Here is a 72,089-nt window from a genome sequence, read left to right on the forward strand (position 1 = left end):
TCACTCAAGGATTAAGGGTGCTTGAGTTCCTTTACTACACACAGCAAACAGAGCCCAGAGTCCCCTGGGAAGGTGCCCAGATCACAGTCCCTGAGCCCTGCTACTGTTGGGCCAGCTTCACACCCAGGGTCAATGTCCTATCCTGAGCCATCTCCAATCCAAGGTCTTAAAGAAAATAAAGTGCTTCCCAGTGACATTCCTGGATGAGATTGCTGGCAGACCCCCTGGGCAGGCTCCCTGCACGACTGAACGGAAACAGCTCCTGGCTTCAGGAACTACATGGCATTCCTTGCACACAGAGCCACAAGGAGCTCCCGGAGCAGCTGTTCCTCCTCCCACTCTTCATTCCAATACCTTTTAGTTTTTCCAAAGTACCTTCCTGTCATTTCCACCCTCACAGTTACAAGCCTTCCAAAGCGTGCTTCCCCAAAACGACACAGAAGCAGTCCCAAGGAGGAAGAGTTCTGTGGCCTCACGAATTTGGGAAGTAGGACATAGTCCACCTGGGACCTATGGTCCAAAAGGCACACTTAGGTCCATCTTGGACATGTCCCTGTACCCCACAATGCAGGCCCAGCAGTGAGAGATAGCAACTAAGAAGAAAAAAAAAAAGAGGAGAAAAATAATAGACACAGCCCAGTTCAAAACAAAATGAACATCTTAATGAACCAGAAAGGGAGTGGAAATGCAAAGCCAAGTTCAGGGCTGAGGGCACAGGTCTGCTGGGCCCCTGTTTCAAAAGCAGCCAGTGGATGGTGAGAATCCCTCTCCCGAGGGACAGAAGGAACCGGAACCAATTTGTGAAAGAGGAGAGACGCAGTTCCCTGTGCACCAGACATCTGCTCATGTCCTGTGGAACCTACTTTGAGGCTTGTGGCCTTTGGCCCTCTGTGCCGGCCTCACAGTGCTAGCCTTGAGGCTCTCAGATATCAGGAATGTGTTCATCTCCCACACACATCTTTGTGCCTCAGTAAATATTGACTTTCCCAAAGCTTGTAGGAAAACTTCATGTCAGATCCAAAACGAGGGCTACTCTGTCTCTCCCTGCCCTTCCTTACCATGTGGCCTCTCTCCTCCAGCAATGTCCCCTGTTCCTGGCCTTCCACTCACCTGACCCCTGGCACCCTGATAACCTTCATCCTCACCAATGTCCATAACCTGTACCCATGGCCCCAAGGTTCCCCAATGATCAGACCCAGGGACACACTTTCAGGCCTCTTTCTCTGGGACTCTACAACGCTGCCTAGCAGCCTCCCAAAGAGCCCTGAGAATTCTTGGCTTCTTGAGCCCCAGACCTTCTCATTGCTTGCTCTCAAAATGCCCCACTGGTTCTTTTTCCTCTCCCTCTCTCTGAGACTTGGACATTTCCAGTGGTTCTACCCTCGGTCTCCTCCACCTTCTTCTCCCTCCTGTCCCCTGGATGACATTGCTCAGAACCATCAGCCCCCACCTCCCTTCCCCGAGGTCTTGAGAAACTTCAAATGCTCGTCTCAACCTGGTTATCTGCACTGGTTTTTACTTCCGTGGCTGTCGGTGATTCTGTCCTCGTCTGCGATGGTGGCTCAAGCACAGAGTGACTGCGACACAGCAGCTTTCCATTGTGTTGTCATTTACTGCCGCGATTTTATGTCCAGGTTCATAACTTCACTTACCCATATCAAAATGGCCTGTCACAGCCCTGAGTCCTATTGAATTATTAACTTCTCGTAGAATAAATCATTTTAAACAGGTTAAAACTCCCGTAGATCAAATATACCTGTACCGGTCGCAGCCACATAACTGAAAAAATATTGAATTTTTGTTTTGCTACTTCAGAAGTAATTTTCAGAGGCATTCTCTCTATTTTCGCATTTTGAATGCACGTTGAAAAATTTAATTACGATGGTTAGCTACATTTTTTCAAGTCCAATTTCGTCTGCTCCTGAATTTTCTCATATTGGTAAATTTTTAAAGTCTTTAATTTTTAAAGACTTTTTGGCAAATATTTATATGTATGTTTGTGTATAAATGTCTACAGCCAAATCCTTAATATAAAATCATATGAATATGAACATACATATACGACCTTACCAAACCTAATATTTTTAACTGCAAATCAAATTCTCTTATTCTAACAGTACTGCAAAGGGAGAGAAAAACATTCAGTAAAATAAATTCCAACCATACTACAAACCCAGCCTGTCTGAAATTGAGGTCAATTTCCCCCCTTTGTATTCTCTGCCTACACTGTCCACCCATCTTAGTCCATTTGGGTAGCTATGACAAAATACCTGAGACTGGGTAATTTATAAACAACAGAAACTTATTTCTCACAGGTCCAGGGGCTGAGAAGTCCAGGATGGAGGACTGGCAGATTCAGAGTCTGGAAAAAGTCCATCCCTTATAGATGATGCCATCTAAGTATCCTTGCCTGACAGAGAGGGCCAAAGGGACAGAACATTGGTTCCTCATGTGGCTGAAGAAAAGCAGAGCAAGAGAATGATCCCTTCATCCTCGAGTCATTTCTGAAGCTGCTAGTCCAGATTCACGAAGGCAGAGCCCTATGACGTAACTTCCCAAAGGTCACATCTGTTAATGCCGTTACCTTGGGGATTAAATGAATTTTGGCAGGGGCTCGGGGACACTATCAGTCAAACCATGATACTCTTCCCACCCCTGCCCCCTCCCCAAATAGCTTGAAACCATTTCTCCTCTTCTCAATTGTTACATTCCTACCACGATTCCCCTACTACCTAAGCTCTGACTTCAAGGTTTTCTGATGCTTACCTGTCCCTCTTCTTTACCTTCTCAACCCCAAACCCCAAACCCTGCACCACCAGTTGTGAATTCTTTCCATTTTTTCCTTCACAAAATCTCTCATGGTGCAGGAGTACATGCTCCTCAAAATATACCCCTCCCAACCTAAAATAAGGGTCTAGATCAGAAAGTGATTCTCTCAGCAATAAGATTTCTGAAAAAAAAAAAAATTCTTATTAAAATGGAGAAGAAGTGCCCAGTTGTAAGAGAAGATGTGAGAGATCCAGGAAAGAAAGTAACCTGCTGCGAATCCAGGCAAGGAGACCAAGGCACCTTCACCAGATGAAACATCTGGACTCGGTCCTTGTCAAGAAACCGAGAGGCCATTCAATCCCAGTGGGATTTGACTGGCATCGGGGACTAGAGCCTCTGACGGTGGGTTGAGAAGGGAATCTGCCAGGACTGCTCCGTCCAGCCTTATCTGCTCTCACCCCAAGAAGCAGGCCACAGTGTGCCTGCTGGTGACCCCAAACTATCCCCAGTCAAGAAGGAAAGTAGTTCAGAAGAGGAAGAGAAAGTCGTTCAGAAGACTGTTTGGACTGTGTAGCCAGGCGGAAGACAACCTTGAAGGTTAAGGAAGGTGCCCGGGGTGAGGAAGGGAGACCTAGATGGGGTGGGCGCCCAGGTACAGCTCACCTGTCAAACGTCATTCCTATCAAGAGAAGCTATTGTGAAGAATTGTCCCCAGAAAGGGAAGAACTGTGTCTGCTTTCTATAAAACAGGATAAACCTGATTCTGCTGCCAGGAAGAAAGGATCAACTCTCCTATAGGAGCGAGATGTTAGGAATTCTGTAAAGGAAAGGGATATTTGCAGAAACGAAGTCCCCAAAGAGACCAAAGGGATTGGACCTAGAGTTTTTCAGTCTGCAGGTTACAAAAGAGTGTTCTGAGATGGGGTGAAACGGAAAAGAATTTTGAGGAATACCATGTGTTTTAAGAGACTTTGGGACGTGTGTGTGTGTGTCTGTGTGTACTGGGCCATCATGCAATGCCTATTTTTTTTATTGGGAGTTATGGTCAAAACAGTGGTCACTGGTGCAGAGGTTAGACGTGAGTTCTCCCTAACATCCCCTACTGCACCCCAGGCAAACCCACCCACCCACCGCATCTTTCTTCTCTCTCTCTCTCTCTCCCTTCTTCCATTTCTCTTCCTTTGATAAATATTGAGCATCCATCTACCATTTACCTACCATTTACCTTTCTAGGTCCTGAACACAGAGCTGACTTGGACACTGTCCTGTCCTTACAAGACAAGGCTCACTATCTAGTTAGAATGGCCTTTGGGCAGCTGAGAACCTTCGGGGCACAGGAGGGACTCACTCTCTAGCTTTCACTTAGAAAATCCATCCCTGATCCAGCTGGGTGGTCTCCCTCCATTTTTCAGAGCTCTCCTCTCCAATCAGGACAGTCTCTGGGGTCTCTGTAGGGCACCAGGCCTTGCTCTCATCCTCAACACGCTGACCCTCCGGCTCATGTGATTCTGGCCCAACATGGCCCCAGCCTCAGATCCCACCCAAGAGTCACCCACATGCCCACACTGCTGCCCAGCCTGCCTGAGCCCCTGACAAAGGACACCGGACAGAGCCTCCTGGCCCCAGACAGTAAAGGATTTGTCCCACACACGAAAGCCGTGTGTCTCAGGGGGCACCAGAAGTTTGGTATCCCAAGCAACTTTGCCCTTACAGGACACAGAAATTCTTGAGAGATGCCCTTGGTCCTGACTTGGCCGAGGCCCTGGAAGATGGGCCAGACGGCTGTGTACAGCAGGTCGAGATGCTAACCCTGTGTGTGTGCAGGCGGCTATGTTTGGCCCTCCATTTAGGTCAGGTTCTTGTTTTTCCAGTTTTCTTCCCATTCCAGGGACAGCCCTTCCAATTGTGGTTTGACTCCAGGCATTCCGATCCAGACTCCCAAATGCGCCTTCTTGCATTGAGCTAATTAAAACAAGGGAGAGCTTTCTGCAGTGGGATTTGTGAAGGGGGAAGTCTGCACCACGTCCGATGCCTTAGCACCACTGGAATGAGAGGAGAGCACAGCTTGGGAAGAGCCTGAGAAAAGAGTTAGTCCCCAAACCCTGTTTTATAGAGGATCACAGTGAGGCTCATAAGGTTAAGAAATTCACCCCAGTTGGATAACTCCTGGTGCCGACACCGTCTCTGGGCCAACCTAGAAAGCCAAGTCTCCAGGGCCTCTTTCCTCTCCCCCCCAAACTGCTTTGCTGCTCTCTGTTTCACATGCCAGCTTCTGCATGAGATTTAACAGAGAAAAGAAAAAAGAATGGGAAAAAATTGTATTATGATTTTTTGTGACATGGAATCAAGCCCCACTTACATCAAGAGAAAAAAAAAATACTATCAGCTGATACTCAACTCCAGTTAATGATATGGATGCTGTTTGACCAGCAGGGAAAAGTTTACTGCAAGGTACCTAGAAATGTATCCAAAAAATAAGATAGATGAATGGGAGGATGGACAGATGGGTAGATCTACAATCGGGCAAATATGGTAAAACAGGAATTAGTGGTGGGCTTAGATAGTGGGTTTACAGGTGCCCTTGGTAGATTCTTTCAACATTTCTGGATGCTTGAAAATTTTCATGATAAAATGTTGGGAGGGAAATTGACACTAGATGTACATGCTCCAAAATGTTTTCGTAACTTTCACTAATTATTCAAAAAGAGAAAGAAAGGAAATGGAAATATGTCTGTACCACTCTTCTCCATGGCCAACCCTCTTAAGAGGGAAAACCAGAAATAACTGATAGAACTCGGAAAAACTAAAACACTCTTTCAAATACTTTGCCTAATTATTGATTTTTTTTTCTTTTTGGTACTGGGTATTAAAATCAGGGGTACTTAACCGCTGAGCTACATTCCCAGCTCTTTTTTATATTTTATTTGCGACAGGGTCTCACTAAGTTGCTTAGGGCCTTGTTATGTTGCTGAGGCTGGCAACAAGCTTGTGATCCTCCTGCCTCAGCCTCCAAAGTCGCTGGGATTACAGGTGTGTGACATGGCACTCAGCTGATTCACTAATTTTTAATACCATAATTATTTGAACTTTGAAGAAACCACTAAGTTTCACATTTCTACAGGGCAATAACCTTTTATGTAAGTAAATAGGTAAGTTCTCACATCCACAGTGCTTTGTTTGAGCTGGCCAGTTCTGTAGGAAGGTAGGAAAATGTTGATCTCACATTAAAGAAAATGAAACTCCAGCTCACACCTTCCTGTTCCTGGATCAGGTGGTGATAACAGGGGGAAGGCAGAACAGGTCCACTGAGCCACTGTACAGGTCTTCAGATTGAAAGTCCACGTGACAAGATTGAAATTTGCATACTGATAGAATGATCTGGTGCAGGGCTTAAAGGTCGTGGAAGATTTCGTTGCTAACTTTTAAAGGCCTATTTTACCTGTTACGGATGAGCATGTCCTGGGAATCATCTACTGATATTTGCATCCATCTTCACAAGTTCCCCCACCTCCAAACAAACTCTCTGTACATCTTAGATCCAGCGATTGTGGGAACTTTAGAATTCTGCTCATGTTTCCTATGCATCCCTCAGCACTGATCACTGAGAGGAAATGGGGTTCACTTTCTCCCTCTATAAAATAAGTCATGTGACCTTCCAGTCCCACAGTTACCGGCCTGGGCTTCAAAGATTTCTGAGTCTGTGTGAGCAATATTTCAGAGTTGTCACAGAAAGCACGTGGCTTGTCCAAAATGGGAATGGTCAAATTAAAGCATTTCTCTTCTCTCCTTATTCTATTCTCATAATAAGCCCAGAGCACATTGGCTGTTGACATGTGTCTAATTTATGAGAAAATCAAAAATCGAAAGAAACATCTCTTAAATGCCATTTATTTTACCGGAAAAATCTTTTAGACTTTCAAAGGAAGATGGGAGATGAATGGATCATCCTCTTGTCGACACTCTGTTTTACTAAAAAGAATCAGAGAGTTCAAGGAACGAAGTGATCTAACTTCATTCAAGAAGCAAGAAATGAGCCAGAAATTAAACTCTGATTTATTGAGTTATAAAATAATTTAAAAATACATGAATGCATTTTGAGCTTGTTAACAACAATGCAATCCTCTACGTTTTCTTTTTAATGAAAAAAAAAAAAAAGGTCCAAGAGTGGCACTGTAAATTCTCCATGAGGTTCATTCTCAAGTGATTTGGGTGATCAGAACAGTTTTCCCAACTTAACCTCCAGCTGCCTCCATTTATGAAGTCATCTCTGGTCCTTCAAAAGCCAAGTGCTTCAACAAGATCACCCACTAATTATCAGCAACAGCAAAAAGACTCACCGGGTTCCTACATCAGCATGGTGTGGAAAAACAAGGAGGTAGATGCCTTTATCTGAGAAAGTCTTTGGGGCTTCAGGCCACATGCAGTCATGTGGAGCAGAGGCTCTGGGGAAAGGCCTCCCCAAATCCCAGCCCGGCTCCAAACTTGGGCAAGTGAGTCAACCACTCGGTCTTCTCATCTGTACCAGAGAGAGAAACAGAAGCTTATATAATGCATTGTTGTTGATAGCTCACAGCAAGTATTCAATTCATGTGAACAGCTATTACTAAAACATTGGCTAACTGGTATCTACCTACAAGGAAGCCTGTGTCTTTGTTTACCAAGAAGTTATTCCTGCCTTTTTTTAATTTTAGGCTCTGATTTCATATTCCTAGAAGATCAGCAGATAGTCTCAGAGGCTGATGTGAACTGTGTCAGGGATTGGGGGTTGTGTCATTAGTTTAGTATAAAGTGAGTCCTGTCTCTGTATCTTCAATGAGCCACAGGATTGTGTCATGATTTCTCAGCCAGGGCCCCCAGGGCCACTGAAAATTCAACATGATTCCTTGGGTTAGTGCCTAAGCCTTGGTTTAGTGTTGACCGTGCACCAGGCTGGTGCCTCGGTCTGTGGGAGGTCCTAATTATGATCTTTGGTCCCCTGCCACATCAGCCTTGGGGTCAGTGATGGTTTTACACTGAGTCACAGTTTCTTGGCTGGGAGCCTTCACCCAGTTCCACTTCTGGGACCCTGAGCTTCCCACGGCTCCCTTATAATGGGTTCTGTGGCCACCACCTCCTGAGGTCCCTTGATTCTTCTGAGCCTGTGCTCCTGGTCTGACCCCTGTCCAGTCCATCAGCTGATTTTCTCCACTGGTGCTTCCCCCAACCCCACCACCATCACGTTCAGAGAGCCGTCCCTGCGATAGATAGTCACAGGTCACAAGGCCTCCTGCAGATACCATGTGCCAAACAGCAAGGCAGAAGGGAAAGAAAGTCACCAGGAGGCCTGGGGTGCCTCCCCTGGAAGATGAGTTTGTCAAGTGTGAATCTGGGTTTGCCTCATAACCCAGAGAGGACCACACTCTCAACAAGCTGAAGTAAGGAAACCAGCTCAGCAGTTTGCCCAGTCACCATGGGTGATTTACAGAGCTTGCAATGTAATGTGCTTAAAGGCACCTGATGTGATGTTGTAAATGTGCTGATGAGTTCCAATTTACTCTAGAGTGAGCCATGTGCCCAAAGGTCTGTTTATCTACATCAGAAAGAAAAGACCATGCTACAGAAGTGGTCAACGCAAGCATATCCTTGATCCATACCTTGGTCATAGCAGAGGCTTTGCTAATGAACAGAGCAGATGTTACGGGTCGATTTTCAACTTATAAAGCATGATGATTGTTCAAAACTGGCAAAAAGTAAAGGTAGTTGAAGAAGGTGGATTGATCAAAATATTTAAAGACTCCCAACTTTTGCATGAGTGGAATATAAGAGCCGCATGAGATCTTGTGTTAGTCAGCTTTCTGTGACTGCAGCAAAATATCAGAGATAATCAACTTATAAAGAGGAAAGTTTTATTTTGGCTCACAGTTTCATATGTTTCAGTCCATGATTCCTGGGTTCCACTGCTTTAGTCTATGGTAAGGGAGCATATCATGGGGGAGGGAAATGTGTGGTGGAATAAAGCTATTGGCTTCATGTCTGGGATACGAAACGGCAGGAGAGGAAGGAACCGGCCTTCAAGGGCATACTCCCAGTGACTGGAAAACTACGAAGCCCCACTTCTTAAGGGTCCCACCACTTCCCAATAGCACCAAGTGGGGATGCAGCCTTCAATACAAAGTTCTTTAGGACACACTTATCCAAGCCACAGCAGGCCTGGAGTCCTTGCCCCCAAGGAATGGTCCTTAGTAGTCCTGTGTACACAGCCACGAACTTGGAGGAGACTTCCTGTGTGATGCTGGCCAGAGGAGTCTCAGAATCCTGTCTCTGGAACCTGGGGAACCAGCCTGTGGTGAACAGCAACTGGCTTCAAAGTGTGACCAATGGCTGGAGTGTCGCCAAGCTCCAGACCAGCCTGCAGGGCCGCTTCTGTGCTTGCTTGTTCATAAATGCTCAGTGTATAAGCTGGGCTGGCAGTCGGGAAGCAAAGCACTTGCCTCGGGTGCGGAATTCAAAGGGACCCCCCCAAAAACAATGGGGTTTTATTTGTTTGTGATTTGTTCTAGTTAGTTACACATGACAGTAGGATGCATCCTGACACACTGTACCCAAATGGAGCACAGCTTCTCCCTCTGGCTGTACATGATGCAGACTCACACCGTCGTGTCATCATACATGTACACAGCGTAGTAACGTCCTCTCATCCACCGGCCTTCCCTTCCCACCTCCCCTCACTCCCCTCTGCACAATCCAAAGATCCCTCATTCCTTCCCTACCCCCACCCCATTATAGATCAGCATCTGCTTGGTTTTGGGGGGGTTGGCTTATTTTGCTTAGCATGATATTCTCCAGCTCCACCATTTACCTGCAAATGCCGTATTTTCATTCTTCTTTAAGTCTGAGTAATATTCCATTGTGTATATGTACGACATTTTCTTTATGCATTCACCTCAAACACTGTTTTTGGCATACTACTTTTTTTTAATCGATGATGATAAAAAATATCAATTTTTTTTTAAAAAGTGCACTGATGTTTGTTTTACAGCCCAGCATTACGGTGCATGGGAAACAGTTGTTTCCAAGCAACCAATGTTTTCAGGACCCTGCTCTGGGTCTCCCTGGCTGGGCAAGTTGGTCAGGGTTGCCAATGGCACAGAAACCAGTCGGGCAACTCCTACTCAGTCATTTCCCTTTTAATATAGAACTTTTATTAACTTTTAATATTAAGATATTTTAATGATATTATTATATATGTGTGTATGTGTGTGTGTGTGTGTGTGTGTGTGTGTATAAACAAGTTAAGCATACCTAATCCAAAAATCCGAAATCCAAAAATGCTCCAAAATCTGACATTTTTTGAGCCCTGACGATGCCACAGTGGAAAATTCCACAACTAACCTCATGTGACAGGTCACTGTCAAAACACAGGTGCACTAAAAATACTGTATAAAATTACCTCTGGGCTATGTGTAGAAGGTGTACATGAAACATAAATGAATTTCCTGTTCAGACCCAGGTCCCCTGCCTAGGATAGCTCATTATGAATACAAAAATGTTCCAAAATTTAAAAACATCTGAAATATTCCTGGTCCCAAGCCTTTCAAATAAGGGATACTCAAAGTGCATTTACTTTTATAATTAATTACACATGGCATATGATCAATATCACGTGTGCATACCGTGTGCGATATAGTTATAAGGTAATAACATGTCCATGAAGCGAACGCTGACTCTGGTAAAGGCATGTAGAGGGCCCTGCTTCTCCTCTGCTTGGGCCCAGCACCGCTCAGCTCAGCGGAGCCCGGTGAGGCAACATTTCATCCAAGACTTGCTGTCCTCGGGACCCCGAAGTGAGGTTGTTACCTAAGAGCTGAGCATCCTGGCAGACGTCTCAAGGGTGGTACATTTTCCTGGTGACCCACATGCTAGCCTCCACCTCTCCAAGTCACCTGCTTTCCCAGGATCAAGGTCACCAGGAACACATACTAACAGGCTCCTGGGGAGCATAAAATTATAGCAAAGATAGGAAAGTACCCGTATGCCCATGTTGGAACCGAATGCTTGTGTCCCCTTAAAGGGTCTGCAAACCCTTAACCCCACTGTGATGGGATTTTAAGTTGGGGTCTTTAGGAGGTAGTTAGGTCAGAGGGTGAGGTGCTCATGTTGGGATTTATGTCCTACTAAGAGGCTCGATGGCCGGCTTCCTCCCTCTGCTCTCTGCCGTGTAAGGATACAATGAGCTGATGGTCCTCTGTGAGCCAAGAAGCAGGTCCTCACCAGAGACAAGGTCTGTAGGCTTCTTGACCTTGAACTTCCCAACTTCCAGAACCGTGAAAAATAAATGCTTGTGGTTTAAGTCCCCACTCTAGGGAAGTTTGGCATAGCAGCCCGAATGGACTAGCACAGTGTGTTGGTGTGTGTGTCTATATATGATGGACATGTGTGTGTTTCTTAACTACCATCTATTTGTTCAAAATATAATATTGGGGAAAGAGCTGAAGATTTTCGAATTATAGACAAGTATAAATAAAAATATAAATTTTAGATAAAGCATTCATGATCCTCACTAGGCACACCTACATATGTATACAAGAAGAACGTTTCCTAAGAGATTCCGAGGAATTTCAGCCAAGAGAGCACTTCCAGTAAATGGCATCTTGTAAAATTTTAGGGAATTCCTGGTGGCATTTAAGATACATCTTGATGGACAGATTGCCAGGGCAGATTGTTGGGGGGAGGAAAGCAAGTTGCAAAACGATAAGTACAATTTGATACTATTTATGCCATAGACACACCCACACAAAAAGCATCAAGCCACACCACGCATTCTGTATGCGTGCAAGTGTGTGTGTGTCACTGCAGAGAGTAGGGTACAAAAAGGTGCCCTTCAGCCAAAAGTGATAGTGATCTCCAGGGAGAAGTGGGGCAGGGGGCTAGGACCAGGTAGAAGGCTGGTGCACGGCCCCCTTCTGCATACACTTTCATATTTTATTTTTCAAAAATTGTAGGTAGCTATATGAATTGCAAAAACAACCTTCCAGGAAGAGGGAATTTTAAGTGAGAAGTCAGAGGAGACAGACAGGTAGACAGGAATAGTGCATAAAGAGGACTAGTTGGGAGAGTATTCCAAAAAAGTGGATGGAGACCCAAAAGTAAAGGACCGAACATTCCAGCTAAGCCACGGGTATTTTATTTAGAGCCATGCCCTAGGAAGTTACTTTGGATGACATTATATAGAGCAGATTGGACAGGAAATGAGTTGGAAGTCTTAGGAAAGGCCATATGAGTCAAGGCCAGGACAGGGAGGAGAAAATGTGAGGAAAGATTTTTGAATCTGCCTGATCTGAGAGGACATAGGCAAATTGCAAGAAAGGAGAGATGACAAATCTCAGCCCTTGAGGTGGGTATGGTGTTGGTGTCAAAAATACAGGATTTTTAAAAATAAATTGAAGCTAGGAAAGTACAATGATCACCAAATTCTATTTCTCAGGCATTCAAATAAGTGAATGAATTTTTTTCCAGCGATTCATAGAGTCAATACATGGAGGGCATTTGGCTTAGTACCTGTCAAATAGGTAACGCTTGACAACAATAATAATAATGACAAATATGTATTGACCATTTTTATGTGCAAGCACAATTGTAATCACTTTTAGCCATCACAACATTTAACCAACTTTTATGCAATAGGTATTATTACTATGCCCATTTTACCAAATTATATTTGGCAAATCTCAGGCCAGGGTTGCACGTCCATACCCCGTGTCACTCAAACCACCTTCCAAAGGTAAGAGAAGTGGTGTCACTAATAAAACCAACAATTATTACGCATCCCTACTATGTCCAAGCACTGTGCCAAGTATTGACCTGACATCACATAACATAATATTTCAGCCCATTAACTTAGAAACTATATTTGAAGGACTAAATTATTTAAAAATAATTTAACGTGCATTTAATTTTTTAAAAAATCCATTTAAACAGATACCTCTCCAAGAACTATTTTGCCTAACGGAAATCCCATCATATAAAAATTGATTTGGACATGACAATTTCAGGGGGTGAGAAATGGACTAGAAGAGCCAGTATGCTCATCAGGTAAAGAACACTAGGAGCATCCTCTGTGCTGGGGACTGAGGACTTTACATGCATCTGCTCAGGTAAGCCTCCCAGCAACTGTCTAAGGTAGAAGCTATGATTATCTTTTTGCTCAATGAATGTTTGGCGTGTGCTAGCTGTCCAGTAAGTTTGACAGATATTTTACAGCTTTGAAAACTATTTTTTTCACTTTCTTAATTTCTTTTTAGATATATATGACAGTAAGATATATTTTGACATATTATACATACATGGAGTATAACTAGGATCCCATTCTTGTGGCTGTACATGATGTGGAGTCACACTGGTGGTGTATTCCTATCTGAACAAGAGGAAAGTTACGTCCAATTCATTCTATTGTCTTTCCTATTCCTAACTCCCTCCCTTCCCTTTGTCTAAAACTTCTATTCTTCCCCTCCCTGCCTTTTTGTGTGTGAGCACCCACATATCAGACAGAACATTCAACCTTTGGTTTTGGGGGATTGGCTTATTTCACTTACCATGATAGTCTCCAGTTCTGTTCATTTACCAGCAAATGCCATAATCTCGTTCTTCTTTATGGCTGAGTAATATTTCATTGTGTATACACACCACATTTTCTCTATCCATTCATCTGTCAAAGGGCACCTAGGTTGGTTCCATAGCTTAGTTATTGTGACTTGAGCTGCTGTAAACATTGATGTGTATGCTGATTTCAAGTCTTTTGGGTATATGCCAAGGAGTGAGAAGACTGGGTCAAATGGTGGCACCATTCCAGTTCTTTGAAAACTATTTTTAGAAATGATTATAAGCTCCTTGGGGCATAGCAAACAGTGAGAATGGTGGAGACTCTCAGTACATTAAAAAGTGAAAACAAGTGACACAAGGCCGCGGTGTCAGTCCATTCCACACAGTGACACCAGGAGAACTGTGACCGTGTGACCTGGTCTGCCAAGAACAGTGTCAATGTATGTCTTTCTTCCCGATGGATGGTTAATGACGCCTCCTTGAACTCTCAAACATGTCCAGTTGGGATGTATATTAACTGGTCACCCTAATCAAAAAATCTCCATGTGAATGTCATATACTGGGTCAATGGTCCCTTCTTCCCCTGCCCGTCCAGCCTCACCCCACCCCACAATGGATGTGATTCTGCGACTTGGGGCACCGTTGCATTTGTATTAAGTGGCACACAGTGGTCTGCTGGCAAAGGGCCACCAACCACTTGAAGATCAGCAGAAAGATTAGCCAAAGAACCTTGGAGCAGGAAAATCCTGAGGGTGGCCTCTTGATTCCTGGCCTTGACTTTCCCCGGAACACGCTTAACTGCATGTCTCTATTTTGCCTGTAAAATTAGAATTGACCACTGGGTTCTGTAGAGACAAGAAGACTAGTCTCCTGCCTTCCACCCTAAATCCGTGTGTCCATAGTGATCCATGATCCTGAACATGTGTGATCATAGGGAAATACAGATATATACAGTCATAAAGAAAATCACCAAGGAACAGACAGACGAGTTTGCTGCTGTGGGTACGCGTGGAGTGGGATAAGGGGGACAGACCGTCTAATGAAACAAGAGGACAGGTGAAGCCACAATCAACAGGAAGATAATGTTAAAGACTTTGCACTAAGATCGTGTGTGATCCTTTCTCATTCCAGCACCTCTTTTCTCCCCGCCACCCCCCACACCAAAAAAAAAAAAAAAAAAAAAACAGGGACAAAAAGATGGCACTAAAAAAAAGAAGCAGCAAATTATAAGATGGCCTTTGTGATGGTTTAGACATGAGGTGTCCCCCAAAAGCTCCTGCGTGAGACCATACTAGAACATTCAGAGGTGCATGACTGGGTTATGAGAGCCTTAACCCAATCAGTGTGTTAACTCACTAGTGGGGGTTGACCCGTTGGTAACCGTGGGCGGAAGGGTGTGGCTGGAGAGGGGGTCTCCAGGGGCGTGCCTTTGGGGTTTATATTTTGCCCCTGGTGAGGAATGTCTCCCCCTTTCCCTGATTGTCATGTCCTGAGCTGCCCTGCCTCTCTACACCCTTTGGTCATCATGTTCAGCCTCATCTCCAGCCCAGAGCGATGTAATCAGCTGCCTATGGACTGAGACCTCTGGACTGAGCCCCAGTAAAGTTTTTCTCCTCTAAAATTGTTCTTGTCGGCTCCTTTGGTCATAGCAGCAAAAAACCTGACAAACACAGCCTTCGGGCTTATATGAGAGTGACAGAGGTGTGTCCCTGGAGACCCAGACAATATACTTTGGCTAGTCTAGGATGCAACCTGCCAAGGCTCTGTGGCAGAATCTTTCTCACTACAGCCTCCCAGGCACTTGGTGTAGCACCTACAGCTCCAATATTTCTGGAAGGGAGCAAACTAACAAACCGACTCTGTTTCTAGCCCTGACTACTCAACTCCCACACTTGGTAGCTCTCCACGATGCTTCTTTGGCCAGCAGTGACTGAGAAAGTGAAAGTTTGTGTTTAATTGTCTCTAACACCAGGCAATGAGGAAGGGCGGGGACAGCATACAGAGTCCACTCAGACCACAGGGTCACCCTCGGATGAGGGTCACTACAGCTGCTATGGTGACAGTGTGGTGGCAGCCTACTTTGAAGCTGCTGTGTTTGGATGGTGAAACTTTTTAATTCATAAATTGTGTGTGTGTGTGTGTGATTGTGTATGCACATGAATATTCATATACTCACACACACAAAAAAATTATCAGTTTTTTTGTAAATGTATATACCTTTCTTGTCTTTGATTTCCCCCACATATTACTATTGGCGCACTATAGTTGTACATTATAGTTGTACATAGTGGAAGTGTATTATAGTTGTACATAGTGGAAGGATTTATTATTATATTTTTGGACATGCACACAATGTAACAATATGTTTTGGCCAATATCATTCCCAGTATTTCCCCTTTTCCTCCCCTCCTCCACACTTTTCAAATTCATATTTGCAAAGGTGTGCATGCCATCCCTCATATTTTTAATATTTAGATGTATAAGCATACTCTTTTGTTTAAAAAAAATTCGATCAGAGGCATCTTTATTATTCTACAAAAGCAGAATTTTATAATATTCTGCTTTTTTAAACTTTTCCCTGCATACAGCACATGTATCACTCCAGGTTTGTTCACAGAAAGCCTGGAAACAATAATCAGCCAGCTATTGTCACAGTAATGACAGACAACAAATCACTTCACCACTCAATGACTCTCAGAACTGTTTTTTTTTTTTTTTTAATGCACTCACATGGAGGGTCTCTGAGCACCAGGTTGGGTGCAGTCTGCTCCCGGGGGTCATTTTCCTTGGACTAGATGCTTCGGGGCCATGTCCTTAAGATGATGGCAGATGCTCAGGAGGAGACAATGCCTCAAGGCCCAAGCTTGATACATTGTCACTTCTGTCCACATCTCACAGGCCAACTCCAATCTGAGTGGTGTGGGAGAACAGAGTTCATCTCTGTGGGAACAACTTCAGAGTCACCGACACAGGGTGTGAAGGGGCTGGGGTAAAGCCTAGGAGGGATGGAGTATGTGCTAGTCAGAATCATTCAATCACATCCCTCCTGGAAAAAAATGAGGCTGATCCCAACTCACAGTCATGCAATATTCACTCTACCAAGCCTCTGATTCAATCTCCTCAGTAACCTGAAGAGCAGTTACTATTTCAGAATAAGGAGGATGTGAGGTTTGAGGCAGGAAAATTGTGAGTTCAAAGCCAGCCTCAGCAACTTCGCAAGACCCTGTCTCTAAATAAAATATAAAAAGCACTGGGGATGTGGTTCATGGTTAAGTGCCCCCTGGGTTCAATCTCCTGTACCAAAAAACAAAGAAGAAGAAGAAGGAGGAGAAGGAGGATACTGAACTGTATTGCAAGATTACCTGGATCACTCTTTCATGAGGAATCCAGGTAGGCCTCAAACTCAAATCTTAGTGCAACCCCATAAAAGTCCTTTCTGGAATTTGGTGCTTGGTCAGATTTGTCCTCCAAGGAACTGTGAAGAAGGATTAAACTGTCATAATTCCCTTTTGTCTGATTCGTGAAGCCCAAAATCAAATTTAAGTCTCAATCAGGGCGAATTTTGCAAGAGTCCTTAATTTTTTAAGTCAAAAAAAAAAAAAAATCAAGGTGCAATGCATTTGAATTTCAAGAGGGTCAAAATCTTCTCCCTAAACATTCAAGGCACTGAAGTCTTGAACTCTGACTATGGATGGTCAAGACCCTGGACCCCCATGTATCAAATTCTAGAACTCTCTGGAGTCTGAGCTCTAAGCACACTCACTTTACCAGAGTAAAGGAAAAAGAGTGATACTTGGATGAGTCCATTTTACGCTAGCAGAAGCTCACTCCTATGGCAACTTAGTAGAGGTGTAAAATTAATAGATGGTGCTCCTCTCTAATTTACCAAGACCAGAGAAAATCCAGGGTAAATTTTAGCACCCTCTAGAACAGGCATCTGGCATCTGGCCTTGTCAGGTACTCCATCAGTGCTTTACAATACAGAACATGCATCGTTTACCTACAGAGAACTGCATTTACCTTCTGAGAACTGCATTGTTGGGTGACTTCATTGTTGTGTGAACATCACATTGTACTTACACAGACCTTGGTGGTATAGCATACTACACACCTATGCTAGAAAGTGCAGACTATTGCTCCTAGGCTACAAACCTGTGCAGTGTGTTACTGTACCAAACAGTAAAGACATTTGTAACACAATGGTAAGTATCTGTTTCTCTATATCTAAATATAGAAAAGATGCAACAAAAAAAATATTAGACCACAGGAATTTTCAGCTCCATTATAAATTTATAGGGCCACAGTCATACATGCAGAACATCATGGATGGAAATGGTGTTATCATGGCACATAATATAATCAATGACTGAAAGGCATCTCTATCTAAAAATTTTCAGTCTTACATTTCAGACTTTTGTATTTCTAGCTAGACTCCTCCCCCCACCCCAAATCCCAGACAGCATCCTTCCTTCTGGTCACCTACCTTTCCTAGCTATAATAGTCTTCCTCATTTAGGATCTAGCCTGCCTCCTCACTGTCAAACAGAAAGGAGCAAACAGTAAAAAGAAAAAAGAGAAAGAAAGAGAGAGAGAGCAAACAGTAGGTACTCAAAGACTAGCAGCTCACTGTTTGGTTACTCCAGGGTCTGACAGCAGACAGCAATCCCATAGCTCAGAGCTCACAACTGTGGTTTTATTCCTGGCAGCCATCAGTAAGCCATTATCATCGAGGCCAAAGATGACACTTCCAAGCTCTTTATGAAACTGAGGGAAACGCCGAACAAACCCTCTCACGTCTCTTGCTTTTAGTGATTTGCTTTCATCACCAGTTTTTGAGGTCACCTAGCTAAGCAGGGGACTCTCATTGGCTTTGCTACAGGTGACATCTCTGAGGTATTGATCTTGATGGGAATGGTTGCCTAAGTTGCTTTTCAGGAAATTGGCAGTGGCTCAAATCAGTTGAAATCACTAACTCCACTTGGGCCTGTGCAAGTGTCCCGTGGGTGATCTGTGGGCAAAACAGAGGCCCCAAAACTCCATCCTCAGAGCCCACGAATTCTGCCGTTTTCTGAACATGCATCCTTACAATGAGCCGTGAGGTTTGATTACACATGCGCAGATCACTGACTGCTTCACTTGTCCTTTTTTCTTTCTCTTAGTCATACCCTAAACTCTTTCCTTGGGAGGCAGATTTGAGACTGGGGTCTACCACTGGGGGCTGGGGTCTAGACTTTTGTGTGGCTACCTTACAAATAAAGTCATTTTTGTTCACCAAACTCATCACTTTAGCGATGGGCATACAGGGAAGCAGGCAGAGAGGCCTCTTTGGGAACAAGACAGTATAATAAAGAAGAAGCACCACTGTGAGCTGGTGGCAGAGGAAAAGCTATGGCTTGAATTTCCATCATGGAACACATTTTTCACAAGGCACATCAGGCTCATTTCTTGTCCAAAGGGTCTAACCTAATAGGTGAAAGGTAGGGAAGGATTGTGCTGCTTCATTATCATCAGTACCAAAGCCAGGTCCTTGCCTGGTGCCAAGGGAAGAAAAGGTGATAAGCAGGTCTGATATACGGGAGCAGAGTCCGAGATCAAACCTTCATTTAAAAAGACATTTGGCCCTGACTGAACACCTGGTGGCTTCCCATTCCCTTGACAGGGCTCGAATCATTTCTCTGTGAATTGGCCTCTGCACAAGAGCCAACCCAGAAAAGATATGGACAGGAAGAAACCTAAGGAGACACAGAACTTCAGGTGCATGTGATATATGGATTACTTGCCCAGCACCTCATTCCATTTGGAGCTACTTCCCAGGATCAATCAGTCACAATGATCAAAAATCTTTTGTTGCTGTTGTTGTTGTTTCTCATCTCGGAGGGTAGACACTGGCCAAGCAGTGTGTAGGACATCAGTTGTAAACCCCTTCTTAAAGGCCCACCTGTTTCTCCATGTCCCTTTTTTTCTTCTGACAGTCTTAACCAATCCAGAAAGACAACAAGGCATTGACAATAAAGAAGAGACTGTTAAAATGTTTTCCCGGTTAATAGCAATATCCACATACCAACTCATGTCAAATATCAATGTAAATGTGTCACTGATTTGTCCTGAAACAAGCTGTCTGGCTATGGACATAAAAAGTACAGCCATGTGCACGACCGTAATCTCACCGACTCCAGAGGCTGAGATAGAAGGACCAAGAGTTCAAAGCCAGCAACTTAGCGAGGTGCTAAGCAACTTAGAGAGACCCTGTCTCTAAATAAAATATTTTAAAAATGGACTTGGTATGCGGCGAGTGGTTAATTCTCTGAGTTCAATCCCTGGGAAGAAGAAAAAAGAAAGAAGAAAGGAGAGGAGGAGGAGGAGGAGGAGGAGGAGGGGAGGAGGAGGAGGAGGAGGAGGAGGAGACCACATACATCTACTGTAGAAAAAAATTCACTCTGCCCAGTTCTCTCATCCCCTGGGGACCTTTGCAAATTCTCTCTTCCAGGAGACCAACTCCAAGCCCTTTGGGATAGACAAGCACTTACTCAGTGGCACCCAGCAGCCCCATAGGTAAAAAGTCCAAGCCTATTTGTGCTTTGTGTTCCAACACCAGTGAAGACCACCTTCCCTCAAACCCCACCTCCACCCCCCACCAAGCTCAGCGCAGAGACCATTCCTCCCAAAGATACCTGCACTGGAACAGCATGGAGTTTGGGGACTCACAATGAAAATGCAAACTCATCATTTTAACTCGCAACTTCATAAATGAAACAAATTCCCATGTAAGGCCATGAAAGAAAGTGGTGCTGAAATAGCTCTTACCAAAAGACACTTGCCTCTGAGTGGAGGGACCCGGATCCTAAGACCTGGAGTCTAACTCTGTCCACTTAGAGAAGTGTGACTCGGGTCAGCCACTCCACTTCTCAAAATCCATTTCCCTGAATTAAAATGAGCCTGCGTATGTAGCAGGGTTCCAGTGACTTACATATTGAGCAGAATCCCAGCCCTGGGCCCAGAAAAGCAGGTGAACCAAGGGCAGGTAAGCAGGGGAGAAGAGCCACCACCCACAGGGGCCCCCCACTGCCTGAGGCTGAAACCCAGTCTCCTGGAGGGGGAATTTGGAAGCAGAAAGCCAAGAGGCAGGGCTGTGGCCTAAGCCTGGGCTGAGTCAGCAGTCCACAGCAGTAGGAGGCAGAGGTGGAAGGGTAGGTCAATACCTTGCTGCTCAGGCTGACCTCTGGTTGTACTTTAATCTCTAATCTTTACAGGCAAAAAGGTTTTAGGTATCTGAGCAATCTCAGAAGGGCATGTCAGCTAAATCTCAAGCCCTGTGCAAACAGATTTATAGGAGGGAAGTTCCAGAAGATAGAAAATCCAGGTAGGAAGCTGAGGAAAGATTTCAGGAACAAGCCAATGAATGCCTGAGCCCAAGGAAGGGACACGAATTGCCCCAACGTGGAGTATGAGTCCAAAAACTCAAACAACTACACACGGACACAGAGTCCCACTTCTTTAAGTGCTGAGCTATAGCCCCACACCTTAGTGTCTTAGGTAGGAGGAGTTACGGGGAAGCCTCCTGAGAGTTTCTAACAGAGAATGTCCCTTTCCTTATGTTTTATACAAATGTTAAGAGTTATCACCTAAAAAAAATTAAAAAGCAATTCACAACAGTTTTAAAGTTGAATTAATGCAATTTTAATGGAATCAAGATTCATGTTAATGGAAAATAGAGAACGTACTACAGATCCCAAAGATTACCTCCATTAATAGGTAAGTATTTAGAAAGGAGAAACAGTAGTGGTTTATAAATAAACCTTTTACACTAATAGGAATTTATAATAACTAAGTATTAATCAATATTACTAATAGTTTCAGTAATTGAAATACCTTTTAAAGTATTTTGTAGTTGTCAATGGATCATTTATTTATTTACTTATATGCGGTGCTGAGGATCGAACCCAGAGCCTCACACATGCCAGGCAAGCACTCTACCACTGAGCCGCAACTCCAGCCCTAATTGAAATACTTTTAATATGCATTCAGGTTAAGTTACAAGCGTGTTTATAGTAGCCTTATTTCTCTTTTATTTTTACTTTTGACAAACCAAAATTACATCTATTTATCATGTACAACATGGTGTTTTTAAATCTGTGTACGTGGTGAAATGGCTAAATCATGCTAAATATGCACTATTTCATATACGTACCAGTCGTTTGCATAGTAACCTTATTTCGAATTTCAAAATTTGGAAACAATTGTCCAAAAAGAAAGGATGCGTTGAGTAAATTGTAGTGTCCCCATATGGTGGAATACTTTTTAAGAACTAAAAGTAATGTGGTAGAGATGTCTTCATTTAAATGGAAAGACACTTACACTCCACCGTTGGATTTTTTTAAAAAATCAAATTACAAAACAGAATGCATCGTATGTGTTCCCTGCTGCTTGGAAGGAAAGTTTGTCTTAGAAAAGATTCTAGAAGGACCCATTCCAGAATGTTAGCAGGGGTCACTCTGCGGCAGGGGGCTGGAGAGTGGGATATAAATATTATTTTCTTTGGTTCGTTTCTCAGTGTTTGGGGTAGATGTGCTTTTTTTTTTCCTCCCTCTAAAATGAATGTGTCTTACAAAGTCATCTTGTTTAAGAATGTACATGTGGTGCTCTAAACAGGAGCAAAGGATTTCAGGAACCAGCCCCTGAACTCAAGGCGAAGCAAGAGGACAGGCCTACTTGGATCTGGGTCCCAGAAAGAACAGAATTCGGAACACTAGAGAAGGCCAAGATCACAGGCTTGGGGCTCAGTTCAGCCTCCTGTGACACCAGCTGGGTGAGTGAATCTCTTTTCCATTTCCTCATCTGTAAAATGAGTGGAAAATGCTATTACCTGCTTCCCCACACTGCCAGAGAGCTAAGCGAGCTGATATCCTGCATGTAAAGTTTCTCAGCTTCAAGGGGTGGCATATGCTGAGCCTCCTGTGTGCTTGCTTATTGAAGGAAAAAAAAATGTATCTCTTTTACAATCCCTGAGATAAATAGGTAAAAAAGAAATCACTTTATTATCCCACCCCCTTAAGGCTGAGTCAGCCCAGCAGAGAGAAGGCTGGTGCTGGCTTCTTTCCAAACACAGTTCATCATCTTAATTTCTTTTATTAAAAAAAAAAAAAAAAGAAAAAAGAAACCAATTCACTCCCTTGCCTCCTCCCCATCAAAGCTCTTTGGGAAGTTTTGCTTGATTGCTAATGGTTTTCTTTATAACTGGAGGATCAATTCAGCTGAGATTAATTGAGCATGAAGTTGGCAGCATCTGTGAGGCCATTTATCAGGGAGAAGGGGCCGGCTCCCGCCCAAGCCCCCAGCTGGCACTATCCGTGCTGGAGCTCTCCCGCCAGCAGCCCCGCACACCTGAGCCTCAGGTGGCCAGCTGCATGCTCTCCTAGCCTGCAGCAAGCCAGGGCAGAGGCCTCCTGTCCCCTCCCCAACAGAAAGGCTTCACGGCTGCAGGTGATCCTCACCAGGGTCAAGCCAGCATCTTGCTGTGACCATGTTTTCTTTAAATTTTTCTAATTTAATTAAGTGGATACAACCTGGATTCCACCCAATGACATTTCATTAATGAAGTACCAAAAAAACAAAACAAAAAAAAAACTATCTTCTCAGGAAGCAGTATTCTGCTTGGGTTCTGCCTGGTTACAGGAATTGGACTATGGTTTCATAGTCCATGTTACCACCTTTTTACACACACACACACACACACACACACACACACCGGCTAATTGCCTTTTTCTGTCCCTACACAAATCCAGGAGTGCCGGAAGGCTGTACCAGCTCTGTAGCCAAGGTCACTTCTAATCAGTCACCAAGCCCAGGTGCCAAATCCTGTGCCCACCCCATTCTCCGGGCAGAAAGGAGAGAGAGAGAAGATACTCTTCCCAAGGCTTGCTCTTCCTTTTCTTCCATACTTGTGTGCCCACATGGATGTGTTTAGTCAATGAATATTAACAACGATCCCACAATGAGGATTAATTTTGTATCAAGTTGGCTGTAGGCTGCACTACCCAGCTGTTAGGTCAAACACGCTTCTAGATGTTTCTATAACACTGTTTTCAGTTGTGACTTATGTTGAAGTTGGTGGATTTTGAGAAAAACAGATGCCTTCCCAATGTGGGTGGGCCTCCACTAATCAGTGGAAAGCCTGAACAGAATAAAGACTGGGGAGCAGGAAGGCATTCGGCAGCCAGCGCCTTCCCTCTGCACTGCAGCAGCGCCTCTTCCTGGGCCTTCTGCTACCAGCCCATCGCACAGGTGTTGGGCTGCTGGCCTCCGTGACCACGTGAGCCGATTCCCTAAACTCACCCTCTTTCCTTAGACACACACACCCCATTCCATGCTGTCCCTCTGGAGAACCCTGTGAAGCACGCCACGCATCTTCAGACACACTCAGGGTCACACTGGAAGTCGGAGGGGACTGGTTTGAAAAGAGGGTCGACTAAGTGGACTTAGAGCTCCTCACAAAGCGGAAACGGGGTTATCCCAATGCCTGGTCTTCCCCGAGGGTAGATCAGGGAAAGGACTTCCCATTCATGTGATCAAGTTTAAAAAATAGGATGGACAGGCTGGGGTGGGGCTCAACGGTAGAGCCCTTTCCTAGCCTAAACAAAGCCCTAAGTTCAATCCCAGAAAGAAAAAAAAATAAAAATTAGTGGAGATGGAATGTGGCTCTCTTGTCCTGATATTTAAAGGGACCGGCTTGTGAAGAATGACCTCATGTGAGAAGGAAACCAAGACTGTGACCCAGATCCTGTAGCTGGCCTTTTAAACTCTGAAGCACAGAACTCACAAAGGGAGGGAGATTCTTGTCCCCTCCCCAACCACATTTTTTTTTCCCTGAGTGTAAAAAAAAAAAAAAAAAAAAAAACAAACAAACAAAAAAAAACAATGACCAAAGGAAATTCTTTGTGGGACACTTCCTACCGTTCCATAGCTACCATTCAAAAAAATAAAAAAAAAAAAAAAGTGGGGTGGGCGGGGTGTCCTCATAGAACTGGCCACCTCTCCAGGCACAAGACTCACATGGAGCCTGATGAGAGAATCCTTCTGCATTTCCTGTTGTAGCTGTTTTGCAAGTGGCCGTGGCCATGATCACAGGACCAGGGTGTCCTCCTAAACGTCTGCAGTAGCTCTCCTACAAAAGGGATTCTGTTGTCCACAAAGACAAGGAGGCTGTACCCAGAATTTCAGCCAGGCCTTCTGAGACTGCAAATGAAGGCCTCGTGTTTTATAACTCCTCTCATCTTCTGAGGATGTACCTGCCTTCAGAGGGGGAAAAAAATCATTCTTCTGAACAAAAGTGCTAATAACCAAGAGCTTTTACTTGGGGAAAAAACTACGACATGTTTCACATCAACCCAAGACTCCCAGCCAACTTCCCAAAAATGTACCTAGAAATACCTCTCTATCTGTATATAAAACAAGAAACTGTCACATGAGAATGTAAAAAGCTTCAAACATTTTTCCTCCTGATCACCCACAAATTCATGTTCTCAGCAGAACAGCCGGATCTGCTCTTCTCTTGGCCTAGCAGCAACCAGGGCACATAACCCCATGTCAACACCACATGCCTTTGAGAAACCTGCCTGACCCGGACTTCCTGCGATTGTGTTTAGAAAGTAACTCAAGATTATTTCTGCAAAGCGTTTTGTTCAAGTGTTGTATCGCACTTGGGAGTCAGAAACGTGATTTTTTTTTTTCTATATAATCATTGACTGAAAAACATTGTATTGAAAGACACATAGTCGATGAAGTTTGGGTTTTGTAAAAATCAAGAGGCATTCTATGGAGGAAAAAAAAAATGTTCCCCGGGGAGACACGGTACAGGGTCTTTCCATCACTATTTTATTATTATTATTATCTGTCCTCCTTCATTCTCTGATGTGCTGTCCTCAGTGCCCAGGAGGGACCTGACTCAAAGGCATGCAGCCATCTTGGATGAATGTTATCAGTGCATTCGGGGACAGTGAAGCCAGGGGATGGACTACCAAACACCTCACCATTTATGGGGAGAACTTTTGGAAAGAACACTAGTCTAATAATTAGGAGGCCTGAGTTTTGGTTCCTAGAATGGCCCCCCTGTAACTCTCTGTGTGACCTTGACCTGAGGCTTGCTTTTCCTCTCCAATCAGTAGACCCTCTACAAGGCTCCCCACCCCCCCCCCATCCCTGAGTCTCCATCTGATTTGTTAAAGACAAGTCACAGTAGATTGGGTAGAAAGAGGTGATGGGAGGGAAGGGGAGGGGAGGGGGGGTAGGAAGGGTAGCGGAATACAATAGACACTATGTATATGGCCCTATGTATAAACGTGGCTGTATAAACAATGTGATCCTGCAATCTGTACACGTGGAAAAATAAGATTACGTACCCCATTTGAATCAAATGCATGATATGTCAAGATCATTGTAATGTTTTGAGCAACTAATAAAAAAAATTTTAAAAAAAGACAAGATTGCAACAAATCTAGTTTTGCCATCCTAATTGTGTGCGTGCGTGCATGTGTGTGTGTGTGTGTGTGTGTGTGTGTGTGTGTGTGTTTAGTTGTTTTGCAATCTCAGAATCCAGCAGCCTCTACAACCTGACCCATGTCAGAGAGGTCCCGGGCTATGACAAGGTCTGAAAGTATTTGTGGACAGAAAACAGACATGAGGTACAGAAAACAGAAGCAAGGCCCAGATTTCATTCCACTGTCTGGTTACAGGGAGGCATTTGAACTTGGTTTGAACAGCCCGTGACTGAAGCTCGGCTGCGATTGGCGGAGACGTGGCTACTCCTGACTCCAAGTTGGGTTTTCAGTTCATTTCTGAACTCAGCTACATGGCAGTTCCTTGCAGAAGGGCTCAAGTCTGGAGCCCTCCTCAGGCCAAATTAAGTGTGATTTAATAGTCTCCAATGGGGGGGGGGAACCTTCCTAGACTCTCCAAAAGGAGGAGAAAAGGGGCAGCCATTGTCTCCACTGGAAGGAAAAGAAAGAAATCCCATCTTAGTGTAGACAGGGAGGCATCTCCTTCCCCTCCCTCTGGGCACACCCTTCTGTCACATCGCCTTAGACACTGTGTGATGTTCCAAAACAAAGAAACAGTCAGAAGCTGCCTACAGTGTTCAGGGAGCTCAGTCCACATTCCCTTGAACCACATTCCTGCCTGCAGAAAAACGGAGGCTGGGCTTTCCCGCAGAGTCACAAAGCTGTGGTTTCCCCTGGGGTGTCACCCAGCCCAGAAAAGCTAGCTTCCTGTAGGTGTGCTGCTTGCCACCATCTGTCTGTGGGAGGGTCCCCTCATGCTGAATAGAACCTAGAGGTCACAGCCACCAGCAGGGGCTGTTCAGGGAAGGAGCCAGGAAAGAGACCCTAACAGAGGAAAGGGGATGAGTCCTCGCCCCGTTCAAAGCAGAGGAAGTTCCCACCATCTCACCCTATGGATCAGCTACTGGCAAGCAGCCATCCTTCTGAATATAAGAAGAAGTTAATCAGTATTTACCAAGCACTGTGCTGCTGCTTAACACATATTCTTCCTTTTTTTTTTTTTAGGTGGGGATACTAGAGATTGAACTCAGGGGCACTCAACCACTGGGTCACACCCCAGCCCTGTTTTGTATTTTATTTAGACACGGGGTCTCACTGAGTTGCTTAGCGCCTCACTTTTGCTGAGGCTGGCTTTGAACTCAAGATCCTCCTGCCTCGGCCTCCTGAGCTGCTGGGATTACAGGTGTGCCACCATGCCTGCCTGGCTTCCATTTGATTTTTAAAACAACTCCGTGACGCAGGCTATGTTGTTGCAGAGGAGGAAACGGAGGCTTGGAGAGATGAAGTGACCTGCTGAAGGACACAGAACCAGGATATGGAAGAGGCAGGAGTAAACCCTCGCCGTCTGATCCCAGAGCTCAGTCCCTTCCCACCATTCCACATCTGGATGCATCTGGCTTGCCATAACATGGGACACACTTCCCACCCTCTCCTGGAACCCACCCCTCCCAGAACATCTCGTCCCTTGAGTTACTCTAGTCCTCAAATATGCTGTCACTTCCATCTTAACACGTGCTTGTCCTGTCCCATTCTGATCTCTGCCTGGCCCTCATGGCCAAAGTGCTTAGAAAACTTTGCAACACTGTTTTCTCACCTCCCACTCTTCCTCTACTCCCCTTCCCACATCTGAACCATCAGGAAACGTCTGACCTCACCAAGGTCACCAACCTAATTAGGCACTTATCTTTTTTCTTTTTTTTTCAGTTATGATCTTACTCGATTTCTTAGCCCCTTTCACACTATCAGTCCTGACCTTGTTCTGGAACTCGCTGCTCCTTGGCAACCTCACTGGAGCTCCCCCCTTTCTTCCCAGCGCTCTACCTGTCCATCTCAGGCAGCCTTGGATACCCCTGCAGATCTGCCCTTCCACTAAAGGCTGGGTTTCTTGGGATTATCTTTTGGGGTTTCCATATCACCTCAGAAACTCTCTGGGGAGGATTTCACTAATTCTGAGCCTTTTGATGTTATCTGTATGCAAGTGATTCTCTAAATATCCTCTCACATCCAACCTGCCATGGTTCATCCTCTGCACCAGCAGACACAAGCCTCCTCACACATTGACTTGCCCCCCTTGTTTCTCCACCAAATAATCCATCCCTGCTAAACTACTGGCTCTTCCTCTTCAGAGCCAGGCAAAGCTATCGTCCCCTCTTCCAGTAGATCTGCAGCTTTCCTTTACTCTGGCTCCGCTCCATTCTTCTTTAGACCTTCACGTGAGCTCCTGCAGGAAGTGGAGAGAGCGCTGTGCCTTCGGCCTGGGTGCTCTGCACACCTCACCCACCATCTTATGGCATGGCCTATTTCCTTTCTCTATAGCCTCCTCTAGACATGGAGTTTCCTATTTAATGCCAGTGAACGAGTGTGATTTTTGATCCCGGCCTGGTAGGCATTCAATGAACATTGGTCAAGTGAATGAAGAAGGAACAGGTAGATGAATAGGAATAGCAGCGTTACTTAGTTTGGTCCCTCTAGTGTCCTATGAGTCCCCATCTCTAGGACTCAGCATCCAGATGAGCAGGCTGTGGCCCACAAGTCTTGTTTCCTACCCAGTCCTCTTTATTTATTGTAGGGAATATCTGCTCCTGAGAACTGAAATGTACCTGTCTCCCTAATCTCCATCCACACCAACCACCTTGACCTTGACCCTCCAGACATATACCACTGGTCTATCTTTCTCATTTGCTCCCTGAGAATGTGATCCAAACAGTATTCTCCTATTGCTGCTGATGCTAATAACCAATGCTTGTCACTAACTCCGTGCAGATGTGGGCTGCTTCAACACAGGGAACACTGTAGGTAGAGGTGCTGCTGCTTGGCTTTCACTCAGTAGAGAGGGGCGTCTTCTCTCTGGATGTCCTACTGTATCCTGGATCCAAACAAGCAGCTTCTGACTTCCAGTGTGTATCCTGGTGTGTGCATGTACCTGCAGAACCACCCACCACCCCAGGCAAACCCAGCCTCTCTCCATCCATTGGAGCCTGCTCCCTTCTTACCACTCCTGGTCCAAGCTCGGGTTTGCCTGAAGATGCCACACGTGTGGAAAACACCAGCTTTCCCACTTGTCATCCAGAAGTTTCCAGACGTCATCAGGCTTGTGGATAGAAAACATCTGGATGTCTGACCCTTCGTTCACCCTTTCCCCCTCAAATCTGCCATTTCTTCTCCTCCATTGCAGGCCCTGAAGGTGCATTCCTGATGCCATTGTCATTTCAGAGCAAGTCCCACTCAGCGTGTCATTGGAGCTTTTTGAAGATTATTCAAGGGACTGGCTGCAGGACTTGGCACACCCCCAGCCAGAGGAAACACAGCCCACTCCCCTGATGCTGTCTCAGCCAGCAGCTCACTGGGGTCCCAGGCAAGCTGCCTGTCCCCTCACATCTGGGTTCTCCCCCAACACTCAGGATTCTAGTTACTAGTGCTTTTTACAGATGCTCACAGAGAGTCGTAGTAATAAAAACCAGGGCTTCTTTTGTTTCTTTTTTGTTGTTTTTGTTGTTTGTGTGTGTGTGGTGCTGGGGATTGAATCCAGGGCCTTGTGCATGCGAGGCAAGCACTCTACCAACTGAGCTATATCCCCAGCCCCCTCTTTTGTTTCTTAAAGAAAAACTTCTAGAAGTTCAAAGCACTTTAGGATAGGACCCCTCCTTTATCAACCAACAAATTTGTCCTGAGCATCTGTGATTTAAAATTTCTTTCATAACATGTCTCCAATTTCCCATATCCCATTTTATTTACTTATCAATGTCAATATTTACTTCTCAATATCACTTACTTATCTATTCATCTATTTGCTAATTGATTCTATAAGTGTGTATTATTCCTCTACTCTGTGACAGGCTTTGGGAGATATGATAAGCACCCTAAGAGAAACAAGAGTTGACTGGGTCCTCAAATTGTTCACCATCTATATCTGTTCACTAGGGCTGCCATAGACTGGGTGGTTTAAATTATAGAAATTTATTTTCTTGTGGATCTGGAGACTGGAAGTCCAAGGTCAATGTGTTGGAGAGTTGATTTCTTCTGAGTCCCCTCTCCTCTGTGCACACACATCCTGTAAGGTATCTTGTAAGGACACCAGTCCTACTGAATGGGCCCCACCTAAGGGCTTCATTTGAACTCAGTCACCACTTTGAAGACTTTCTCTCTAAATTCAGTTACATTCCAAGGTACTAGATTAAAACATATGACTTTGAAAGTTGGGAGAACACAATTTATCCCATAATACCATCTAAGATGAGAGGTAGTGAGATTAACAAGTATTGACATTTGAATGTATTAAGGAGTATGTCAGAGTCTGAATACATAACAATAAATCTCATCATTATGTACAATTATGATGCACCAATAAAAAATATGGAAAAAAGTATGGTAGAGGAGACACAGGTGATTCTGAAGTACTGAAGAAGACACCCAACCCCACCTGGGTGAGGGTACAGAGCAGTCTAGAAAGGATTCCTCAGCCGGGCAAGGAGGCACATGCTTGTAATCCCAGCGGTTGGGGAGGCTGAAGTAGGAGGATCACCAGTTCAAAGCCAGCCTCAGCCAAAGCAAGGTGCTGAGCAACTCAGGGAGACCCTGTCTCTAAATAAAATACAAAATAGGCATGAGATGTGGCTCAGTGGTTGAGTGCCCTGAGTTCAATCCCCAGTACCCCCTACCCCAAAAAAAGAAAGGCTTCCCCAACAAGAAAGTGCAGCACACATGAGTAAAGCCACACATACAGAGTCCCAGAGTGAGGGAGAACCATCCCGGGAAGGTGACCCAATGTGACCAAAGAGTGCAAGAAGGTATAAGCAAGTGAGACTGGAAAGGAAGGTGGGCCTGTAGGAGAGCCAGCGAAGGAGAGTGGACTCTCTCCTATAGCAATGGATGTTTTTAAAGAAATGCATGCTGGGGTGGGTGGGGGTGCCGACACCCACATTGTGGCTGTAAGATAGACTAAAGCATGAACCGTTTGGGAATAGATCAAAGGTAGGGCAAGACTAGAGGCCAGGAACTGACAAAAAATACTAGTGCAAAAGGCGATGCCGACGTAAAGCCACATGCTAGCAGGGGCAGAGAGGGCGGAGCGGCTTAGCAAGGACATTGAAGCCAGGAAGAGGCGCCCTTCAAGGAGAAGACGCAGAGTAGAGTAGTGGCCCAGGAAGGAACTGGACAATCTCTAGCACTTCAGGAAGGGCTAGCTAACTTCCACACAAGAGGAGGATGTGGAACTGTGCAGATCCTTCTAAACAGGGCAGATGCAACCCAACTCCACCAACAGCTACTGCAGGAGGATTCCAGCCCAGACCTTCCAGGTCTTCACGTTCTTCCAGAGAAGCGATGTGTGTGGATTTGGGGGTGGAATCTTCCCATCTTTAAGCAATAGAAACCAATTTTCAAATGAGGAGACCCTAAGAAGGTCAAGCAACATGTATACATGGGTTGTACCTAATTTGCAAATCTGAGTTTTGAAGGAGACCAAGAAGGAGGAGAGCAATGAAGAGAATGCAGGATTATGGTAGATTGTCCCTGTGGTTTGGACCTAGGGTGTCCCCCCAAAGGCCATGTGTGAAGGCGTGGTCTCCAGCTTGGTGCCATTGGAAGTTACAGAAACTTCTAAAACGTAGGACCCAGTGGGAGGTCTTCAGGTCTTTGGGGTTTTGGATTGTGAGACTCTAAACTCTTTTTTTTTTTTTTTTCGTACCAGGGATTGAACCCAGGGCACTCAGCCACTGAGCCACATCCCCAGCCCGATTTTGTATTTTATTTAGAGACAGGGTCTCCCTGAGTTGCTCAGCGCTTTGCTTTTGCTGAGGCTGGCTTTGAACTGGTGATCCTCCTGCCTCAGCCTCCCCAGCTGCTGGGATTACAGGCCTGTGCCACTGCACCCAGTGAGACTCTGAACTCTTTCTCTCTTTAATTTCCCTGACATGAGGTGAGCTATGTTGCTCTGCCTTGGACTCTTGCCCACAGGCCCAAAGCAATCGTGGACTAGAACCTTTAAAACTGTGAACCAAAATAAACTGCGCTGACATCAGACTGGGCTAGTCACATGCTTCAGAAAATGAAATGTGACCAGAAATGACACTTCCAGGTGAGAGCTTTAAAAAGCCATATGTGCCTCCCCATAATCTTTTATTCCTCTGCCATAGGAGTGACGGCATTTCCTTGTTTCCTCCATCAACCTGGGGCTCAGAATGAAGAGGACACAGCGGAGGCGCAGCCAACACGCAATGGCACGGTGCCTGAGTGAGAAGCAAACTCACGCAAGCCACTGAGATTTGGAGATCCGTATTGGCTGGATTACCATAGCTGACCACGCCTATCCTCACTGATGTGGCCAAAGAGACCAACTCCCAAAACGTTAGTTGCTAGACCCAAGAGCAATTTGTTTTAACACACAAAAAGTTCAAAGTCATGGAGGAGAGACTATGCCATTCAGTCTTTTAACAACAAGACAGATAAAGGGTCTCCATAGCCTGTTCTCCTGATATTTACAGACAGTTTATACACAGAGAAAGAGGGCAAGGGAAGGATGAGTGTGTCAGATTTCCACCTTAGGCAAGACCTGGAAGTTGTGCAGATGAGTTATACCACACCTAAATGCAAGGGAGCCTGGGAAACAGTCCAGTGGCCAGCCAGCTGTTACACCAACAAAAGGCCAGCTCTGACCTATGAGTAAGACTCTCCTCACCAGAAATAGTGAAGGAAGGTATTCTGGGCAGAAAGAATGGCACAAGTAAGGGCAGATATTTGCAATACATATTTAAGAACTATAAGTAATTAAAATTGTTTATGACATAGAACTCATGTAGGCACATATTGGAAGAAAAGTCTATGAAAGGAAACTGAATGGGGATTGAACAAAGCATCAAGTACCTAATAAGAGTGTTAAGCATTAATAAGTGTTAATCATAACCATCAGAGACCTAACAAAGGCCCTAAAATGAGTTTTCATTTAAAAAAAAAAACAGTAAAGAGATGAAGTGTTAGAGACAAGTGGGAATAAGTGAAGACATTAATCAATGGGATGGGGGAGAAGATTAAATGAAACAAATTTGGCTACATATTACCCATCACCAGATCTGGATAAGAGGTGTCTCCAGGGCGCTTCTGAAAGCCTTAATAAGAAAACGTTTTTAAGAAGATATTAAGGGCTCTTTAAAAATTCCATTTTAAAACATCACTGGACATACTGTAAGGTAATGAAGCCAATAAAGAGGAAAAAAAGTTTTATCTATTCATGCATTAGCCAGTACTAGGAAAACTACTAATCAATGTGGGACAACATTAAAAATTCTAGGATGAGATCAGTTTGAGCCAAAGGTGTTACTTTTATGGGAACTTATACTAGTATCACTGCTTAAAATTATAGGGACTTGATTCACTTGCTCCTTCTCCAAATGTGTCACAATTAACTTTTCAAGAAATGCCAAAGAAGACTACTTCCACGGGTATTGTAAATCTGCTCAAAATAGCTTGTGATCAGAAATAATGTGCCTAAATCAAAAAATTCTTTGAAAGCATCACAACTTGCTGCTATTTGTCACATTTACCTAACCTTGGAGCCTACCGGAATCACCAACACCATATTTGCTCATAAATCTCTTTTGTTTCATGGTCAAGAATGGGGTCACCCTCAAGAGAAACACTCATACAGAATACATTCCAGCTATTGCCTTTTAGGCAGATGGATGACCTCGTACCCAAACATTGGAAGGACTTGGTGTTTGCTAAGAACTTGTTAACATGGGATAGATTTTTTTCTAGGCTCATGCTTTTCCCGTGCTGGAGAGAGATCCATGTTATTCTTTACCTAGCAAAATCTTTGACAGATGATAAAATAAGAAAGATAATAAAGAGAAACCTTGATCAGTGATCAGACATATCTGAGCACCAGCATTTTTGCAGCTACAGACCTTGAGCAAATTATATAACTTCAATGAGTCTAACAGGAGAATCATAATACCTGTTACACAGAACCATTGTACTAATGAAATGAGATAATACCTATCAAGTGCCTAGTAGTGCCTGGCACATTGTATGGCTTTAAAAAAAAGAGGGGGGTGCTTTTCACACCCAATCCATTTCCCCCACATCCACTCTGACTCCTGGCCTTGCCTGTAATGAGCAGAGCACGGTGATCCCAATGTAGGCTTTCTCATACCTGGGGTAGGATGGCACCACCACGCTGCTTGTGTACATGCACTCCACCGTCTGGGTAGAGTACCTCCAATGTGTCAGACTCTCTACACATTATATTCCACCACAGTCCTATTGACAATGACTGGACCAGTCCCCTCGAAACATAGCACACTGGCTGGGGTGCCTTGTTGGGGGTTATGCTATGGCTTTCAAGGGCTACGAAGCACTGACATCAGAGTACAGAGAAGAAACACTGAGTTTTCAAGGGCTTCGTGGAGGAGTCATGCAAGAAACTTGTGCCTGTTTGACCAACAGTCTCCAGCCTTCACTCTTCCCAAGGTGGCAGGACTGATCCAGTTAGAAAAAAATTTATTTCTTCTGGATCTTCTCTGTTCTGAAGTCAGCTGCAAAGATTTTCCTCCATGTTTTCTTCCAGGTCTTATATAGATCCAGACTTTGCATTGAGACCTGTGAGCCATCCTAGGTTTACTTTGTATAATGCTAACTGTAGGTTGTCATTGGTGGCTTTTTGCAGGAAGAAGAAATTCCATTCTATTCCCAGTTTATTGAGAGTTTTTTTGGTTTTGGGGGGTTTTTTTGTTTGTTTGTTTGTTTTGTTTTATTTTTCTGAGAGTAGATGTTGGATTGTGTCCACTGCTTTTTGTTAGGTCAGCAGCCTTCCCTTCCCCCTCCCCTTTAATGGTGACTGTGGCTGGGGACTTTCTACCTGGTGGAGGAGACCTAAAAGCTGACATGGCAACAGGCCCCAACCACCCGCAGGCTGAAGCAATCACCCTGTCAACTCACATCAGCCCTGACCAACCCGAGATAGACAGGATGCCCCTAAGCTCGGCTGGGCCACTCTGCTGTGGGTAGCTGCGATTTAGATGGCCTAGGCCCTCCTACCTCCAGCTTCCCTTGTTAACATTGATCTTGCCTCTCCCACCCACGACTTCCCCAGCCCTCACCCTTTTGTGGACCTGTGAACCTCGCCCAGGAGGGTCCCCCCAATAAACCTCCTTTTGGTGCCTCATTCTTGTTCCGGGGTTCCTGATCTCACACCCTTTCTGCTTTACACTTTTTTCTGCAGTTATGAGAGGATAATATGTTTTTTCCTTTTTAGTTTGTTAATATAGTGAATTTCATAGATTTTTGAATGTTAAACCAATATACTTGGGATAAATCCCATTTGGCCATGATTATTATCCTTTTAAACGTTGTTGGATTGGATTTGTTAAAATTTGGCTTTAAAATTTGTGCACATATATTCATGAGTGATATTGGTCTGTAGTTTTCTTGTGATTTGTTTTCTGATTTGGTATCTGGGTAATGCTGGTCTCATTGAATGAATTGGTATATAGTTCATTCACGCCAATATTTTAGAAGTTCATACAGAATTGGTATTATTGCTTTTTTAAATGTTTGGAAGAATTCATAATGAGCCATCTAAATCTGGAATCTTTCTCATGATAAGATTTCTACACTACAAATTCTATTTTATATATATTTTCTATGATATGCTACTTATTTATACATATTATACTATACAAATAATATATATACTATAAACATACTTTCTATATATGCAAGCTATCTATTTCTTTCTGAGTGAACTTAAGTGATTTCTGCTTTTGAAGGAGTTTGCCCATTTTAATAAGTTGTCAGATTTATTGGCATAAATATGTTCACAATAGTCCCTTATTATTACTTTAATGTCTCTAGTGATAGAAACTTTCTTATTTTTGACATTGGTAATTTGTCTTATTTTTTCCAGGTCAGTCTGACAATTAGTTGGTAGATGTAATTGCCTCAAAGAAACATCTTTTGATTTGTTTTATTATTTTTCTCTTTCTATCTCCTTAATTTCTATCTTTCTTATTATTTTCTTATCTATTTATTTATATTTATTTTGCTTATTTTGGGTTTAATTTGCTGTCATCGATTTTAAATTTTAATTTTATATATACAATAAACTCCACACTACATTGTTATTTTTGTTTGAACAGCAAATTGTCTTTAAAAGACAATTTTTAATTAAAAAAATAATTTAATAAAAATTTTAAATCTTACACATTTAAAAATAATAAAATAATAAAAATAATTTTAAAAACCCTTTAAAATAATAATTTTAAAAATCCTACCTATTTCCCCTTGTACCTTTCTGGGACTCTTTAATCCTCTGTGTACAACCAGACTTCCATCTGATATTTTTCTCCTCTCTTTGAAGAACTTTTAAAACTTCCTGCAATGTGAGTATGCTGATAATGCATTGTTTCAACTCTTAGATGTCTGAAAAGTTCTTTTAATTTGCCCTCATTACTTACATGTTTTTATGGACTGCAGTGGACTCTCTGTATCTACGGTTTTTTACACCTGTAGATTCAACCAACCACAAACTGAAAATATTTGTGGGGGAGGGCGCTCAGATTGCATCTTTATTGAGTTCGTATGGATTTCTTTCTTGTCATTATTCCCTATTCAACACAGTAAAGCAACTCTTCGCAAAGCGCTGTATTGGGCAGTATAACTAAAGATGGTTTAAATTTGGAGGATGAGCACAAACCATATGCAAATGCCACTTAGTACAAGAGACTTGAGCATCCACTGATTTTAGTGTCTGTAAGAGGTCCAGGAACCTATTTCCCAACAATATCAAGAGGTCACTGGCTGGCAGATTTGCACATTTTTTTTCTTTCAGGGTTATTCCACTCATCTGTACTTTACTGCTGCTTTGCATAGTGGGTAATTTTTTATTGCATATCAGACATTGTGAATTTTACCAGATTGCTAGATATTTTTACATTCCTATATTCTTCTATTTTATGCTGGTACACAGTTATCTTACTCGCAAAATTTCTTATCTTTAGGGGTCTTGCATTTAAGATTTATTAGCACCAGCACAGTGCTCAATGTATAATGAATTATTCCATTACTAATGATAACTTTTCTGAGTTCTCTACCTATTGCCCCATGTGTGTTTTTCCACCTGCTGGTATGAACAGGCATTCTTCCTGGCCTTGAATGTCAATAACTCATTGTTCCTTCAAATTCCTTTGAATAGTTCTGCCGTAGCCTCTGATGGTTTCCTCATATTCATATGTACGTGCCATCCGTACTCAAATAAGTACTCAAGGGAGCCTCTGCCGATCTCAGGCATTCTCTTGTGAGGGGGTCTCCTCTCCTCTGCTCTTGTCTCTCAGGAGGGTGACCTTTCTTCTCAACTCAAGGAAACCCCTGTCCCCTCTGGGTTCTTCTTACCTGTGTCACAGCCTGAAAACTCTCCAAAGAGAGTGAAATCATAAAGACATTTGTCTCCTTACCTACACAACAAGCTCTTTGCTTAAGCAAGGGACCCTTCCTCTCCACTCTTGGTACAAACAAGAAGCAAATTCTCAACTATTTTTGCTGAGCTAAACAAATCTCTCTCTCTCTCTCTCTCTCTCTCTCTCTCTCTCTCTCTCTCTGTACTGGAGATTGAACCCAGGGCACTTAACCACTGAACCACATCCCCAGCTCTTTGTTTATATTTTATTAGGAGACAGGGTATTGCTGAGTTGCTTAGGGCCTCACTAAGTAGCTGAGGCTTGTTTTGAACTTGTAATTCTCCTGCCTCAGTCTCCCTAAACACTGGGATTACAGGTGTGGACCAACACACCTGGCTGAACCAGTCTCTTTTATAGTCCCCTTTTTCTATTTGCTTCTCAAGAGAATACCAGAAGGTAGACAGGTCAACATACATTTTACTTGACGGCTTAGAATTAAAAGTCACATGCGTGATTTTTTTCTATCTCTTTGAGATTTAAAAACAGATGTTTCAACATCCTGAGGAAGCCCTAATAAGATAAACTCTTAAAATGAGAACATTATAATATCACTTGGAACAGATAATGAAAAAAAAACAAAATGTTTCAGCTCCCAGAAGTCCAAATCTGTGGGGATGGAAGTAACAAGAGGAACCAGAAGTAGCATTACTATCACCCACAGTCATTTCCCAAGATGTTTCAGACAACTGGCAAGACTTCTATTGACCAGTGAGCATGAACTATTAAACAACACTGCCCATTGAAAAGTCTGGAGTTTGGGGAAAAAAAAAAACTAGTCCTTCAGCAGGTCTCCTTCTCTGAATGTGACAATCATCATACCCGCCACACACATACAAGCACAGGATATTTTGATTGCTTTATAAAAGTGGCCTAGTTGGGCACATGCTTGTAATCCCAGAGGCTCTGGAAGTTGAGGCAAGAGGATCACGAGTTCAAAGCCAACCTCGGCAACAGCGAGGCCCTAAGCAACTCAGTGAGACCCTATCTCTAAATAAAATACAAAATAGGGCTGGGGATGTGGCTCAGTGGTCAAGTGTCCCTGAGTTCAATCCCCAGTACCAAAAATAATAAAAAAATAAATAAATAACAGTGGCCGACATCCTCACACATATTTCCTCTTCAGAACAATGGTTGATCCACAGAAGTGGTGCTCTTCTTGCTGCCTTGTAGCACTACCATTGATATTCAAGTCCTGCTAAGCCACTTACAGCGTGTGCCATACTGAAAAAAAATGATTAGTTTGCTAGGATGGCCATAACGAAGTAGAGCAGACTAGGTGGCTTAAGCAACAGAGATTATTTCCTTGTATTTCTGGAGGCAAGAAATCCAAGATCGAGGTGCAGGCAGGTTAGATTTCTACTGAAGTCTCCCTCCTTGATTTGTAGACATTTCTCACTGTCTTCAGGTGGTCATCCATTTCTCTGTTCACACAAATCTCTCTGATCTCTTTTCTTACATGAGCTCTTTTTCTAAAATGGACGGCAGTCATATCAGATTAAGGCCCACCCTAATGACCCTGTATTTATTATCTCTTTCAAGGTCTTACCTCCAAATACAGTCACAATCCGAGGAACAGAGAGGTGGGGCTTCCACTTGTGGATTTGGACAGTACACAAGTCAGCCCCAAATGATTCTCAAAGCCACATTTTTTCCCTCCATCAAAAGGAAGAGATTACAATAGTTGCCTTGAATGTTTATGTGCAAGAACACGGTGGGATTTTTGTCAACCTCATTGACGTAAACACACAGACAAATTTAGATCATAAAAGCATATGGCTCGATGAATTTTCATCAAGTGAACACATCCACATTAATCTCCAGCCAAATCAAGAAGTAAACTCAGGACTAGGGGTGCAGGGCTCAGTGGTAGAGCACTTGCCAAGTACGTGTGAGGCCTTGGGTTTGGATTTGATTGCCAGGACCCCCCAAAAAACAAAAAACAGAGCCCCTTTTGACCCTTTCCGTAGGAGTAGCCGCCAGTTTAATTTCTAACAGGGATACATAAATGGTGCCTCGTTTTGTATACATTCTTTTCATCTCGCTTTTCCCATTCAGTATTATGATCACGTGCGTTATCCACATCGTTGTATCTCGTTGTAGTTCGTGAATTCTCATTGCTATGCTGTGCTCCACCGCATGCATATACCACAGCTGATTACTCATTCTATTGTTGATGAATATTTATGGTATCTCCAGTGAGGACCACAGCTAGTAGTGTGACTATGTGTTGAACATATGTACACATTTTTGTGGTTATGTACCTGGGAGGGGAATTGGTGAGTCATGAGGCATACATTATGTTCAACATTCTAGTTACCGTCAAATGTTCTCGAAGTAATTGTATGAATAGATATAGTAGCAAAAGCAGGATGGTATCGGCATAAAAACAGACACATAGATCACTGGTATAAAATAGAAGACAGAGAGACAAACCCACACAGATATAGTCATCCAATCCTTGACAAATGTGTCATAAACAGGGGTTGTGGCTCAGAGGTAGAGGACTCATCTAGCATATATGACGCACTGAGTTCGTCCTCAGCACCACATATGAATAAATAAAATAAAGGTATTTTGTCCACCTACAACTAAAAATAAAAAATAAACATACATTGGAGGAAAAAAAAACAGCCTTTTTAACAAATGGTGCTGGGAAAATTGGTTATGCAGGTGTAGAAGAATGATCCTTATCTCTCACTGTAGAAGAATGATCCTTATCTCTCACCAGGCACAAAAGTCAACTCAAAATGGATCAGACTTAGGAATTAGACCAGAAACTGTATAACTCTTAGAAGAAAATGTAGGGACAACACTGTGTAGCAAAAGAAACAATTAAGAATGTGAAGAGAGAATATACAGGATGGGAGAAAAATCTTTGCTAGCTATTTATCTGACAGAGGATTAATATCCAGAATGTATAAAGAACTCAAAAAAACTTAACAAGAAAAAAAATACCAAATAACCCAATTAATAAATGGGCAAATGAACTAAACAAACACTCCTCCAAAGAAGAAACACATTTGGACAACAAATATATATATATAAAATTCTCAACATTGTTAGCAACTAGAGAAATGCAAATCAAAAGTCTCCAGTTAGAATGGCAGTCATCAAGAATAGAAACAATAATAAATGCTCAAGAGGATGTGGAGAAAAAGAAACACTTGCATGGGTTGGTGAAATTGTAAATGTGGAAATCAGTGTGGAGGTTCCTCAGGATTGGGAATAAAACTTCCACATGACCCAGCTATACCACTCCTCAGTACTAATCCTAAAGAATTAAAATCAGCATGTTATAGTGATACATACATACCCATGTTTATAGCAGCACAATTCACAACAGCCAAACTATAGGGCCAGCCTAGGTGTCTGTCAATGGATGAAGGGATAAAGAAAATGTTGCATATATACACAATGAAATTTTATTCAGCCATAATTATGTTATTTACAGGAAAATGGATGGAACTTGAGAACATTGTGTTAAGCAAAATAAGTCAAACTCAGGCAAAATTTCCATGTTTTCTCTTATATGTGGAAGCTAAAGAGGAAAAAGGAAAAGAAATTTGTTCAGGGGAATCTCATGAAAATCAAAGGGAGATAAGTAGAATGGAAGAAAGGAACCAGGGGAGGGAGGAGCGGAGAGAAATGAGGAATGATAATGCCCTAATTATATTGTTATATTGTGTTCATGTACAAATATGTAGTAACAAATCCCACTATCATGTACAAATACAATGAGCCAATAAAAATACAGAAGAATAAAAAATAAGAAAGAAAGGAACAAACCCCAAAAGATAGATAAATAAATTAGTTGTATGTATTTTCTCCAGAATCATATAAGAGTTCCAGTTACAATTTTACAAACTAAAAGGCTATAGTTATCTTTCATAAAGAAAACTTAGAAACAAGCTGTCAAACAATAGAACATTAGTTAAATAAATCGTTGTGTTTCCATGCAATATATTAGAAAGCAGTCTTTTTAAAAAGTGTTATTCTCAAAGCATATTGAAGGATACAAAAAAAAAGATTATAATGTGTGAAGTGGAAAAATAAACAGGTTGCAAAATACTGGTACAGATTGCTGATCTCAGTGTTGTTTAAAAATAAAATTAAGTGCCTATACTATGTTTGCATTAGAAAAAAACAAATATTAATCCTGGCTTTCTCTGAGAGATTGGATTACAGTTACTTTTTTCTTTTTTTTCCATATTTGTTCTTTAAAATATCCTTATTGTAATTAGTAAATTAGTAAAAAGACAATAAATGGAATAAATAAAGTCATCCTGTCTTGCCTATTTCTCATGCTATCTGTGAGACTCAATGAGAACATAGAAGGCTCCCCTGGAAACCCATGGGGAAAGGCCAAGCTCTATTTGCACATTAGTTAATATTATCATAATCGGTTCTGCTTGACTGCTTTCTGCCACTAGTTGAATCAGAATTTAGACATGCAGAGAATGGGCCAGGAGTGGTGGGGGAAGTGATGACCGTCCCCTGATGGCATGACTGCAGGGGTGGGACCGGTGATGACAGAAAGCCCAGGCCCTAGCTCAGCGCTTCTCATTCCAGTTGGGCTTTAGAGTCACCTGGAGTCTTTTGAAACACAGATCCAGTGGATCGAAATTTCCAGATGGTAGGACCCAAGCATGAGCGTTTCCCAAACTTTCCCCAGAAAATCCTCACATGCAACCAGGTTGGGACCTCCTTCTACATAAAGGCAAGTTCCTGGCACTTCAAGTCACTATTTTGTTGTTTGTTGGGAGTGAGGAGTTGGGGAAGGGGACTAGGGAGGGGTCACACCCTAGAAGAAATCTTCTGAGGGTCTGAAAGTCCTGTGTGCAGTCAGGCCTGTGTCCAGTGACATGTGTTCTAACCTCCATCTGACACTTTCCATTGGGTGGGGTGGGAAAACCAAAGTCTGAGGCCCCCGAGAAGCCGTTTCTAACTCTTATGGGAAATTTCCCTAGTCTAGCGGTATAGATAAAAATTACAATGCACATTTCAAGAGCAGATTATAGCTATTGATGCAATTTCCTGGGCATTACCTCACTGGAGACTTGCAATTCTTTTTTTTTTTTTTCTCTCCTTTCTTTTTTTTTTTTTACACTGGTGGCTATTTACTCTAATATTTTCCCATGTAGTAACTTAGTGAGGTATAATTGATATTCAATAAAATGCACATGATAAGCGTCTAATTTGACACATTTTGACATATGTATATTTCATTACACTATCACTGTAGTCAAAAGGGTGATTATATCCATATGTATATGGATATAATATATATTATCATATCTATATGTTATATAATATACATATATCCATAATCCCAACAAATATTTTATGCTCCTGTGTAATCCCTTCATGTAATCTTCCCCATCTCCATCAACTATTGATAGGCTGTCTCTTACTGATGACAAGTTTTCCGTCAGTACTGGAAATTCATCCATATTGCTGCTCATTCGCATTCTGTTGTATGTACATATCACATTTTATTTCCTCATTCTCCTATGGAAGGACATTTGAGTTCTTTCCAGTTTGGGGGCCATTAGAAATAAAGTAGCTACAAACATTCATGTACAAGCCTTTGTAGAGATTTATGCTTCCAGTTCTTTGCGGGTAGATACCTAGAAATAGAATAGCTGTATTATAGGGTAAGTATATGTTGAACTTTTTAAGACTCCCCCAAATTATTTTAAAAAGTAGTTGTACCACTTTACATTGCTATGAGGGTAGCAATTCCTCCAGCTCTTTGGCAACAATTGGTAAGGTGAGTCTTTTTGATCTATTCTTACAGGTGTATAAGTGATATCTCATTGCAGTTATTTCCTTAATGACTAATAATAAACTTTGACCTTGATCTTGTGTCATGATATTGCAATTTATAATAAGAAATATACATTTTAGTCTTTGTCCCCAATTTCTAGCACAGTGCTCCTAAAACCCTTGCAATTTCCTGAGGAATGGGCGTGCTAGATCTTGTTCTAACATTTGGTCTTTGACCCTGGTTCCTGACACAGAGCTCTTAGTCTCTTGGAATTTCCTGGGTGGTAGGAGTGTCTTTTGATCTGATGAGTCAACTGTTGGTGGGCTCCTGAATTGCAGCCGGTCACCACAAAGATCAAGCCACAATGAGAAGCTTGGAACTTTCAGCTCTGTTTCCCATCTCGAAAAAGGGGAGAGGGCCTAGAGATTGTGCTAATAATCAATTGTGATATATGATGAAGAAACCATTAAAAAAACAGAAGTGTGGGCTGCAAGAACTTCCAGACTGGTCAAGTAGAACACATTCATGTATCAGGAGGGGAGCACACTCCAGCCCCACAGGGACAGAAGCTACTGCACTCAGGACCCTTCTGAGCCTGTCTGTATCTCTCTCCATCCAGCTATGTATTTGTATCATTTAAAATATCTTCTGCAATAAATCAGCAGTCATAAATAAAGTCCTTTCCAAATTCTGAGAGTCATTCTAGCAAATGATTGAACCCAAGAAGGAGGTCATGGAAACCCCCAATTTATAGCTAGTGGCAAGAAGTATCAGAGGGCTGGACTTGTACTTGGCATCCCCAGGGAGGCAGGCAGACCTGGGGGTCTCAGCTCTTCAGCTAAGGGATCTGGCTAACTCCAGGTAGAGACTGTCAGATTTGAATTAGAGAACACCCAGTTGGTATCCACCAGCAAACTGAATTAATGTGTGGGGAAAATCCCCAGACATCATCACAGAAGTGTCCTGTGTTGGTGTTGACATTACAATAGGAAAAAACAAACTACACTCTTGATATCCACATAGTAATTCCATCAAAATGAACTGCAGGTCTAAATATAGAAATAAAACCAATGAAGCTTTTAAAAGAAAACAGTCACAAGGCACATCTGCAGCCTTGAGTAGGCAAAAATTCTTAGGTAGGACACAACAGGAAAAATAATAAAATTTATAAGATAATAAATGGAACTCCCTAAATTTAAATCTCCATCTTCAAAGACACTATTAAGGGAATGAAGGCAAACCACAGAGTGGGAGGAATAGTTTGAAAGTACGACTCTGGTTAAGGACTTGTATCTAAACTATATCCAGAGCTCTCCCAACCTAGAGAAAGAGAACCAATAAGACAATTTTTTTGTTGTTGTTTAATGAGCAAAAAAATTGAATAGGCATTTTTCCAGAGAAGATAAAACGGATAGTAAAGAATTCTGTCATTGGCTGGTAAATGGATGGAACTGGAGAATATCATGCTAAGCAAAATAAGCCAATCCCAAAGAACTAAAGGCCGAATGTTTTCTCTGATATGTGGATGCTAAGGGGGGGCACTAGGGAAAAATAGAGGTACTTTGAATTAGAAGGGAGTGAAGGGAGGGGATGGGTTATGGGGGTAGGAAGGAGAGTAGAATAGATTGGACATTATTACCCTATGTGCACCTATGATTACACAACAGGTATAATTCTACATCATGTACAACCAGAAGAATGAAATGTTATACTCAGTTTATGTAAGACTGTTAGAATGTATTCTACTGTCATACATAACTAATTAGAACAAATAAAGAATAAATAAATAAAAGATAATAAATTTAAATATATATTATATTATATTATATATACATACTTCCACTGCAGTAACAATTAGTTACTCTTGGAGACTGAAGACAGAGAAAGTCATTGGTAAGATGAGTTCAGGGTCAAATTGTGATTCATCTGCCTTCTTTAATTTCAGTCTCAACTTCTGTTTTAATTGTACCTTGATTAAATGGTCTCAAAATGAATAACCAAATTTTTCTTAAGCTTATTTTTTTTTAAGTCTTAAATTATCATCAGTCCTAGTATCACTTATAAAGTCAGCCAGGCAATTGTCATTGTTCCTATTCCCATTTTGCAGACAGAGAAACAGACTCAAAGAAGCCAAGCAGTTTGCAATCATGTAATTGGCCAGCAGAAAGTCCGTCCTTGAAGCTCTGACTCTAGCCCAGTGTTTTTCCATGGCACTCCTTGGACTCAGAGAGCCTGCTGTGGTTTTAGGGCAATATCCATTGAGAAGAGTTGGGATAAGTGATTGGGCATACAGGAGAGTCACCCAGACACAGGAGCCGTAGAGGGGTGAGGTGAGAAGGCAGGGGTGGGAACGTGTAAGCAAACTAGGGTCAAGAACACACTGACCTCAAAAGCACACAGAAGTTGACAAGTTGGGACACAGCTGGGGCTGGGACGCAGGTGAGCAGCCAAAGCCAGAGAGGAACAAGGGTACCACAGGTCAATGCACGTCAGGAGGTCAACACCCAGGGAGGCGATTCCAGCAGCTGACTTCAAGGCTGAACTGCTCAGAGAAACCAAGAATGTTGTGGTGGTGACCAGGGGTTGGGGGACAGGGCTTTGGAGCAATGTTGGCCAAAGAGCACCACATTTCATCCAGGAGGAGTATGTGTAAGAGATGAATCGTACAACATGGTAATTAAATTAATACCGCATGTTGCGTTCTTCAAAATTGCTAAGGGAGTCGATTTTAAGTATCCTCACCACACACACACAAAAAAAAATTAAAAGTATGTGAAGTAATGCATGCCTTAATGAGTTTGACAGACTCATTCCCAGATGTACACATAGAATTTCAAAATATGTTGTTCATGATATATATATATATATATAATTTTTATCTCTGAATTTTAAAAGACATGCTTAATAAACGGTATTGTGAACATCATCTAAAGGAAAAAGGAAATCCAAAAAAAATTAAATCAGTTGCTGCCTGTGATAGATTTACTATCTATTGCAGATAGGACGGAAGCCAATCTGGGTCAAAGAGAGGAGTCTTAGAGTCACTCTGGAGAGATAAGGAGTAAATAACCATGACTGCCCAAAAATACCAGAGCCAGGGATGAGCCCTAACTAAACAGAGGGACAGAGATTTTGCAGGAAGGTGCCCTGCCTGGCCATCCGGCACACCCCAGAGCCGAGGGTGCCGTGGGCAGCAATCTCGGTGAGTGAGGCAGATCTTGGCAGGCCGTTCCATTGAGGTAGCAATCAGTTACTCTTGGAGACTGAGACATAAAAAGCCGTTGGTAAAAGCTGAGGGTCAAATTGTGATTCATCTGTCTCTTTAGATTCAGTCTCCACTTCTGTTTTAATTGTACCTTGGTTAAATGGTCTCAAAATGAATAACCAAATTTTTTCTTAAGATTTCCTTATCTAAAGGCCTTAAATCATAACATTGATCTCACTAATCAACCGTCTCAATTATGTGCCTGATTGTGCTATTTTATACACCCTGGAGTAATTCCAGGACCAAAAGAAAGGTCCAGGCCACATCTGATATTGGATGGGACCCTAAATCAGAAAAGAAATTAATCTTTGCCATATCTCTTCTATAAGAAGATTGGCACTGCCCATCGAGAAAAGAATGCAGAGGGTAGAGGAAGTTTCTAAAATGTAATGTCCCAAACCAGTAGTCCCTCTCCATCAATCCTGTATTTTGCTTTCCCTGTTTTCAGTTATCCATGGTCAACCACTGTCCAAAATTATTAAATGAAAAATTCCAGAATTAAAAAAAAAGACAATTCATTCATTTCGGGCGCCACTCCTCTAAGTACACTTGTCCCACCATCAAGTTCTGTCCACCTGAGACACGAATCATTCCTTTGTCTAGTGTATCCACAGTATATGCTCGACCCACCCAATAGGCATCTGGTAGCCACCTTAGTTATAAAAAGCCGTTGGTAAAAGCTGAGGGTCAAATTGTGATTCATCTTTCTTTTTTAATTTCAGTCTCCACTTTAATTTCAGTCTACTAAATAGGCACTTAGTAGCCACCTTAGGTATCATTTCAACTGTCAAGTTTTCACAACCCTTGTTTTCAAGAAACCCTTATTTTGCTCAATAATGACCCCAAAGTGCAACGGTAGCAATGATGGCATATGAATTGTCATAATTGTTTTATTAGTAGTTATTACTAATCTCCTATTGTGACTAATATACAAATTAAATTTTTATCATAGCTATGTAGGTGTTTGGGGAAAAAGCACAGTATATATAGGATTCAGTACTATCTGAGGTTTCAGGTATCCCCTGGGAGTCTTGCATAAAGAAGCATTCTACTGTACCACATATACTGACCTTCAATTCCTTTGTTTTGGGCATTTTTGTTTGTTTGTTTGTTTTGTATATCAGGGATGCTTAACCACTGAGCCATATCCCCAGCTCTTTTTTTTTCTTTCTTTCTTTTTCTTTTTTCTTTTCTTCTTTTTTTTTTTTTTTTTTTTTTTGAGGCAGGGTCTCACTAAGTTGCTCAGGGCCTCGCTAAGTTGCTGAGGCTGGCTTTAAACTCACTATCCTCCTACCTTGGCCTCCCAAGCTGCTGTGATTACAGGCATGGACCACCATGACCAGTTATGTCAACTTCCTTTTATACACAGTTTTCAGATAATTTCATTTGTATTAAAGATTCTATGATTTATTTGTAAATACAAATGACCTTTAAATTAGTATGCATTATTTCTCTCAACAGCCTATATTTTCCACTGATTGAAATTATTTTTTTAATCTTAAAATATAAGAGTCCCTTCATAGGTGGTTATTCCCTGCACTGGGTTTCAGAACATGTCAGAAGTACTTATTTCTTTTGCCTTCCTAGCCCAGCCATCAAAGTTCATACACTCCAGTTACCATTCACCCTCCTGCCCCAGCCATGCCATGCCAGGCTGAGACACAGGCATAAAGAAGCATGCCACAGGTAGGAGAGAAAGTCGCAAAGGTCTCCAATGACGTCCCAAGTACTGTCGGAGTACGGGACAGGGCTCCCAGAAGAACAACCATTCTCATAGGGCCAATATAGTCTCTTGCAGGTAGATCCAGCAAAACCTCCTACCCCAGGGCTTTTGGACTTTGCACAGCATAACCCTGTTGTCAGCAAAGCCAAACACAGCCCCGAGCCAATGCTTCCCTGGCAGTGCCCAGAGATGACCTTATTTCTATTGTGAGCATTTCAAATTCACTTAAAGGAACCATTGTCCTTAGGCAGTGTACATTTTTAAGAGGTTAGTAGCTCCAACTCTTCAGCCTTTAACAGGGGTATCACAAAATAATTGTTTTTCCCATCTCCCCAAAAATAAAAAGTACAGTGGCAAAATAGAAATGCATCTGAGAGGTGTGTTCAACCAAAAGGCCACATTATTATCCGTCACTATGATATAACCCAAAATAGCATTGGTCATTATCATAGGCTTGGAGCTCTCATGAGAACTTTGGCCACATTCCCCAAACTCCAGTTAACCAAACATCCTGGAGGTCATCTGACTCTACATTTTCCACAAAGCTATAAAGATTTGAGCTGTTTAGAGCTGGATGGGATCTTAGAGGTCAACTATGCCAAGAGCATCATAGCATAGATAAAGAAGAATGATAACAACTAACATTTATTGACCACATGCTAAGTGTCCCAAACCAAGATAAGCATTTATATCCCACTGACTTTAATCTCCATCAGCCCTTCAGAGTTGATACTTTTATTATTCATACTTGACACACAAAGCTTTAAGATCAGCTAAATAATGTGTCCGATATCACAGCTAAAATACATCTATTTCTTTCCTCCTTTGAACCCTGAACCACTGCTTCTCCAGTCAAAAAGATTACAGAAACTTCCAGACTGCAGAATCCTGGTACGATTCTCTTTTGACAGGGGCTTGTCATTCCCACATCCGACAAGTTATGTACAACCACAGAAAATATGGCATCTGCCCACTTTTCGAGTCCAATACAGCTGTGACTTCTCAATATTTGTGTTAAATTGCCAAATCCTTGAGTCACAGGGGGCTTCAGCCCAAACCTTCATTTTAGAAATGAGAACACAAGACCTAGAGAGAGGAAATGGTTTTCGTAGGATCCCACAGTTAGCTAGAAAAGCCAAGCAAGGAGCACTGTTTCAGAGTCAAAAAATAGAATACTGTTTTATTTACTGCATCCCTATCTTTTTCTGAAAAATGCAGTTTGACCTACTAACCTGATGTGAGAAGCTGATGAAAAAGAACATCCTCATCCAAAAAAAATAAAATACATAAAGAAGAAGAATCCCTCTGCAGTTGTGATTATTAACCTTTTGGAGGCTTTAACTTTTATTCTAGAATTTTTGGAAGAGGTAGCTCAAGGGTATAATGTAACTTAACTTGAAAAAGGTCAGTTCCCTCTTCAGGACATTCTAGCAATTTTATAATAATGCTCAACACTTACAGAGAGCCTTTTCCACCAGGGGAATGGAAGGATCAAAATTGATACCCTCTCAGTTGTTTTTTGAAGTGTTCATTCCGCCTGTCTCTGGGTAGATGGCTGAGTTCTGAGCCAGGAAGGGGGATGCAGGTAAAGGAAGCAGAGACCGCCCTTGGTGTCAGCGGTGTAGACTCCTTGAGAAGGTTCCCTTGCCCCTGCTCCCGTGAAAACAAGCGACAACAGAAAAACTGAGAGACGTCTGCATGCCTTGAAATTAATTAAGTGAACGGGGGAAGGGATGGTACAGAGAAAAGAAAATCAACAGGAGTGAAAGAAAGAGGAAGGAAAAAAGATGAAAGAAGAGAATCGATGAGACAGGAAAACCAACCGTGCTGCATACAGAGAAAGTTCTAGCAGGGCACAGTCACTGGACACTGGAAAGCCCTCCACGTCAGCAGGGGAACCCCCAGTCCAGACTTACCAGCTAGCAGCTAAGCTCCAGCCTTGCAGGTAGGCAGTGAGAGTCAGAGTCGGACAGCAATGCTTGAGGGATTGGTTGCCTTCCAAGGGGCTGGGGTAGGGGGTGGGTGTTAAAGGCTAAGACCTCACCGTTGGGGCAGGGGGGAGATCCACTAGTAAGAGCGATATGAGGACAAGAAATCAGGTCAGAGGCCTGGTCACCAGAACTGGGGCCACAAGAAGCCAGATATTTTTTGTTTTTCCCCTAAGCTTCACATTTTATTATTGTTAGGGCACAACCTCTTTGACCAATCATACATCAGCATAACTGTTCACTCCCCATCAAACTTAGCATAAAAATAAATACACAGGGCTGCCAGTTTGAGTAAGAAGTCAGGTCTTGGAGCCAGGTCAGAGCCCAGTGATGAGAATCGGGTCACCAGGGCAGGGTTGGACCGGCGGCAAGTCTTCCATGAGGTGGAGCTGCAGAATACTCCTCAGGACTTTCCCCATCTCCCTCCTCCCTGGCCACAACTGGCTCTAGAGACTTTGATGAGGCTGACCAGGATGGACAGGTGGAGTTCCTAGAGGCCAACACTTTCAGCACCTACACTGACCTTGCCAAATGGAAGCCCACCCAGAACCACAGAGCCCCAGATGCAGCACACTAACCCCCAGGCAAAACCAGGAATGGTTCAAGAAACTGGGACCATTTCGGCTGGAAAGAAGGAGGAAACAGCATAGGGCAGCAGCCAATGAATTCAAATATTGGAATGCCTCCTAGAAGAATGTCTAGATGTATGCTATGTGTCTGGTCAAACAGAACCGAGCCCAGGGGCTGGAGTTCCCAGGGAACAGCTTTGAATCTCTGGATACGGAGAAGCGCTAGTACAGCCTGCCTCTGTGGATTCCAGAAACTCATTCACCAAGAAGCTAATGATGAGGGCACAGTGTCAGGTCCTGCTGTGATATTTGTTCCCAACTGACCAGCACCCTCTCAAAGGGTCCTAGTTTGAGTAATAAATAGTAAGGTCACCCTCCTCATTGAGCACCTGCTACATGCCAGGAATTGGACTGAACATTGAAGACAATTAAAACCCAATCCTCGACTTCCACAAGCTCACATTCTAGCTTGAAACAGAGATATTGAAAGACTAAATTAGAATATAGTGTGGTAAGGGTGCTAGGAAACAAGAGTGTTGGAATGGAGACATTAATTTTAATATCGAGCATAGAAAGGAGCTCACAGCTCACTCATTTCTACCTTCACTCATTTTCTCACTTAATAAATATTTGTTAACTAAGTTCTATGTGTTAGGTGCCACATAGATATCCATATATATCACTCTACAAATCAGAACTCTCTTGCCTCATAAAAGTTCTTTGGCAAATAGACTAAACTTATAAAATCCTTTCTGTTTCTGAAAAATATACCTAGATTCCACCAAAATAGATTTTCAGAAGCTTCCAATCATTGATCTTAAACTTGCTGTCTTGGGTCCCATAAAACAAAATCCCTTTTTTTACATAAAAGTCTTTCAAATAGATAAAGGTAGTTCATACATTTTCCTTTTCTGCTTTCCAAGCTAAATATGTCTAGTTCTTTTGTCCAGTTTTCCTACCATCTGAATGTGAGACCTTTTCCCATCCTGGTCACCTTTTCACTCCTTCTTGTCTGTGTCCTTTTTCAAGAGTGACACCTAGAACAATCTCAAGTTAAAGACATACCCTAACTGGGTGCATAAAGAGATGATGAGACTGGGACCTCTTTGTTTCTATATCCTATTTCTCTGCCACACTGCCAGCCATGCTGACTTTGTAGTCAAATAAAAGTTCTAAGTCTTTTCACAAGAACTTCTGCCAAGCCACTGTTTGTGTTTATTTCATTTTATCTAAGTAGTACCACAACACTATTACCAATAATAATACACTACTGGCCTATGACTCTGGAGAGTTAGAGAGAGTGCTCATGTTTCAGGGACATGCTGATCTTCTAGTCCAATCCCTACAATTTACAGATGCAGTTACTGATGTATGAAGAGGACAAATGATAGTCTTAAAAAATCACAGCTCACTACATTCCAGCCTGCCAAAATATACATTTGTATTTGTATACGGGGTAAAAGCGGGAGTTCATAATCCACTTGAATCAAACCGTGTAATATGATGTATTAAGAACTATGTAATGTTATGAACGACCAATAAAAAAAAAAAATAAATAAATAAAAAAAAAAAAAAAAGAATATAATGCAACTGTTATCTCCATCATCTGAGTGGTATACTTTTTATAATGCTGTTTAACAAATAGGAAAAAAAGATGTTAAGTTTCACAGTGACGACAAGTATGTAGCAGGCAGTCCAAAATTATTTCTGAATGTTGTTAAGTGAAAAGCAAACATGTTTTCTTTGTTTTGCTGTTGTTGTTGTTTCAAATTAAAAAAAAAAACTTGAATATGAAACTAAAAAAAAATAAATAAATAAAAAAATAAAATAAAATAAAATAAAATTTTCCTGATGTCCCAAACACACACACAAAAAAAAGGATGATGGCAAGTACCTTTCAGGACTTCATAGGGTCTGCCTATGTGGGCTACAGACATGGCTGGGCTCTGGCTCCTATGACAACGGTCTCCTGAGTCAGCTAAGAAACTCTGGCTGCTGTCTCCACACATCCTTTCCCGTTTAATGATCCTTTAACACCCAGAATAAGTTCAAAAGTGCCCAGTGTCTGTCTTTCTTGCTTGGGGCTTTCTTTGCCTGCCTCACAGTAGACTGCGGAATTCCAAGCATGTGTCTGCGGCTCGGTGAGGCTGCTGGTATGTCGGGCCATACGTTTTATTGGGGTCCGTATCCTGAGAGAGATACCAGAGGGAAACTCTATCTGAGATGTCTGTGGAGAAAAAAAAATGTGGAAAGGAAGAAAGCATCTGTGCCACTGAGATTGCTGACACTGGTTTCTTTGTAGACCCTCGGCTTTCTAAAAGATTTGAAACGGGACCAAGATGCACACCGTGGGAAAGAGTGTGAAACAATTAGCAAATCACCTGACATTTCCAGCAACTGAATGGAAGTCAAGAATGCATTCTGGGTTCACAGGGACACTTCTGCCTTAATCTCAGGACAAGGATGCTCTACATAACTTCTTTGTTCCTTTCTCATCTAAGAAGAGAACATTCAAGGAATGTTTGCACGGGGCCTGCCCTGCATACTATTCTTTCTTCATATCAGACAGTAAAATTGTGGTCCCTAAATTTCAAAGGATATGAATCAACTCATATTAAGGGAAATATTGTTATTTTCATGAGCTACTCCTTATAAATTTTTGGAGATTCAACCCTTTATTATTCCTTTTACCTAACAGTACAGTATTTTATGACCCTGATTTTGATGCTTAGAGAGGCTTTGACTTAGCTCTTGCAGGAAGTTCGTGGCTACACTGAGAGTCCTGCCTGGACTGCTCGTTCTCACACTGATCCCGTTATGGAGTGCAAGGGAGCCCAAGCCTGGGAAAGCCTGCAGAGCCTTCCTCAGCCCCTTCGGGCCAGCAGGTGGACGTCTACCCCTTCCTCCTGCACCCAGTCAGGTCTGCCTCCTGGCTAGAGATGGTTCTGGTTGCTTCCAGGCCTAACTTATACTCTGGGGTATTCTGAGAGTCCGGCCCAGAGAAGTGACTTCAGAACCTACTTCTTGATGCTTCTCCAGCACTTCTATTTGGCTGGGAGGCCTCAGGCAAGACCCTTGAACTTCAGGAACCTCCACTTCATCCTCTCAAAATTGTAGATAACAGCAGCTAACCCAGAGAGCTGTTATGCGTATTCAGTGGGTTTTCCCTATGTGGACCCCACCCCACTCCTCACTCCACGCCATCCCCAGACAGTGATGGAGGGTAGTTCTGGAATGTAGGGAGGGTGTGGAATAACAAATGTACCTTCTTCCCAGTTCTCTGTACCAGGAAATCTGGTCACATTATCCAGCAAAGTCACCCCAGACACAAGCCAGCCAAAGCAGACTTACCCGGAAGTCAATCTCTGCCCAACTTTGCTTTGCCAAACAGGTGACTAATGCCCTTAAAGTAGCTCCAGAGTTCTTCCAACTAGCTAAGTTGTCCTAACACTTCCTGGGGAACCCCCAATGTATACAGCAGGCCAGCACAGAACTGTTGACTTAATGATGCATTGCTGGGGCTACCGTGCCCTTCCCTTCTCCCTCTCACCCCCCGCCCCTCACCTCCAGTGCTTCTGTCCAACTCAAAAAGCCATTTGGAGACCCCCACCCTGGACCTCTGGCTCCTCTGCAGAAGAAGAGGTCCACTGAGGCACCTTCATGGGATGGGGGCTTCTGCTGTTCATCACACCCCAATTCTGAGCCCTGTGAGCCATCAAGAAATGATCTGATCAATCACCTTCAGAAACCAGAACATTCGAGAGACACAGCTCACGCCAGTTCCTTCCACACAACATACAACTTCTTTTTTTTTTTTTTTTTCCTGCTTCCTATCTGGACAATTATAGGGGCCTCCAGCTGTTCCTGTCTGTCAAATCACCAGTTCTTCCCTTCTGGTAATACATTTTTCCTGAAGCAGCATTTTAACAGCAGATTAGCACCTGATGCATTAGTACTTTTTATCACCTAACAATATTTGTCATCCAGAGGGCTGAGTAACACAGTTGCCATCTCTCAGGTTACGTTTGTTTGCTGCTCTCCCTCTTCGTCATTGTCTCACTGAAACCGGCACTTTAGCCACACAAGATGGCTCTAACCAAGAAAGGGGAAATGCTGTTAGAGTTCACACATTCTTCACCCCTAGAGATCCATCAATTTCTCTTCCTAATATCTGTCCCTTCTTCAGTCCTCCTATTTTTCTTTTCTTTGTCTTTTTTTTTCTTTCTTTTTTTTTTTTTTTGTCCTTCCAGATTCAATTATTTCAAATAATTTCGGTTCCTGGACAAGTATCAGGTGTTCGATAAATATTTGATAATCTGACTTAACTCAGTGGACATAAAAGGAGAACAGAGATGCTAATCACAGCATTTTGGAGCACTCGGAAAACTGGGAAATCCAAAGGAGCAAGCCCCTCATGTTGTGGATGAGGAAAGGGAGCCACAGAGAAGCAAAGCAATTCACCCACATTCCCACCCAGCAGTTTATTGGCAGAGCCGGAATGCAAACTGAGACCGCAGCTTTCAATTCACACCGTATCATGATTATGAAAACCCCACATGTTCTCTTCAAGGTCTGCATGTTCCAAGGTTCTGACTGGAATAGGACGCGGTTTGCTAACACCTTGACCCTGGCCGTTTGTGGTTTATAGGACCTTTTCATTTCAAAGATTGGATATTTCCTCAAAGCTGAAAATAAAAATCCAGAATTTCTTTATTCGTCCAAGACCATTCATTCAAGATTTCACAAAACTGGCTAGATGCCAGAGTTATTACCTGGGGTAGCTTTCAAAATGCAGTTTTTCTACCAAGTAAGTTTCCAGCCTTGGCTCAATCTGAGGATCTGTTTATTGCCTAGTTGGGCTCTGTCTGTTTATTTGCTTGTTTGTCCGTTTCACCTCTCCGTGTTGGTGACACATCGGGTTTGGAGACTAGTTGGTGTCAGCTCCTTAGTCGAACCTACAACATTGGTGGTGGTGAGCATATATTTGAACTCACTTGAGGAGGATAACATTATTAATGACCAGTTATCCTGGAATCATATCCAAAGTCATCAATCAAAATACACATCCAAAGCTAGGTGCAGTGGCTCATGCCTGTAATCCCAGGGGCTTGGGAAGCTGAGGCAGGAGGATTGCAAGTTCAAAGCCAGCCTCAGCAAGTTAGCAAGGCCCTAAGCAACTCAGCAAGACCCAGTCTCTAGATATAATATTTTTTAAAAAAAGGATTAGGGATGTGGCTCAGTGTTAAGTGCCCCTGGGTCAAAAAAAATCATATCAGAAAATAGCAACATAATAATTATGGTATTGAATATAAAATTCTATTTGCTAGACCATCAAAGTCAATTTGTTCCCATCCTAGGTGCCCTGACGCTTGGGGAGAGTCCCCAAACACTGTCCCTCTTGGTATGTAAACAGGCAGGGAAACTCTGTGACTGGGCCTGAAACCTCAGACGGCAGCCGCAGACGCAGAAATCACAAGGCCAGTGTAATTTAAAACCTACGTATTTATGTGGACAAACTCCTGTAGACATACAGTTCCAGCACCTTATCTCTCTTTTGGCTCTAATCCCACTCTGACTGCCTTCCTTCCAAGTAATTCCATGAATTCTGGGAATGTCCAGAACTGCACAAGCCCAGGACTGGGACCAATTTTACCCTGAGTCATCTGTCAGGCCGCAGTTCATGCTTTCCAATTGGTGTAGGTTACTAAGCAACCACCCTGTCACTCAGGATAATGACCTGACTCTGTTTCCAAGAGAGGCAACAGGACATGGGATCCTAAAGGCAGTAACACCACCCACTGGGACTCTTGCCAACCTGGGTGTGAACCCAGGCTGTTCAGCTACCCTGGGTCAGTAAGTTAGCCTCTGTATGCAAAACAGGGGTTAAGAGAACAGCTCTCCAGCTGGTTATGATTTAAAATGATGCACATAAAATATCTGACACAGCTTCAATGCTCCCTAAATGGTTGTTTTTATTCACTTCAGCCTGAGAGCAAATAAGGCAATGGCTGGGGATGCAGTGTGGGGTCGCTTTACATGTGGGACAGTCCAGTCACTGTCAAAGTTAACAAAAAGGAGATAATTCTACAGCTCTCCACCCCTGCCCCCCCCACACACACACACCCTGCCATGCTCCTCTCCGTCCCTATAGAAAACGGCAGAAACACTGGGCCTACACTTTTGTTGCCACAATTGGTGCTGGGGGACTGGATGTGTCATTTCTGCAGAGCCTCTAGCATTCAAAAAGGTTAAAGTGGCCATGGTGACCAGCCCCAGCAAAGGCCTAAGGCCACCCTGGGGTTAGGCATCAATGTCTCTCCAAAGCCAGGGCCTTCCCAGCTGCCTTTAGCACTCGTTAGTTTATAAGCTCCATCTGTGACCTGGGACCCATGCAGCTGATCTTCTTCCATTTCCAACATACCCTCTTCTCATGGGGTGTTCACGTCTCCCTGCAGGGCACTTGATGGAGATTGGAGAGGGAACATTTAGCCAATTCTTCAAATTTGCTCTCAAGTATCTCTGCCAAAAAGAAAAAAAAAAAGCCAACAAGTCAAAAAGACAAGACAGATCCTAGCTGCTAAAGCACTTAATGCTTTTGTATTTAAAAATGGGGAGGGACTGGTTGGTTTGGGAGATTTCAGAATAAACTGGAGGGGCTGGGGTTGTAGCTCAGTGGTAGAGTATGTCCATCTGCAACCAAAAAATTTTTAAATAAATAAATAATTTAAAAATAAAAAAGGGGCTACAATTGTGGCTCAGTGGTTGAGTGCTCTCCTCATACATGAGGCCCTGGGTTCGATCCTCAGCACCACATAAAAATAAATAAATATATTGTGTCCAACTACAACTAAAAAAAAAACAAATAAATAAATATTTAAAAAAATAAAATAATGAATAAAAATTTTTCAAATATATATATATATTTTTTTTTAAAAAAAAGAATAAACCAGGGCAGGGATGCCTAATCCCTAATCCAGCATATACTGAACTCTCTACGATCAATGGCATAGGACCTCACCACAATTAATGTCTTCAGGATCCTCTTCCAGAAAGAGGTGGCACTGCAGAGTTCTCTTTGTGAACCTGGTGATACTTAGATCAGGCTAGTGAGCCTCAGCTACCAAAAACATGAAGTTCCCCCAGATAAGGAAGGGCTAATTGCTTTTAGCCACAGGAACCTGGAGTAGGCAGGCAGGATAGAAGGAAATACAGTTCTCATTAGAAGCCAAGCAGAGAGGAGAGCACCCCCAATACCCAAAATGAAGAAGCAGGTGAGGCCTGCCCTGAACCCTATGTGCTCTTTGACCTAAAGGCCCCTCCATGAGGAGTGGGGTTTCCCTTTCTGTAACTGTGCTTGGTTAAGTGCTCCAAGGAGTCAAAATCAAGCCAGATGTGGTGGTGCAGGCCTGTAATCCCAGCAGCTCGGGAGCCTGAAGCAGGAGGATCATGAGTTCAAAGCCAGCCTCAGCAACTTAGAGAGGCCCTAAGCAAATAGCGAGACCTTGTCTCTAGATAAAATATTAAAAAGGGCTGTGGATGTGGCTCAGTGGTTAAGCACCCCTGCCTTCAATCCCCAGTACCAAAAAAAAGAAGTCAAATTTGAGGACCTGGATGCTCATAAGCATTTTGCTCTTAATCCATAACGTAGCTCGGGGCGAGAGGTTATACAGAATGAAAGCCATGCTTTCAGGATAGATCTGAGGTGTCCAGGACACATGAGCCCTATTAAAACCAGACCTTTACCCCACAAGCTAGGGGTTGGGTTTGGCTTTGGCTGGGCACTGTGTGGATAGTGTTTGAATAAGAAGAAACAACCTGGAAGCCACCGTGGAGCTAGAATAGGCTCGACTCCAGCTCTGCTGACCCCTTTGGTGCCTGACCTTAATAAAGCCCCATACCTCTTTGTGTGTCTGTAAACTCTTGATTTCTTTAGCAGAGATACTACAAAGAGCCCTATGATTACCCAGTGAGCAAGTCCAAAATGGGACCTGGACCAGTTATAGCAGAACCATTAAAAGCAGGATCTCTGAGCCCAACCACAGACCAACTAAAATAGAAAATACAGGAAAACAACTAAGACATCTTCATGCAACAAATTCTCAGGTGATTCTTACACACCCTCAAGATTGAAAGTCACTGAGCAACAGCCTGGAGACCAGACTCCCTGATAAAGTTCCAAGTCCTTACGAAGGACTTTTGAGTCCCATTACCATTGCCTCTCTGCATGCCCATGTAGAGCTGACAGCTGGGTCCAGAGACAGCAGGACACTCACTGAGATGATTACATGCTTTGCCATTTATCCCCAGAGTGTCTCTATAAGCAAGAACTATCATCCCATCTTACAGATGAGGACACTGAGGCTCACAGAGGTTCAGTAACTCGGCCGATATCATATGGCAAGTATGTTGCAGAGGTCGGATTTGGATTTCCATCAAGGGGATTGCAGGGTTCTCATTCTTAACCACCGCAGACTCACCACATGCTGCGTTCCCTCAGTGACTCTGTTTACTGGCCAGCTGTCCCTTCAGCCTCACATGCCTCACAACGCCTAATCCTTTGCCAACATAGAAAATGCAACTGTCTTACTGAACCCCCAAACTTCCACGGATCCCACTCCAGAGTGTTAGCTACCCCTTCTTGTGCTCCAACTAGATTTCTATTGGCATCTCCATCTCCGCACTGAGAAAAAATGCATCGTGATTGTTTAAGTTCCACCATCTTTTACTGGGCTTTAAAAATTCCTAAAACACAGAAGGTTGTTAGAGCAGTGAAACTTCTCTGTGTGATTCTATAATGAAGACACGTCACTACACACTTATCCAAACCCAGAGAACATACAACACCAAGAGTGAAGTGTGGCCCTTGGGTGACAATGATACATCAATACGGGTGCAGCAAATGTAACTCATGTACCCTTCTGTTGGGGGATGCTGACAGTGGGGGAGGCTGTGCATGTGTGGGGTCCAGGAGTAAAAAAATAAAGTCTATTTAATTTTTTTTTAAATCCTACCACTTTATTATTTATCTCCGTCACCACACACCCCCATGCATGGCACATAGAAGAGGTTAAAAATCACACACTGAATGAAAGCAGAATGGCAGATGCTCTCCCATGGGACAGAGTAAAGCAGACCTGAGAGGGGCCGCAGCCAAGGCAAGAGGCAAGGGGAGACCAGAGAAGAGGGCAAGCTATGGAAATTTTGGAGCAAGCCTCCAAAAAGAAGAAAGAAGGAGTGGGTGTCCTGGCTGCGACCCTGTAGAAACTGAAGACTGGTGACTGTTCGGTGCAGAGCGGAATCTGTGAGGGAACAGGAGGAGACCAGGGCGAAGAACTGTGGAGCTAGAATGGAGAAAAGAGGAGGAGGCACATTGCAATGTCCAAAGGCACCGCTTCCCGTGCAAATGCATCTGAGCCCTGACCACTCCAGAGGGCAAGCAGGGTCCTTAAAGGGGAAAGAGGACCCCTGCAGTGAGTCTTGGAGGAGGGGGTGCAGATCCCAGGAACACCAAGGGACCATTCATCATCCAAATGCCATGCAAAGGGGAAGACCAGCAAGTGAGATTATGCTGCAGGAAACCAGACTGCAGCGTCCCCGAGAATGACCCCTATAAACGTTTTGATGGCAGTTCAGATGCCAGGGAGCAAAGGCTATGACATACGCTTTGCAAGAACAATTGATGCTTTAATTTGGAAAGAAAATCTGGAGGAAGGAAAAGAAAATCATCAGCCATGTAGTAATACCATTTTCTAGACCAAGGACAAAGCACTTACGCAAGAGCCTGGGACCAGCATGTCCTCATTTTTTTGTTGTTTTTGTTGTTAAGGTACTGAGGATTTCACCCAGCTGTTTAACCATGAAGCTACATTCCCATCCCCCTCCCACTTGGTTTTTTTATTTTTATTTTTATTTTTTTATTTTGAACTTACACTCTTCCTGCCTCAGGTTCCCCAGCCTCTGGGATTACAGGTGTGCTCCATTGTGCCCGGCTCATGCCTCATTCTGCCAGTGCATGTCCATAGCTGACCTCAGAGTTGGCATTAGATACCCTTGGGTTGGACATCCAGGTCTTCCACTTACTAGCTCCATGACCTTAGGTGACTTTCTTAATCTCTCTGAGGTTTAGTTTACTCATTTGCAGAGAAGAGATAGTAATGCTTAGCTTATAGGGTTGTCCTTAGGATTGCATGAGATAAAGGATACAAAGTGCTTTAGAAAGCAACTGGCTTAAGGTTCTATAAATGAAGATGGTGATGGTAGTCATTATTCTATAATTATAGGAAAAAATCTTTACTGGGTATCCGTGCCCTGTTTCCCCCAAGAAGATTCTGTCTCCCAAAGAAGCCCCAAAAGTTTGCCCAATTGCTTCAAGTGAAATTACTTCAGAATCCCTTTTTTTTTTTTTTTAGTCTGAGCCTTCTCTGTGCAAGATGATGTGCAAAGTCTGATTGAAATGTCCATGACAGGGTTCTTATGCCACCATAGCTTCCATTAGTGCCAGAAAGGAGGCGGAAGGCCTCTCTATGGTTCTAGGGACAGTAGCAGAAGTGCTACATGAACTCCAACAGGCCTGGGGGTCAGAAGAAGGTGAAATCATCCACTTCTGATGTCACAGAAGAAGGGGAAATTGGCTGGACAGAATCGTGGGCACCAGAGAAGCTAAATCATGTGCATCTTTTATGCATCAGATTTTCAGGACCACTGCCAAGCTTTGTACAAATCACCCTATTCTAGGGCAATTGGTCCAGAGGACACACTTGACCAAAGTGACCAACCATCAGCCAGCCAGAAAAGAAGAGATAGACTAGTGGGAGAAGGAGGTGAGTCTGGAACATGGCAAGACTGAGTCAGACACCTGGAAACAGACCCCAAGAGGAAGCAAAGATGCAGTGTTGGGACCACGACACACGTTAGTCATGAGAGAACTGAAACAGGAAATTATGCTAAGAGAAAAGTAAAAACATATGATGAGAAACTGTGTGGTCCTTAAGAGCAAGAGGGATGGTTCAGAAACAATGAGAAAAGGAAGAGAGATGGAAGGAGAGAGACGGGCCAACAGACGGGGACTAACATACAGCCTGGCCAAGGGACAGAGCATGAAGGAGACAGAACAAATCCGACACGCGGGTCCCCTTCTGGGTTCCCATGCTGGGCTGCACATAGGGCTGCTGAGTTGGGAGGGACAGGATATCTGAGAAGGTGGAGCATGGGCTGGGCCTGCCGCAGAGGTGAGACCCGCGGGGGCAGGGACCAAAGCGGTGAGATCTTTCCTTCCAAGCTTCTCAGCATTTTCTTTTATAAAATTATTTTCCAAGTTTTGTTTGATTTTTAATTAACATCATAATTGAACACATTCATGGTGTAAAATGTCATGTGTTGATACCTGTAAACATTGTTAATGATCCAATTAGAATAATTAGCATATCTGTCACCTTAAATATATATTGTTTCTTTGTTGTAAGAATAGTCAAAATCTAGAGCACTTGCCTCATACGTGTGAGGCACTGGGTTCGAATCTCAGCAGCGCTTATATATAAATGAATAAAATAAAGATCTATCAACAACTGAAAAAATTAACAAAAAAAACAATAGTCCAAATTTTCTACCTGTTCTAAATGTTACGTTATTGTTACGTTATGTTATTGTTAACTATCATGGCCCTGCTGTACAACAGAACACCAACACTTGTTCCTGTTTATCTGCTTGTAACTTTGTCCCCATTGACCGATACCCCCACAGTCTCTGGTAACCATTATCTTTTTTTAGCGTCTATGTGATCAATATCTTTAAGTTCCACATCATTTTCTTTTACATAATCACAAAAATAATACCTACTCCAGCATACCATGCCTGTTTTCCTTGCTCTGTGCAGTTTCCAGACTCTGGGTCACCTGAGAACTGTCCCAGACACTTCACTATGAGAAAATAGGGAGGCTTCCCAGAGACACGAAGAGGGTGTTCTGAGAAGGAAGGTGGGAACAGGATCTGGATGTCCCAGATGGAAGGCGCACTTTTCAGGACACATTGTCTAGCAGAGGCAGGACCCTAGGCCCATGCTGATGTCACAACACCAGGGTGAAAAGGGCTTTGAGGACACGGAGTAAAGAGGCCTGGCCTCTGCCCCGGCCTTGGCCACCAACTAGTTCTGTGATCTTGAGCAATTGACTTAACCTATCTGGACATCTGTTTATAAATTTGCAAAATGAGGAGGCTGAACTGGATATCTTCCAAGCTTGCTTGTCGGGCTAACATTCTAGATTCTGTGGTTCTATGAGCCCATGGTTATTTATACATCAGACATTTTCGCAACGCCCAAACGGTATGAGCAGCCTTGCCAGCCATGTCAATAATATTTTATTTATTATATTACTATGAACTGAATAGGTTATTTATCTTCTCCGGGGACAACTTGTACTTGCATACAATTCCAACATGCACAGTAAATCTCTCCTCTGAACTCCCAAGCATCTGGATCCAGACACCTCTCGGTGTCCTTACCACGTTCTACCATGGTGATAGTACAGTTATTCAGGAGAACGCCTTGTTGTCCACGTGAATGGTACACTCTCTGGAGCGCAGTTACAGAGAGAAAGAAGAATGGAAGGGTTGGGACTGGTTTCAGTGTCCTAGCCCCAAGGTCCCAGGACAGAACCTTGCCCAGAACTGAAGCTCAGTACTTGCTTATGAGACAAACCTGTACTTGAGGAGAAGGTAAGACACAAGAGGACTTTGTCACAGGAGGCTTTTGCTTTTCCTCCAATGCATCAGGACGGCCAATCTGAAAATTTGCCTACAACTAATACACAGTGACCCAACTTCTTGGCCAAGGGCCCCCAGCCTGGAGACTGCTAAAGGGTTTGGGGAGTTACAAGAGGCAGATAAGGGGATGCTGAGAGGAGAGGGACAGCATGAACCACATGGAGTCCTTGGCTATAGTATGACACTGCACGCAGTCTTACAAAAAGGGACTCTTACAAGAAGCTGAAGGAACGAGACGGTGTCAGATGGGCTGGCAAGAGTGTCCTCAGCTGAGAAAATAAAAATGAAGGAAAAAAAATACAAAACTCTCAAGGCGCCTGCTGTAAGTCTCCTTAAGCAGTATTTTCTAATCATCCGGTTTAAGCAGCCTTCGTATGATACAGGCAGTCCCCTGAGTCTCTGTTCTCTGCCTTTTCCCCAATTCCCAAGGAAAGCACAGCTCCCCACAACAGGGGATTCCCCAACACCCCCAGGAAGGCTCTGAGTTCCTGTTAATCATCCACTTCCAAATGGTGCCTCTGTGTTTTCACCCTGGCCGGCCTCTGCCCTGCCTCCAGGCCTTGCTCCCCTGTGGCCAGCCAAGAGACACTGGCCTCCTTTGTCACCAGCAATCCCTGTACTTGCTGGGGTCAGGGGCCCTGCTTCCTCCCCTCCTTCTCCTCCTGCCATTCAGGCCCACTTCCTGTTCCCTCCTTCCACCTTAGCAACCTCCACAGGGCCGCCTCTCATTCCAGACACGCCTCCCCCCCTCCTGGGTCCCTTCTCCCACCACTAATGCCTTTTTTAGAAACATGCTGGGTTGCGTCTCTACTAGCTAGTGATGGAGGGCATCTTGCACCACCTGTGTGCCTGCTAATCTTGATTTCTGTTAGCTCAAGTATCATCTGTGTTAACTTCCAAGTTCTTTGTCACTTCCCTCCTGTGTTTATCCGCATTTAAACAGAGTTCAGCCTTGGGATGGGGGAATGGCGTTCAGTCCACTGAGGTTGGACATAGCCACCTGGATGGCCCAAGAAGAGTGGGAACAGGAACAGGCTGCCACTGCAGGACAGAAGGCATTAAGCCCGGCCTGCGGTGATGGGCACCAGGCACTGGGCTTCAGCTAGCTGCTTTCTCAGCAATGGCTCTCAAAGACAGGCAGCTGGCCACAGGTTTCAGGGCTGCTTGCTTCTGGCTGAAAAACTCACATCATTAACTCTCTTGGAGAGGCAGGAAAATGAGAAGCTGTTAAAGACAAAGAGGTCTGTGGATGATGCCAAGAATCCTATATCACACCATCCCAGGATGCTGAAACAGGCTACAAAGGGCAGCCTTGCAGGAGAGCTAAGCCCCAGCACATCACCAGGCTGCTAATGCCACTGGCTCTCAGAGCCGACAGGAACAGGACGTTCTAACGGGGCTACACCCTAGAGCCACCGCTCATCAATCACAGCACAGAACATGCAGCTTTGGGCTCTGACTAGTTCCTGCAGACTCTCTCGCACCTCTCTGCCAGGCTCCTGTTTTGTTAGCTCCTAATTAGCTCTACGGAAACTGGGAATCACTTTGAGTTTCATCGCTCGCGTCTCTCCGTGTCCCACACGTTGGCAGGCACAGCACAGAGAGCCCACGAGTTCATAAATACAAACGCGGTCACTCGGGTTGGCAGCTGTTTATTCATCCGTCTTGATGACGGACATGTGTTCAGGTTACCACACAGGTTGTCTCTGCAACATCTGTCCAGTTGTTTTTCTCCCCAGCTGCAGGACAGCTGGCAGCCACCCATCCTTGTCTTCCCTTCAGCCTCCCACGGAAAGAAGTCCAGCCTCTCGCCTGGAATTCCTTCCTTATGTGGCTTGGGATCAACTGAAACAGACTTAAAGCGGCTGCTCTAACCTGTCCCTCCACCAGCAGCCGCCAGTATCCCTACTCTTTTCTTTAGTGGCTTTACCTCCATTAATTTTTTTTGGGGGGGAGGGGTACTGGGGATTGAACTCAGGGGCACTCGACCACTGAGCCACCTCCCCAGCCCTATTTTGTATTTTATTTAGAGACAGGGTCTCCCTGAGTTGCTCAGCGCCTGGCTGTTGCTGAGGCTGGCTTGGAACTCGCGATCCTTCTGTTTCAGCCTTCTGAGCTGCTGGGATCACAGGTGTGCACCACCGCACCCGGCTTCCATGAAGTTTTCATACCAAACCTATTTTCCCAAGAACTACTTAAGAAATATCACCCAGGGTTTCTCTGACAGATCCAGGAGGAGTCATCTGATCAGACAGTTTGTATTTCAGCAAGATGAACCCAAATTTCAAATTACCCTCCAGGCGGACAGTTGAGTGCTCACCAAAAGTTTCTCCTGGAACAATGCCCCCCCCCCTTTTTTTTTCTGTCTCAACAGATGTCTATTTCTCCCCCTCGAACACCTAATTCCTCCAACTTACGTTCTTCAATAAAGTCATATTTACATTCTAAATCACAACACAGATTTTTCAGGACTCTCCATAATTTAATGTGGTCTTCTCTTTGCAAGGGATATTTTTTTCCTCTTTGATTCTGCCCCCTGCTATAAGTGCCCACCTAAGTCCCACCTTCGCCTTCTGATTCTGATGATTCTGACACAGGAAGCATGATGATGATGATGATGATGATGATGATGGTGATGGTGACGACAATGACTACAACAGCTAACATTCATTGAGCACTGGCTAAGCCAGATGAGGTTCACCAGGTCTTCTCTCTGCATCTTATTTAGTTTCTCTGAACTGTTGCTTACCTGGGAAAACCACCAAAGTGGGCAGAGGAGGCTTAATAGTCGTTCAGTCACTTTCAACATCTCTGGATATTCTTATCTGGCATGATTTTTATTCTTTTTTTTAATTTATTTTTTTTATTGTTGGTTGTTCAAAACATTGCATAGTTCTTGACATATCATATTTCACACTTTGATTCAAGTGGGTTATGAACTCCCATTTTTACCCCGTATACAGATTGCAGCATCACATCAGTTACACTTCCATTGATTTACATATTGCCATACTCGTGTCTGTTGTATTCTGCTGCCTTTCCTATCCTCTTCATGATTTTTATTCTTTGTCTTTTTATCTATTCCTTATTCCTGACTTAAGATTTTGGTACTGAATATTCAACCTTGTTTTTTATTTATTTATTTATTTACATATTTATTTATTTATTTTGGTACTGGGGAATGAACCCGAGCACTTGACCACTGAGCCACAATCCCAGCCCTTTTAATATTTTATTTAGACACAGGGTCTTGCTGAGTTGCTCAGGGCCTTGCTAAGTTGCTGAGGCTGGCTTTCAACTCACAATCCCCCTGCCTCAGCCTCCCCAGTTGCTGGGATTACAGGTATACACCACTGCACCTGGCTTAACCTTGTTTTTACAGGAATAAGGGATATTTTAATTTTTTAAAAACTGCATGCTTTTATAAAGATCTTTGGATTTCTAATGGTTAAATCAAGAAAGCACAGATTGGGGACAAACAAATATACTTATTTTTAAGTCCTACCTCTGCCAATTATGTTCCCCAAATTAACAATGGATTACATCCCAATAAGCTCAGAGTAAATTGAAAATATCATGAAGTCAAAAATGTATTTAGTGTGTACATCTAACCAACCGATCATCACAGCTTGGCACACCAACAGTGCTGGCTGTTTCTCCTCGTGACAACAGGGCTGACCGGGAGCTGCAGCTTGCTGCTGCTGCCTAGCATTACTTCCTGTTAAATGCTATTTCTTTCAAACCCTCATAAAGTATTAAAATTGGAAGTTGAACCATCAATAAGTTGGGGGCCTTCTGTACTAGCTTTGTGATTCCTGGTACATCCCTAATGCTTCTGTGCCTCAGTTTCTGACTTACAAAAAAATAATACAGATGTCACAGATGTTGAGGAATATCGCAAGAAGTAATGAACATGAATACTCACCACTGGGCACAGCACCTAGTACATGCTACATAAGTGCCCTTTCCTTTTCTAAGAAATTTCCTTTTGTCTCAGGCAGGTATGAAAGACGCAGATTTCCTTGCATTTGTATTTTCTTTTCTTAGGGCAAGGTCTTTCCCAGAAATCAGGAGAAATTGCTCCACATGACATATAACAAAGAAATCACCTTGCCCACAGCACACCAGAAGGCAGCTCTAATAAGACGAGCTAATAAATGTTATCCTTCTTTGCTTCAGGCAGATTGGAGGTTTAAAATCTCACCCTGTTCCTCTAATTCCCCAGCATCTCTCAACATGTTTACTTTGGGATCCTTAATAGGTTTTTTCTGACTTGCTCACCAGGTCAATGTCTTCTTAAACTGAGAACAGTGGTGGGCACTTCAGCAAGGTTGACAGCAGTGGTCCTCAAAACATGGTGGACAGACCATCAGCATCTGGGAGCTAGTCAGAAAAGCAGATTCTCAGGTCCTACCCCAAAGCTCAAAATCAGAAAGTCTGGGAGTGGGGCCCTGAAGTCTGTGTTTTGATAATCGCCCTCTGGATGATCCTGATGATGCTTCCAGTTTGAGAACTACCAACAGAAATAGTAACCTGGGAAATCCTCCAAACAGAATCACTGGTGGCAGCTGCAGCAATATAGCAGCAGAGCAAGGAATCCAACCTCTGGAGGCTACCCCGCAGGCCTACACCATTATCTCTGCGTATCTCCCGTGGAAAAGAGTTACCATGTCTCCTCACAGCGCAGATCTTCCCCCACACGCCCTCTCTTATTTTCCCAGCTGCTATGGTCTAGAGCCCAATCCAGAGCCCCCTCATCATCAATCAAAGGTTTGTCATCTATTCCCCCAAGCACCACTCTTTACTCATGCTGAGACTGGTAAAGCACCTCCAATGTACACCTGGATTATTCTTGCTCAGCACTGAGTAGCATGGATTAATTAAAGGTGTTGTCAGTTACCACACCAGTCACCCACATAATATTTAGCTGGCTGGCTCTCTTGCCCTTCCGCCTTCTGCCATGTGAAGACATGGTTCAAAGGCCCACACCAAATGCCAGCACCTTGATCTTGGACCTTTCAGTCTCCAGAACTGTGATACATAAAATTCTGTTCTTTATAAATTATCAAGTCTGTGCTTTTCCGTTACCAATGGACTAAGCCATCAAGACTAAGGATGACTTATTCACCCAAAATCTAATGGACTCAATTGTCCATAGCCCCACTTCCCCTCTTGCCTCAAACCTGAGCTCCCAGGGACTCTCTTCCTCTACATCACCCACAGCCCTGCCATACCCAGCCGCCCTCACTGCACCTGGACCCCCCTCCTCATTGTAGGCAGAAGAAACCAGAATTCATGTTTACAGTCACCCAGCCGGTGACTCAGGACAGCACAGGTTTGACTGCAAAGGAAGAATGGGGCTGGCCCAAGACAACATGAGAGAATTGTTGGGTTACTGTTGTCTTAACTCTGGAAGACAACGAAACACTATGGCTTCTGACAACAGAGCTGATGGCCAAAGTGACCTTCCCCTCTCTGCACCTTCACTTCCCACTCGCTAAGAATTTCTGCCTTCGCCCTCTTTCTCTCCAGCTCCAGGCGCCACGAGTAGACTTTCAATTAATTCATCAAGTGAACCTAAGTAGGTTTCTTTTGCCTGCAAAGAACCTGGTGGGTACCCCATTCTCAGAACCCCGCTCAGTCCCCAGCTCCTCCACCAAGACCACCAAAGGTCTCCTCCAAGCACTCCTTCATCCCTCATTTGGAAACCATTGAAAATCCTCCACCCAGTGTAACAGCCCACATCACAGAGCATGTGTGCAAGGCCAGGTGGCCCAGTGAGAACCCTGAAGTGACAGACGGACCTGCATTTGAACGCTGCCTCCCCCCGCTATGTAATGCTGGGACAGGGAGCCGTTATTTAGCTTCTAATCTTGTGCCTACAGTACACATTGGTTATGAAGAACAAATGAGCAATAGAGAAGGTTGGTGCCCTCTCTGCACACCTAGCCGGTGTTCCTACCTTCCTTCCTACCTGACATCCTCACCCCAGTCTGGCCATCCCTCTCCGGGCCAGGACCTTGCTCACTCCTCTGTGTGTATGCACATAGTAGGTGGGCTTTGTATTTCATGTCATAAGCCGATGCTCAATCCTGATCCCAGCTATTCCTTAGGATCTTTAGAATCTGCTGGAGCACTTTCAAGTTCTGTGACTACGGCACTATCAATTGTAATTTTATTTGCCATGAGTTGTATTTGGAACAAATGTCTCTAACTATATTTTTGAAAGCTTTGTTTTGGTTGCTAGCCTATTAATATGCAGCTGCAGAAAAGCTTAAAACTAGAAGGAAGAAAAACGATTGGAAATCAGAAGCAGGATAAAATTCTATCCAAGTGTTTAATCACCCTCAGAATCATGTGATCCTTAATGGTGATCTAAATCTTCCTTGCTGAAATTTAGAAGTATCACACTCTATATGTGCATTATATACTCCAAGATAGTCTTTGAGTCACTTTTAAGCTTTATCTCCAGATTTTTTTCATTTTTTTCCATAGTGGTTCACATCAATCAAAGGAGAGCCATATACTAAGCCTGCACTCAGCACTTGGCACACATATTTCCCATAATCATAATCATTCTATGAGTATCTACTATATTATGTCAATGTGATTATAATCCCCATTTTATTTCTCATCCCCTCAGAAAACTGAGGCTTAATGAGCTTGTATAACTTGCCCCAGGTCACACAGCAGGTAGCTAATGGTGCCAACATTTGAATCCGGGTCTTCTGACTCCGGGACCCCAACTGCTTCAGAAATTCAATTCTAAACTTTAAGGATTTGATACTTTTATTGGCTTTTCCATCTTTTCTCTTCATCTTTCATTAATAAATGTTCACCAATATCAATAAAAACTCTCCTGATATTAAGAATGGCAGGAAGACCTTTGTGCCTACATGGAACACAGGACAGAATAGTAATAAAGAAGCATTTTTAGGGCTGGGGATATGGCTCAAGCAGTAGCACGTTTGCCTGGCATGAGTGTGGCCTGGGTTCGATCCTCAGCACCACATACAAGCAAAGATGTTGTGTCCGCTGAAAACTAAAAAATAAATATTATAAAAAATTTTCTCTCTCTCTCTCTCTCTCTCTCTCTCTCTCTCTCTCCCCTCTTTAAAAAAAAAAGAAGCATTTTTAAAAGCTTGCCTTTTCCCCACTTTTTAAATTAGTTCTTATTAGATGTATTTTGACAGATTATACATACATGGAGTTTAACACTCTTGTGGTTGTACATGAAGTGGAATTACACTGTACACGTATTCATATATAAACACAGGAAAGTTATGTCTGATTCATTCTACTATCTTTCCTATTCCACTCCCCCTCCCTTCCCTTCATTCCCCTTTGTCTAGTCCAATGAACTTATTCTGTGTTAGCATCTGCATATCAGAGAGAACATTTGGCCCTTGGTTTTTTGGAACTGGCTTATTTCATTTAGCATGATAGTTTCCAGTTCCATCCATTTAACAACAAATACCATCAATTTCATTCTTCTTTATGATTGAGTAATATTTTATTGGGCATATATATACCACATTTCCTTTATCCATTCATCTGTCAAAGGGCACCTAGGTTGGCTCCATAGCTTTGTTATTGGGAATTGATGCTGCTGTGTCCCTATAGTATGCTGATTTTAAGTCCTTTGGGTTTATACTGAGGAGTGGAATAGCTAGGTCAAATGGTGGTTCCATTCCAAGTTTTCTGAGGAATCTCCATACTAAAAAGCTTGCCTTCATGTAACTCAACAATTACAGGAATTGCTGGACAAAGACTCATGTCAGGCAGGACCTCAAGTTAAAGCCTGACACCAAAGAATCCCTGCTAGCAATTAATAGTAACTCTGATATCATGAACACTGACAATGTGCACAGAGCTTTGTGGCACCAGGTACCCTGTAGATGGCTCTTGTAGATGAAATATTGGGAATACTGAGTTACTAAGTGATTGACCCACAGCCACATAGCCACAAGTGGCAGAGCTTGGGTTCCTCCCTCCAAGTTCAGCTTAGGAGCTGAATGGTTCTCTAGAACCTGAAACAAAGGCTGGCCAGAGTGACACTCCTTGTCTATCCTAGGAGCCTGGTGGGAGGGTGGGCCCACACTCTCTTCCCATCCAGAAGGATTCATTCATTCGTGCCACACCTAGCCACCTGCACCTCAGCCTGATACCTTCACCCACACTTATCTTAGTGAGTGGACACACAATAACGATACCATATATTTACAGAAGGCTTTGCAGGGCACAGCTCTTTCAGGATGGAGCACTGGTTAGCTCAGGAAGTAAAATGAGTGGCAGGTAGCTCAATGAATGAAATGTTCTAAATTCCTAATCCAATGCTCCTCCCAAGTTTTCTTGGCTATCTTTAGTCCAAAAAAAAAATGCTATCGGCATTAAAAATGAAATAAAACTGCACTGTAGATGTTAGAAAAAAAATAGGACCTAATTTCTCCTATACCAACTGAGTTGTCCCTCAGCATCCATGAGGAATCAGTCCAAGATCCCCTTGTAGATGCCAAAATCTGCAGATGCTCAAGTCCCTTATATAAAATGACATAGTATTTTTGCCTATAACCCACACACCTCCTCCCTATACTTAAAGACATCTCTAGATGACATAATACTTAATACAATACAAATGCTATGTAAATAGTTGCTATAGAGTATTGTTTAG

At 43.3% G+C, this 72,089-nt stretch overlaps 1 long non-coding RNA gene across 1 annotated transcript; it reads right to left on the bottom strand.

The window, feature by feature from the left end:
* Positions 1-55,459: 55,459 nt before the first annotated feature.
* LOC113196706 (uncharacterized) lies at positions 55,460-57,830 on the bottom strand. The gene is made up of 3 exons (XR_003302586.2): positions 57,678-57,830; positions 57,081-57,178; positions 55,460-55,614 (listed from the first exon to the last, which is right to left on the bottom strand). It is a non-coding gene; the product is annotated as an uncharacterized LOC113196706 (long non-coding RNA).
* Positions 57,831-72,089: the final 14,259 nt, after the last annotated feature.

This window comes from Urocitellus parryii, chromosome 2 (assembly GCF_045843805.1).
Source record: "Urocitellus parryii isolate mUroPar1 chromosome 2, mUroPar1.hap1, whole genome shotgun sequence".
NCBI lineage: Eukaryota > Metazoa > Chordata > Mammalia > Rodentia > Sciuridae > Urocitellus > Urocitellus parryii.